The following is a 72,089-nucleotide window of genomic DNA, read 5'->3' on the forward strand; positions in this document are numbered from 1 at the left end:
TAGTGAGAAAATACATGAGCATACCTGCTGCATCAGTATTCAGTGTTGCTGGACAGATTTGCGATAAGAGAAGTAGGATGTTACTTCCAGAAGTGCTTCAAAAATTTGCATTAAATTTACAACATTAAGAACAGGAATTCATTTTGCATTTAAAAGAACTGCTTGTGTACTAATGTTAAATCTCTTGAAAATCTACGTTCTTCTTAAAGGTCACATAACCATTTTTTTTAGATGCAAATGTACATTTGCATCTCTTGAGAATACATATCTATACATATTCATATGATATGCAATAGAAAGCTACATAGCAAATTTATTTTTGTCATGCTGAAAACAACATCCCATTTCTATTGAATAATCTTATGTATCGGAATCGGTTCCAAAAATTATCGGTGAGTACATCGGCATTGGTAAATTTTCAGCTTCGTCACATCGCTAGAGATAACCGTAAGATAAAAATAGACTGGTCCCATGCCCAAGAGTGATATAGTAGCTGGAGGTGCTGGCTGAGACAACAAAGAGGCCTGCTGTGTTGATAGATGATGAGCCATTTACTCATACATTTAATCCTTTCACCCACACAGCTCCTACCACTAACCTGTAGGTCGGGATATTCATCAGATCAAGTACTCCTGTAATAAACCTTGCTATTTGATGTTAACAAACTTCTTACATCATGTGCCGGCGTTAAACAGCACATAAAGATTTGAGACTTTATTTATCATGGTACAACACAGTTAAACTGAAATATCTATCATCTCCAGCCACCAATCTAAACAACCTGGAACTTATCAACACTGTAAGACCGCAATGATATCTTCTGGCAGACACAGCAAGTAGCATCATCTGAACTTCGGCCATGTCTTATTCGTCGTCTTGCAACCAGCCCTGATGATGACTCTGAGATGGAGTCGAGAGCTCGGACAAACTTTTAAAGTGTCTTGCATCGTGTTGTTTAACAAAAACCTTGTTATTGTTAACTGTGTTCTCATCCTAACAGGCACTACAGCCCTCTCTGGAAACAACATACAGCTTTACCATAATATTATTATTATTTTACAGGTTTTCCTCTTAAGTACGTTCCAACTCCCAGATCACCAAACAACATGTACATCATGCTGAAAACAAATACTACACTTCATGTAGTAGTTTTAAGCAAATCGTAAACTAAATTCTTGTAAAGGAGAGTATTTAAATGTTATTACATTGGCATTGGGCCCAAGACCAGCGCTGATAAATACACACACATATTTCAATATTTCACAGGGAGCGTGGAGGTAAGGTCCCAAACATTCTCGATCTCTGCCATAGTGGGCATGATATGATCATCATGATGCTCCAGGTGCCTCCCCCCCCCCCCCTCAGGTACCCATTAATTTGAAAAGAATACTTCATTGGTAGAACAGAAGCATTATTTAACTGTTGTTGCAATCTATATTAGCATTTTGGACCTAAAATGTTCGTAAAATACATTTATACAAATATCGTGATTTAAGAAAGTTTTTAACTTTTAACAATTTGGCTGCAGAATTATTCCTTTGCATTGTGTCAATTCTCAACCAAACGAATCTCTGGCTTTTCAACAACTTTTGCTATTACTGTATATACCTTCTCTATCCTAGATGTCACAATCTGTGTTAATCAAATCTAACTCACGTTTTTATGTGAAATTTTATTAAAAAATATTCTGAAAATACACACTTAATTTTCCAAACTAACACTTTAGACTACTATAATGATGTGCATTTTTAATTCTTTGGGGAAAATGTTGAGACAATATAATTAAATCTGACATTCGTTCTGCTGCTCTCTTTTGTTGGATTTCTCTTTTAAAAATGCCTTAACTTGAAATCACTTTCTGTGGAACAAAATATACAAATTATAAAGTAACTACAGCTGCAGCAAATATTATTGGCAATGTCCAACATTTCTAAAAATTGTAGTTTATGTTATTTCAACAAATACTGTTCTTTACAGATAGGGTACTACACTGAGCACTGATAGCAAAGGCCATTCATTCTCTTCTAGTTTACCATTTCCTGAAGTATCCTATCAACATTATTTAATTTTAATAAAGTAATCACAAACATTTTAATATATTTCAATGTATTGTCATAAACACCTTCAATTTCACAGGCATTCACAAAATGTAGGTACTTCATTCTTTCTTTTCACAAAGACTGTCACTCAATATCTCAACAGGATACACTTACTCACTCATAAAAGGGTTTCTCATTTTCATTTTTAAATAATATAACTGTGCATGTAGCTGACAAAATTTCTCATAGTTCAAATCAACTATATTTATGCAGTTTTATAATCACAAGTTTACATGATAAAATTTTATTAATTGAAGATAAATCAGCCCGATTGCCAGATGCTTTTCTGCAAGAACTGAAAGGGAAATTTATCTTCACAACAACTCTGTTGTGCAATTTACATAAGAAAGTCCAACGCGCTGGATTAGGAAACACTTTTGTACTAAATTTGCTAAATAAAATTACTAATTTTTGTATTATGAGAATCCTGTATGAGTATTCTTACCTAAATAAATTTTCCATAAAAATTGATAGCATATTTTAAACAAAACGTAAATGTCTTCTGCTCATTGAACACAATCTTGCACTTATCAATATGATAATGATTAAGTTTTAACAAACGGTTGCACTTTCTTTCCTACAATAATCCAACTTGTACTTTTATTCCTACTATAATCCAACATGACTGTGAGAACGTCCATTCAAAAGTTCACCAACTGCATACTATAAAAAACACTTTATTCAGAACATTTTTCTATCATATATAAAGTAATAATTGCCCTCAGGCAAGTATTTCAATTCAGTTTTCCTAGAGATATATAGCTGTTTCTTAGGATGAAACACTTTCTCCTTGTCAGTCAGTCACATATTTCATAGTTCACTCTTTCACTTCAGTACCTACTATATGGGGGTAGGTTGGTGCTGCTAGGCCTTGAACCACTGGAATCAGATTCTATGTCTAAGAGTGATGGCAATCCTGGCAAAAACATTGGCGATGGATTCATTGCTGGTGGCATCGCAAGTCCCCCGGTGGATGAAGGGAGAGGGTAAACATTATTAAGGGAAACAGGTGAGAGTGCTACTGGAGACATGGGAGGCATTCGCATGCCTGATGATGTCACAGTATTGGCACTAGCTGGGGTGATGCTGACAGCAGCCGTAGTTTGCAGCGGGGGTGTTGAAGGTGTCAGAGCTGGAGGAGGCGAACACACTGGCTGTGGTGAGGAAGGCGGTGAAGGACTATCCAATGTAATTATGTTTGGACTTATATATCCTGAACTGGTAACTGAGCCTGGTCCTATTGAAGAGAAAAACATATTGTAAATGAGCGAAATACTGAAAATGTGCACACTGGTTAATCAGTAAAATCAAACATAATTTTAGTGGTCCAATACAGGCACATATCTAGAACTATATTTCAGGAAGGGTACAAACCAACTCTCTCACATGTAATAATAAAGGTTACAATTAATAGGTTATTAAGAATAATGTTTAATAATAATAATATTAACAGAAGTCAATAATAATTATTATATTGTGTGGAGTGTTTTTTTCTGCGAACACCAAATAATTGATTTAAAGTAATATTTTATGTCGCAGAAAACACTTCACAACTCAGTTCGCCTCTGACGAGCCGTTAAGCGGAGCGTCATTCATTTGTTTAATAACACAGTAGCACAAGCTGCCGCTAGAGGTCAGGGTGTGCATGCTTGCCTTGCTCTCGCTGGCACACGAAGCAAAAAACAGACAGTACAGTACAGCCCGGAGCAACCTAAAACACACTGCCTTTTTCATGAAGTACGACAGAGTGTGAAGTCACGCATGGGGGCATATTGGGCTTCGAACATATTAGATACTCGCGTGTGTGTGTGTTTATATATATATATATATATATATATAACCATCTATACAGTTCGCTAAGCTGATCTACGAGGAAATGGTTGCAAGACTATAACAAAACTATTATGGTGCACGTTTAGTGAATGGACTTTTGTGGCATCAGAGAGGTACGTTCGTGGACTTTGTAATTAGTTGTATTTTGAGGGAAATAAGACTACACGATTTCACGATCTGATTTAGAATTGCCACCGTCAATTGGGTGTTATGCAGTGCATTATAACATAGAACAAACAGGCATATTATTTTGCACAAATACTGGGAGTCTTATTTGGAAGAAGAAAACGTTATGAACACAGTGTGCTAAGTTTTGTAGTTTGCTGAATTTGGAGCTCACAAGAGAACTTGTGCACTTTTGACATGGTTTCGCCCAGTGTATTGGGTTTCTCGAATAGGGAAGCAAAAACCCGAAAAAGAAGCAAGACTTTGAGTCAAACATGCAGTTACCGTATTGGAAGAGGTTACATGGGCAAAGGACTGAAATAGAAGTTGCCAGGCAGATGGTGCAGCTGTTTCCGTTTTCTCGAAGCCAAAGAGAAGGATACCAGTGTCGGTGACGAGAACGTTTGGAGCCAAGGCTAAGACGAAGGATGGGATTGCATGTGTAGGAATCAGTCCATCCAGAAAAGAAAAATAAGGTATGTCCTGTGAAATCTAAGTTAGTTTGCTCTGACAAACATAAAAAGTGAAAGTGAAACTAAAAGATACGTCCCCAGTACTGTGAAAGCAAAATTGCATTTTGTGAACTAATTGTAATTCGATTAAAGTGTCTTTGGACTGGCTGAAAATATTTGCAAGCATTACGTTTATTGAAGTATTAAGCAACTCTTGACTGTACAGATCTTTGGTTGAGCTTTTGATTAAATCGTCTATTCACACAAATAACTGCGTACCAAATAATTTCACTTCTCTTTGCGCTCATTGGTAATTAATTACAGGGTACTAAGAGCATCAGAAACCACAAACTAATTAGAGTCGAAGAGCTATATGAAAGCGGCTGACCTTGAACAAGCCTCGATGCGCAGTAGCAAAAGGAGGAAGTACAGACTGCCGTGGAAAACGTGCGATGTCGTTCTTTTGTTTTTCGAGCGGTAACAATCGGTTTGGTTTTCGTTGTGACTGTTGACGTTTCTTCAGTGTGATCACAAAAATTTGTCAATATACGTGTGCAAGATGGATACAGAAACACTTAAGCGTCGTGTTCTACACAAACAAGCGCGAGATATGGTGTACAAAGTGTATCAGTTCTTCCAAAGTGACTCTCGCAGTGCAGACAGTACCTCGTGTTCGTCAGGGAGCAGTGTTGCCAAATGTCAGGAGCGTACAGCGGCTGCATGTGGGATAGGTCTGCGTACAGTTCAGATGATTGCGAAGGAAGCCAGGTCGTCGATTGGTGATACAGGGTCGGTTTCGTTTCGCTCACCTGGCAAACGTCGTAATCGGCGAAAGAATGTTACACACTTGGACGATTTTGATAAAGGGGCATTGCGTAATATTATATTTGATATGTACGCAAATGGCGAATTTTCTACTGCAGTGAAACTTAGGGCTAAATTGAAGGAAGCTATCGGGTTTGCAGGCAGTACGTGGTCAGTGTTAAAATTTTGAAAGACATGGGGTTCTGATATAGGAAAGGCAACGACGGGAGGAAATTTTTAATGGAGAGGGGTGATGTAGCTGCGAGAGTGATCTTCCTCAGAACCATGCACGAAATCAGGAAAGCTGGTACTGCAAATATATACTATTTACATGAAACCTGGGTCAACCAGAATCACACGAAGACGAGCTGCTGGAGAACGAGTGATGGTTCTGGTGGGTTAAAGGTGCCATTAGGAAAAGGTGCTCGTCTTATAGTGTGTCATGCTGGTTCAGCTGCTACAGGCTTTGTGCCCCAAAGCAAATTGGTTTTCTGTTCCAAAACAAACAGTACTGACTATCATTCAGAAATGACGTCTGCCGTGTTTCGAAAGTGGTTTCGCGAGCAGTTCTTGCAGTTTCTCGCTCCTGAATCCGTGATTGTAGTGGACAACGCGAGCATACATTCCTTGCAAGTGGATAAAATGCCTTGTTCGAACACGAGGAAGGCGGATATTATGGCATGGCTCTGTAACAAGAACATTCTCCACACAAGCACGCAAACCCGAGCAGAATTGTTGCAGTTGGTGAAACATCATACACCAACTCACAAAAGTTACGAAATCGATATAACAGCAAGAGAATATGGTCACAGAGTTGTTTGTCTCCCACCTTATCATTGTCAGTACAACCCGATTGAAATGATTTGGGCCCAGGTGAAGGGGTACATAGCTGACAAGAACAAGACTTTCAAAATTACCGACGTAGAGAAACTGACTCACGAAGCAATAGACAGAATAGGTGTTTCCGAGTGGGCAGATTGTGTGGCTCATGCAGAGAAAATACAAGAAGATGACTTCCAGCGTAAAATAGTCAGAGACGATGTCATCGAGCAGGTCATTATAAATTTGCAAGACACGGATTTCGAAGAACTTGAATCAAGTGACGAGGTTGACAGCAGTATGGAATGAGCGTTATGTAAGTAAATGGCATTTTAATTTTTCTTTTCAGTTCATGTTATGCATGCCAGACAGTTGTTTTGTTTTTGCGAGTGCCACAAGACCGGCGCATGGTAAACGAAGTTGTCTTTGCTGCACCGCGAAAGAATGAATCAAGTTCTTCTCTCGTTTTCTCAGTAACCAAATAACATATCGCTGTAAATATTATACGAACTTAAAATTTGGAGTTTTCTTTGTAACTTTCTCACTGGAAGTTATTTCAAATCTAATTTAATAAAAATCGGCTCACAAGAGAACTTTTTCTCTATACAATAATGGTCAATAAAATATTTCATTTCTTTCACTTACTTTCAAGATTCTACACGTTTAATTTACAGCACAATACGATTGTCTAAAGCTTTCTGGTAATACTCGTGCAGGATTAGTATCGTTTGTTGCAATAATAGCCGTGCAGCGGCAATTTACAATTGTTCGAATGTAAGCTGTTGTTTTTTACTTTGTAAGAGCTGGAGAGAACCCCGAACGGTGAGTAGGTGGCAACAACGGAAATGTATCTCCCTTCCTCTCTGTGCGGACTTGTCAAGGTCACCCGCTTTCATATCGCTCGTCGACTCTAGTATTGGCGCAAACTAACATTATCAATGCATCACTACGTATGCCAAGTTGTAAGTGTTAAATTCACACACGTTACTGTTGTAGTTTTTTGGTATGTTTAAGTTTGTCGTGAATTGTTTAAACCGAATTAATGATTAGGAAGACCATGCTGTAAATTATGAATTTTCACGTCTGTAACACTTGTCGTTCGTTGATGTGTGCTTTATATGAATGTATTACTGTTACCACCAATAGTCAATTCTTCCCTGCGCCGACTATTGGAATAAAAGCAAGATAAACTGTAAAATTGAATTGTACCATTTATCATCCCTTACTAAATAATTCTTGCAATAATTAGGTTTAAGTACTGGTCAATGTGCGCCTGGTTGAATATTACTATTTGTGGTTCGTTTGATTAACCTCTTAACTGGGAAATTTCCTCGTCGAAAGCCCAATCTGCCCTGGGAATTTTTGTTGATAAATTGATGAATTTCGTAAACCAATATTTTAGTTAATATTTCTGTGCTCCATGGCATACCATTTAGGTATTGTTTATTCTTTTATTGGTCCTTGTTGTACTTTTTACAATATGCGAGATTTACAACTACAATATATCTCGGATTTCCTCGGCAGGAAAAACACGCCGTCGCTTCCGATTTGCCTGAGCCATTATTGCATACGCGATAGAACTGAACGTCGGGCTGTGTTCGTTGCTTCCCGCTAACTCTAACGGTTACAACAGTCTGGAAGTCAGAGACATCTGGTGAAACAAAGAAGAAAGTAATTTGACGAAGTATCTCGTCATACACAACAGATATCAGCAGTAAGAACATGAGAACGTAGTATCCCGTCATGCCCATTATAAATCACTAGAGTCAGAACGGAGTATTACGTCATACCCAGTTAAGAGGTTAAAGTTCTTTGAACATACGTAACTAGGTGCAGGGTATTTGAGTGTTCTTGTGTGCCTGATGTATGATCGCAATGCAACTTTGGAGAATGCACCCTTTGATACAGTTAATGCAAAATACTAATTTCGAGAGCACGATTACTCCCCTTTGTTTCATCTCATGTATTTTGTTGATCATTGGATCTCATAAGAGACTGAAGCGACAAGTGACAATGCGTCAAAGGCTTCAAATACTGTATACGACTATTATAACGTGTTAGTTGGGGGTATATCATTTTCGATTCCTACCCTCTGGGTCACCTTCCTTTCTTTAATATCATTTACCCAACAAACACATTACAATTGCTATTATTACATGAACATGTAAAAAAATGACATTGAAATACAGATCTTACAACACATATTCATCTTCTAGCTTATGTATTAAATGTGCATAAAACACAGTTGTCCAAAGTATGAAATTAATGTCAGAAAACAATTTTAAATACCAAAAAGGTTGCTAGGTCCAGCTGATGAAAAGTAAAAGTTCCTGATCATTATTATTTTTGTGTCTATTATTATTAGTAGAGGATTGTATACCCAAAAGCTGTATAATCCCAGTCTTCTCCATATTTCATGTAAATTCTGTAGAAATAGACCAACTTCATATTATACAACAGTAAACAAGCATTTTGCTCATTTAATTTTGGACTTTGTAAATCTTTCGGTGCGGTCTGGACTCTCCCTCTAATAGTCTTTGGTCCAATATTTCTGTAGTCTCTAATTGCATTCTTCATATCGGTCATGTTATTGTTCTTTTGACTATTACAGCAAAAATCACTTACATTAGACTATTTCAAATGAAGGGCTCGGGTGTAAAACATGGTAAGTGACATTTTTGTAATTTCTGAGTTCATTAAGAAAGAAGGTTATTAGAAGCTATACTGTAGATAAATGCTTTTGTGTTGTGTCTACCAATTTTAGAAGGCTTCACCGAGTCCAATGCAAACTGTATGACATGAATTTCACTCGAAAATTGAAGGATGGCACATTTTACTTTCTAAGTCAGAAATGATCAAAATGTCACTTACCATGTTTTATACCCGAGCCCCTCAAATTATAAATATGTAAATTCTATTAGGAATGATCAAATCCAGATAAAATTGCATTTGTATTGCAACTTTTGGCAAGACTTGGAAATTTTGGCAACTAGACACTTCTTGACAACAGTTCCCTAATTTCTTACTTGGCATATTTGGTATTTTGCCTACAGTCATAAATAAGAGTCTGAAGGTTTTGTTATTTTGCCTCACAATGAAGTGTTGAAATATTGAATGAGTGGAGAGCTTTCTAAAGAAATACAAAATAACCCACTAAGAAATCCACGTAGAACTTACTTGAGGACCTCTGATGAGATGCAGCTGACTGGGTTGTGTCTGGCACTGATATCTTCTTTTTAGGGCTTTCATCATCTTCATCAGAATCACTTAAAGTCAAATCCACCACAACAGGTTTAGACTTCTTTTCCTTCTTTTCAGGTTCCTTCTCTTTTGGTGGTGTTAATGCCTCTGAAACACAAGAGCCTAATTTTCAATGTAAGCAATAACTGAAAAATTAGCATGGAATGCAATGTCCATGATAAAAATAGAATTAGTTACTGTATTTAAATTTAGAAATTAAAAATGAAAGAACCACAAATGAAGTCAGGAAAAAATCACACCATGCAATGCAGAACCCCTATTGCAAAGTTAGATTTAAGGAAAAATACGTATTAATTTTACTTTAAATGCATGGCTTTACTAACTGCATTGTTTGTGTGAATTTTATTAATGAATTTTGCTTTCTTGAAAATCATTCTAATTTCAAATACAAATAGGTATAACTGTGCTAACATTAAAGATGTAGTTAGAAATATGAAGTAAATCCTTAACCTTTACACCACCGGGCAGGTTTGCCGAATGTAACCCCTGATTCGCAGAGGCTTTTCAGTGCGATTTTACAAATTAGTTTGTAGTTTCTGATGCTCTTAGTACCCTGTACAAGATTGTGGTTACTTTACACAAGTTAAGGAGACCTTGGAAGAGTCCAAAGTAAAGGCTCCAAATTTAAAAAATTGGTTTTGTTTCAGAACACAAATAAAATGCAAATGTACTATGTGTAAGCTTACCCGGTTCATCTGACAGGGTCTCAACTTGAGGTTCTGATTTTAGCTGAAAATAAAAACAAAGTTGCTTCAAACAAACAGGAAAATAGGAGATATCAACATAGTTATAGTACTGATCCACATTCTGAATATAATTTGACTGAATTACAATACAGAGGAAAATAAAAATTATAAAAGATACTTATGCCTCATGCTGCAAAATACTTTTTCCACTATTAAATATCATAAGGCTTATAACATATTGAAGATGCAATTGAAGAACCAACCAATATGTAGTTCACCATATTGGTTTCTCCTTTCATCTCCAGTGGGTCTGACAATACAAACACGAAGTTTGGGAAACATTACCACTTGAAATAACAAGAGGAGTGCTGCTATGTGATACAAAATAGTGAAAAAATTAAAAGTAAAGTGTTTAATAGTAAACCTAAGAAACCGGTAAACTAAATTTAAGGAATTATGTAAGACATGTCATTACGATACACAATTTTGAAAGTTAAAAGCGTATCATTGAAAAATTTATGTAAATTACAAAAAATAATTTCTACAGAATTGCCCATAGCAGTTTAAACTATGTATTTAATTCCACATGATTAATCATTAAGAGAAGATAACCATATGCCTTTCTTAAAGGAATTTGAATGTCCTCCATGCTATTATGGAATTCTGCATGAGACATCATACGTAAAATAATATAAAATAGTTTCATACAATAAAATAATTATCATTAAAATTAATTTTAAAGAAAAACAAACTACCAAGTGTATTATTTGAAGAAAACATTGCATGTACTTACTGCTGGTGAAGCAACACGATGTGCAGATACCTCCTTCTTCACAATTAAAGCAGACCACGAGCCATCTGCATGGAGCTGTATTTCATTCCCTTCCGACGAGAGCTTAGCAGACTGCAGAACTTCTTGGAAATACCTAAAACAAAGATCATACAAATATAGAAACACAATTTGGTGGAAGGAACATACATTAACTACTGATTTTTTTATTTTCAACTGTTTGATCCCATGAACCAAGAGACAGGTCAACACAAGTAATACTTTATGTCCCGTTAAATTACTATTTGCATGCCACACTATTTTTAACCCATTAACTGTGGTGAATCTGTATATAGACTTTTTTCACGTCTATTTATAGATGGTATTTCAAAATTAACAGTTGTTGTATTGTGGCAAGCCATTTTTATAGACATCACTGTATCGTTCTTTTAGTATTCTTTTTGAGCAAACCATCGATTCTTAATGCTTGTTGGTTCCTGAATTATTTTTTTTATGAGTGTTTTCCTGCATTTTACAATTTCTGGCAGAGTCTATATAGATTGCTTTCTAGCTTTATTATGCAGCAGAGTCTACATATAGATTGTTTTCCTTAGATTTATTATGCGATAAGTCTTTTTATAGTCATTTTTTACATTATTTGTAATGAAACGATTTTGTTGTTACATCTATGTAGAGATGATTTCTTTTGGAAGCACTTCTCTTTCATGTCACCACAGAGAAAGGGTTAATAGGGAAAAAACTGAAATACAGCCAGGCAAAGTATATTTATTGCATTTGGCAACTGCTGATATTATATCTTCATATGTGCTAATATATAAGGTCACTTCTGATCAATTGTTGTCTAGTTGGTTCATGTTGCTGAGCTATTATTTCACAGATTCATTAGTCTATTAAATTTGAATTTTACCAAAAATATGACATTTAGCCTGAATTGCAATATGTGAAGCATTATGTGCCTTTGAGAAAAGAAATAGAACTGTTTCTAGGTCTGAACCAATGTATGGTATTAGGTATCAGTATCAGAAAGTATTGGTTGGAATACCAGCTGATACTATTGACATTTTTGGTCTTTTACAGTATCTGCAAAATGCAATGCAACAATTTCACAAAGCCTAAAACTGGAATTTATGAAAATTTCAAAGTTTATTTTCATTTGTACCAGTTTTGTGTGCAAAACTAGACATGTACTTTAATATTCCGAAGCAATTCTTGTATGTTTTAAAGCAAAACTCATGATAAATTGGAGTGGAATGCTTTCAAACTAATATTAACCCCTTAAGTGTGGATGGCGTGTATATGTATATGTATATATACACCCTCCGCATTGTGGTGCTGTAGTGCGGAAGGCGTATATATACGATTTATGTTTGTTTCAAATATATTCGATTTACTGTGATGTATATAGTCACATAGACGTTTGGTGAGATAGTTCTAGCTGTAGTAGAAACAGAAAATAATAGCAAGAGAGGAAAAAGATGAGAAGAAAGAAGAAGGGAAAAATTAGTTTCATCTTCTTCTTTTTCCTCTCTTGCTACTATTTTCTGTTTCTACTACAGCTAGAACTATCTCACCAAACATCTATGTGACTATATACATCACAGTAAATCGAATATATTTGAAACAAACATAAATCGTATATATATGCCTTCCGCACTACAGCACCACAATGCGGAGAGCGTATATTGAATTCGTCAGAAAAAAAACTACATTTTTCCAGTAGTGACTTGTTCAACAAATTTCACACTTAAGGGATTAATCAATACTCTGAACAACTTTTGATTGTTACAAATTTCAAGCATTGGCATCAGTGAAAATTTGGTTCGAAGTGGCATAGGCTCAATTCTAGCACCTTCCCATAACGATTGATATGTTACTACCATATACACATGGAATTATATTTACCCATCAATCACTAAAGTATCATAAATTGCTGGCTTATCGCACACAGGGCACATCCAGGTTGGTTTCCTCTCATTCATCTGAAGGTAGACATTTGCATCAAAACACTGAAGATGGTAACAAGTGGATGCTCTGCAAGGTGTGGCCATTCGCATTTTCCCCAGAGGACACATAAGGGAAACTCGCAAAGAGGTAGTGGCAATCTCACTATCAGCATCCTCTTTCAACTTCTCCTTTACTAAAATAAGATTTTAAAAAGTTCCGTTACTCACCCAAAATGATTAAATAATATAAAAGAACAATGCAATTCTCAACTAAGGATGAGATGATACTGATGACTTGGTATCCATATCAGAAAGTACTTGTTGGAATTTGTTCTGGTCAATATTTGTCCAGTTTGGGTATTTTGCAGGGCCAAAAAAATGCCATGCAACACTTCAGAAAATCCTTCACAGTGTGTCCTTGAAATTATGCAAAAATTTCATTTATTTTGTAATTATTAAATCACAGTTACTTTTATGTGCCAATGTAATTTTTGAAAATCTTCAAGCAAAACTGGTAAATTGGTACATACTAATTGATTTGGAATACCTAAAATAACTGTCGTGTGGTTAACACAATGAAACCCCAGTCATTGTTGTAGGTTTCCTATGACCGGGTTATGCTACTCATTTGTAGCTCCCTAATTTCCTCACAATGGTGGATGGGTACTGGTTTTGTAGAGTAAGGTAAAGTTCCCCATGCATATAGCACCATATAGCCATGAGGGCACATTTATGTATGTGGGGATAGGGCCTCACGCATTCTCGATCTGGGCCACTGGTCCCAAACGCAGGCCGAAATCTCAGGAGAAAAGTTGTTACGCTTCACTTGGGAGACTCAAACTTGGGTGTATCCCATAGCCAGAATCCAAAGCTTGCATCTTAAACAGCGTGGTTCCAGTGTGGGACACAGTAGAATACTTACTTATTATCACATACGATGTGATGTAACAGTGGAAAGGAAGTTTAATGTTTCTAGATTTTACATACTGGTATTCTCACATTATACATTCAATCCCTTAGGTTTCAGTAAAGTAACATATTACAAAATTTTCCTTGATTTTTAAAGTATTTTCATCATGAGCTCCTGAATAGAAGAGTGAACTATGAATAGTTACATATAACATCTTTGAGCAAGACATTATGCAACACATTGGAATTTCAATTTTTGCATTTGCTTGCCGCTCAAGAACTTACAAGAGTTCTATTGCAGTTGACCTACTAATTCAACATAAAACTTTAGAGGCTTAAGCAAAAGTTTAGTATAAACCTTAAAAAAAAAAAAATATCATACAAGGAATTTACCACCTTTTCCAGTATCTCGCCAAAAATATTTTTTAAAAATATTCTGCATTGAAATCAGAATTTAATGAAAAACAGATATCAATGATAATATAAATCAAATGTTACCAATTCTGATATAACTAACTTGGTTTCTGGTACGGAACTTTGAGTTAATCAGCAAGAAACTGTTCAATATCAAATTTGTGGTTGCAAAAATAAATAATAAAAAAAAAATAATACACAAATAAATATTATCACAAAAACACTTACTCAGTCCTCTGGTATAATCGGAATGTCTCACACCCTTGGTTTTCATACGTTGAAGGAGCTCTGTTGAAGTCAATTTTCTTACTAAATATATTGATATGGTGTATCCCCTTCCAAATTCAGCTGCCCATGTCACAGTTATCTGATTTGGAACTGTAGGGCTCAATTTTACAAGAGCAGTTATGTTAACTGGACGAGGTGGCCGCTTTGGTTCCACACCTGGTTTGTTAGTTGGAATAGGATTCTGCAGAAGAGAAATAGTAATTAAGTATTAGAAAATTCATTCTTACACCTGCAATAACATCAGTATACAACAGCACAATGCATAGCATGAAAGTAAAAAGCTATAAATAGATATTGACATTTCAGGGATATTTCAGTATCAAGATAAAAAAGGATGAAAGGAACAATGCACAGAAACTTGTCTACTTTTTGAGTTTTCAATTTCACTTTATCCACAGAAAGGCTACTTGGAACTGGACCTACAGTGGGATTAGAACCACTATGTGCCTCTACAGGGTATCAAACCTGGAACCCTTGATTACAAGGCAATGACATTACCACTATGTCATCAGGGAGGCAAAAACTTTGCAGGTACACGAGTGGTAATTTATTAAGTTATGCTCAACATCCAAACTGCCAGATTGTTCCCTTGCTACTTTTTTTTTTTTTTTTTTAACAAAATAAAGAAATTTACACGAACTTTCCCTGGCACATATTCAGTTTTTACATCATAGTTCAAAGCTTCAAAAAGTCTTCATTAGGTTGCCAAGTTTGGTATTTATATGGCGATACGTTAGTTTTTATAGTCTTCTTCCCCCTCCCCCTTCTTTGTCATGTTGCTTGGTGGTTGAGAGAACCCTGCAAAGGACCTACTTTCGATCCCGGGGGGGGGGAAGGGGGGACTAACAACTTTTCTTGCAACTAAATTCAAATACCAACAAAACACACAAGACACCAAACAGACTACTAATTTTCTGTGCTTTGCTTGTTATTCATTATTAATGTGCTATGGAACAAATAATAGAAACTACAAATACTTACAGGCAGAGGACACATTTTTCCATTCACTTTCACAGAAATACTTGGAGGAAAATTGTCTTCTTGTTCACAAGAAGTTTCCAAAAGACAGAATCTCATCTGAACCTGCAAATGTAATGTAATATTAGGCACTGTTGAGATACGTTATGGTGGTATGAGAATGACAAGCAAATAAAGAAAATGCTTAAGTAAATTAACCATCAAAATATTCACATGTTCAAGGTACCTAATTCAATTTCCTTAGAAATATACTTTTTCCCCCTGTAAGATTCTTTACTGTTATCTGTGTTCAGACAGTAATAATTTTAGCATGCAATGTTAACTGGACTTTATCCAGTTTTACCTTTAACTAATCTAACATGTTTCGAGAAAGCCCCTCTTCTCTAGTCTTCAGGTGTACACCTATCCCACCAACTCATGGCACAGAGATATTAAATACCTAATTGTTATGTTTGGCTTACCACAACATGGGTAACCCAAATACAGCACAAACACAAGTAAAGCATCAAATGCTAGCTGTGCCAGTGTCACTATCAGGAGAAGAATTTTCAGGTAGTTATGAAACTCATTCCTCTTCCACACTACCTGAAAATTCCTCCCATGATAAGGATGCTGGAACAGTGCCAAAAGCTACTATCATCTGTGCCAAATTAAGTCAGACGTGACTATCTCAGCATGGGGTGTCACTATCTATTTGTTATTCAACTACAATAATAATCTAAAAAAAAAATACCTGGATAACAAAATCTACTTTGGACCCTGGAAGTATATCACGAGAGCTAGCAATATCTGAAGCTTGTTGAGGAGTTAAATGAAATACAAAGTTTGTTTCTTGAAATCTTGAAGAGCCTTGGGGTACTGTAATAAAAATACAAGCAAAATGAAATGCACTATGTTTTACTACAACATACATTTTAAAAAAAATATTTTTTGAGACCTCAGGCTTTTGTATGATGCATAATTAGAGGCATGAATATTTTGCTTTTGACGAAAACACAAAATTTGAAATAACATATTGCAATGTTAATTTTTCATATTTCTGAAAGGGGTTAGGTGCATTTTCCTACCCTGTTTTGTCACGAAATAACGCAAAATGTGAAATAGACTCATAAACACGAAATTTAAGAGTTCATTTACCGACGTGACACTTTCTGAAGTCAGAATTATCCCATGAGTTATGCAATTACCAGAAAATTGACTAATTCTGCTGTAAATATTTGAGAAGCAAAGATGGACCCCTTTGTACAAGAATAAACTTAATAATCTGGTAACAACATAAATGTGCTATTAGAAGGGGTATGTTTATTTTGTGTAGTAAGTGCAGTTTTTAAATCAAATTTGGGTTATATTCACATTTTTAAAACCAAAATGTCATTTTATATACCACTTTTTCACCACAACAACAGCAAAATTTTATTTTATTTACCACTTTTGAACCCGGAATTGACTTGGTCCTTTTACCGAAATTTTGCTTTTTAATTTACCCAAAATATGTGCCTCTACACATTATTGATTTCTAGGAAATCAGTCAAATCACTATTTTTCAGATAATTCACAGTGCAGTTTAACCAAGATAAGAATGCCCCCAGCAAAATTACAAATTAAATGTAGTCATTTGTTTTCTCCTCTCGCTTCCCCTTCTCTTGTGCCTTGACATCGCTGTACAATTTGGCATTGCAGAAACATAGGAACAATGCAAGCAGCTGATTGCACTGCCCATGCTTCCTCATGCTGACTTGCAGTTGCAAATTTGATTGTATACCACACGGGCATTCTTATATTGGTCAAGCTGTAGAAAATAAAGATTCTTCACCTTTTGCCTTACACAATATTTATTTACAAGATAAGTATGTAAGTTAATATTACTATTAATTTCTTATTCTATTACATCACAACTTACTAAATCTTACTCAACATTTATACAAATAAATTAGATTCCTCAGAAATGCCATCGAAACTGTTTCCAATATTTTGAAAAACTGAAGATTTATCAGGAGGGTGTGTTATCTGTCCTCAATTAAAATACAACTTATGTTTATATAAATTCAGTAATTTATTTTCTGCAGCAGAAAAAACACAATATTTTGGTCCTCCCTGACAGAGTAGTGGATAGCACTGTCCTATTGTAATAGAGGGCTCCCAGGTTCGATTTCTAGTGTTGGTAATTACACGGTCATTTGAACTGTAGGTCCAATCACGATTAACCTATCTGAGCATAAAGTGGGTTTTACACATCACCGTAACTTCTCCAGGAAAAGTATGGAATATTTTGGATGGATATCTTGACAAATATAAGCCACCTCAATTTCAGCAAAGCTGAGTTCTTGGCAACCACTGGCTACAAGTCTTTTATGAAACTAACCCACTATCATATTTAATATCTTTCTTTCAATTCACATTATATTCTTTTTCATAGGGTTAAGTGGGTATAATGAACAAATATATTGAAACTTACTTTTCAATAGTTATTTTTCCATTAATTATTGTTCCTCAGAAATAAAAATATTAACATGGCACCTAAACATTTATCTTTTCTCTTACCTAGACTAGAGGGTTTTAATAATTCTCCAAGAATATCAAAAAATGGAAGCTTTTTCAATCTAACATCTGGGTGAATTGGATAATTCACCGAAGGGGCTGGTGGAGGAGGAGCTGGCTTTGGCTGATATCCCGGATGATACACAGGATTTCCAGGAAAGAGCCTTGCTTGCTAAAAAAAAAAATATAAATTTTCATATATAACTTTCGATAATCACATATCAACCATTGCAAAAAAGGCAATGCGTATGCAAGGCTTACTTTACAGATTCATCGAAATCCATAACCCTAAAGCACTTTCCATTTACTTCAAAACTTTTGTATCCCCCATTGTAGAATACTGTTCACCCATCTGGAACATGGCTGCCCCTTCTCATACCTCCAAGATCGAGCATGTTCTCAGCTTTTTCCTCTCCATCGTTCAATATAGAATGCCGGCCCTGAGACACCTACCTAAGAGAGATCTGCTTGTAAACTTAAACATAAATACTTCAGAATCACGTACATACGTTGCAGATATGAAATTACTACATAAGATCATTAATGGAAACCTAAGATGTAGCATCCCACTCCACAAACTCTCCCTCAGAGTGCCCAGACATAAAACACGGAGCAAGGAGACTTACCACTCTGCAACTCCCAGACTATCACTCATACAATGTTCATTATTCCATAGGCTACCAAACCAATTCAATATCATCTCAAACCAAGTAGATATTTTCAGTTCATATTAGTCTTTTGTCACCAACTTAGAAAAAATTGTACGTAAGTAATGCATTGTGAAAGTAATCTGTTTACCTTGGTACTGTCTTGGCTTGTTTATGTTTATATTTATATTTTGTTTCTTTTATTTTATCTTGTTTCGTGTGTTCTTTTTAACACCCTAGGGTACTTTTTTACTGTTGTGTTCCAGTTTAAAATGGCTTCTGCTGTACTGGAAATTGCAATAAATAAATTTGTTTCAAATTTAAGTGAGCCAATGTGATCTGCTCAAAACTCCATCATTCCTCAAATAAAAAAAAAGCTTGGAGGTGTCAGACGTGATGCAACAGTCACTTCAAATTTATTCTGTCCTTGAAGGACCTGATGAACCACATGAATTCATCAAGAAGTGCTTCACATTGTAACATTTTTTTGCTGTTAATGTGCAAAAGGGCATTGGGCATGGTGTCATTCACTTTGATCCTTCAATAATGAGAATTTCTAATTTACCGATTGATTTTACTTTGCTTTTCTTCCACTTTTGACTAATTGCGAAGATGAATTTAATATTATGAAATTTATGAAAGGACACTCATAAAGAACACCCATGCCCAGGCTTGGATTCAAACCCTGAATCCCTGGCATCATAGCATGCTGTGACAACCATTCCAGTATGGAGTTCTAGTTTAATGGGTCAACCTAGTAGTGAAACACCCCGTAGAATACCTCCAAATCCTGGCAAGGATAATTTCTTATTTATTTATTTCCCTAACATTTCCAGGTTTTGGGGTGTGTTTTCAAAATTCCTGACTTTCTCACTCATAGATAAGATTTCCAAAATTTTCTAGGTCAGTAGGAATCATATTACAGCAAAACAAGAAACTTATGGTAAATTTGGAGGCAATTCACCTGAATCTCTACAGATTGTTCATGTAGTCACATTCATGGTATAGACTAAAACCAAAAGAAGAGCACTTGTAGTGGTTGGGCTTTTTTTATGTAACAGACAGGGGTAGACAAAACTAAAAATAATTCACGTGCCAGTATATTTTAATTTTATTTTACTTTTGCAAATATGGGCTAAGAAAGTCATGAATCCAACCAAGACAAAGCTACACATTTTAAATTGATTGATTTGCTTTCCTATTTGTGCCACTTTTGGCTAATTTGCGAAGATGGGGATGAGTGATGACATGATGAAATTGATGGAGACTCATAAACATCCATGTCCAGGCTAGGATTCAAACCCAGAATCCCTGGCATCATAGCGCAATGTGCTAACTCTACACATTTGAAAATGTGACCTTAAACATCTAATTTATATAATACAAGATTGAAATAAAAGTATTTAACTTCTGCACCAGAGTGGCCTTCATAAAGAAGGCTCTATTGGTAACATAATAATTAACTAATGAATACATTCAAATATATGGCCAACCCTACCATATTGATGAAATTTTAAAATTTATCTGCAAACAGAGCAAAAATTTATAATGGCATGTTTATGATTGGGTGGCATGTATTTGTCTACCCCTGGTGAGAGACATATATGGAATGTGTTCAAGTGTTGAGCTATTAAAAAAAGGTTTGCCCACTAAAAGCATGATTTTCATTACAGAATTCATATTTCGCACATATCAGCATCATCATTTGTAAGGGTTAATCTTACTCCGTTTATCTTGTTCGAGGTCTCTCACAATATTTCACTTACTACTGACGAGTTGAGCACATAAGTAACTACCTGCTGCAGAGCCCTGTCCTGCTGCGCTGCGTATCCACTTTGGGGATAACTTCCTCGTTGCATGCTTATGGATGAGACTGAACTACCAGGTGATTCCTTTTGCTGAGGTTGTTGAGGAGGTGGAGGTTGCGAAGCTGGTGGAGGTACATTTGGCATTCCACTTCCATGTCCCTGCCTGTAATGACAAAAACTGAAGGATTAGAAAAATCAAAACAGACATGCTACTACTTACATGAATATGTTGTTACCTTACACTAATTACAAAAAAAATTAAATGTTTCTACTTAGAAATAAATTTTATTTTCTTGCAAAATGAACAAGATATCTCAAATATGTCTTCTTCCATCACTGATTATAGGATCCTATGTACAAGTTCAACTACAGTGTGTCCAAAAAGTAACACAACTGAGATTTTGAACGCATGTAACTTTTGAACAAAAAGCAATAGAGACATGAAAGTTACACTGGGTATTAACTTTGTCTATGTGGATATTTTAAAAATATTAAGACAAGAAAATTATGCTCTACATGAATGGTCAGTGTGCAGAATAAGTTGCTAAGGTGTAAAGAAGTTTTTCTAGGAAGTAAAAACAAACATGAATTAAACACAGTTGTGGGAGTTACTTGCAAAAAAATTTTATGTGTATCATATTTATCGAATTCATAAAAGAAGAACAATTTTTTATGTATCTTATGCACGACATGATATGATATTTTGGTATTTATTATGGCATATTCATAAAGAAAAGTGTTTTCTCTTTTCAAAATCACGAGGTGTACTGACAAAATTGGTCCTGTCAGAGGCTAGTACAAGGTATGGGCAATGTTATTCAATCAATGCTCATCTGTACATATAAAAATGGACGTGTTTGTGTATATATGTATGTATGTTTGTTCCGGCATTTTGCCTGGAGCAATTTCAACCAAACTTGGTGCACGTATCACTTACAATCTGGAAAGAAATCCTGTTGGGACAAGACACCCCTTGCACCCCTAGGGGTGGGGATGGGAAGGGGGCATAAAATAGTATTCTGTTGTCTGGTATTTTTGTGTGCCATATCCTGCAAGTCATGCTTCCTGCTACACAGCACTGCGAATTTGGTTGCCTACACAGAAGGTGAGAAATTGCAATGTAAATCTATATCTCTATATTTAAAAAGCAATTTCAACCAAACTTGGTACACACATCACTTACAATCTGGAAAGAAATACTGCGGGGTAAGACACCCCTGCTACCCCTAGGGGTGCGGGTGGGAAGGGGGTGACATGTAAAAATAATCTAAAACGACCAATATTACTGTGGAATCTATAGTTTTTGGGGTCGCTAAGATGAATAGTGATACTCCCAATGCCGTCCAACTCCAAGTTCTTCACCTATCAGCATGGGGGTTGAGAGGAGGTGAAAAATAAAATGTCAAAAATGACCTAGATTAGTGTCGAATCCATTGTTTTCGGAGTCGCTAAGCTAATTGGTGACATTCACGATGACATTTTACCCAAAATAGCTTTTTTCTTTTACAGATTTCATTGCCGTACCATTGTCTCCAAAGAAAACGTAAGGCGATTCGCCAAGTGCAATAAAAGGCTAAAAAAAATTAAACAACAGCATAGACAAGACACTCCTGAGGAGAGGAATATAAGACTTGAGAGAGTGCACGAGAGATCTGCTACATTGAGAGCTTCAGAGAAAGTTCCCCCTACAGGATATGAAAAAAAGAGCTGCTTTGTTGCTTGCTCAAGGATGGGTTCACCAAAGAATTTATTTATTCTTGTTCCTGGAGGTGAAACTAAAAATGTTGTTTATAATCAAGTTTTGAGTTAAATTAATATTATAGTGAATTTGTAAAAGATTTTACTTTATAATTTGTACTTATACTTTAATTAGTATAGCAACTCCGAAAACTATGGATTCTACACTAATGTAGGTCATTTTTGAAATTTTATTTTTCACCCCCCCATGCCGATAGGTGATTGGGAGTGTCACAATTCATCTTAGCAACCCCAAAAACTATGGATTCCACAATAATGCGTGTAGTTTTCCATTATTTTTACATGTGACCCCCTCCCAACTCTCCCCCCCCCCCCACCTTAGGGGTGGCAGAGGTGTCTTACCCCCACAGTATTTCTTTCCAGATTGTAAGTGATATGTGTACCAAGTTCGGTTGAAATTTCTCCAGGTGTTCGACAGTTATGTCGGAACACACATACATACATACTTGTATATACACACATAGCCTACATGCATTTATATATATATATAGAGATTAATTATTCAGTTGTTCATTTTGAAATTATCATGTTCTAGTTACAGTTTTGGAGGTCAGTGGAGTTATAACATTTTCGTAATAAGGATGGTGTACATTTCGACAATTCAGATAACTGTTTCTGGGATTCTGTGTAAGCCTGAAACAATACAACTTCTGATGCAAAACATTATAATTGTTATACAAAATTGGAAATATATATCTCATCAATATCTACTTTCCTTTATCTCATATTTGAGATAATTGGAATGTTAAGAGATGTCTTTTGATCACCCCAGATGACGCTGGCACAGTGTAATGTAAATGCAAATATTCCATATTTCTCGGAACCTTGCAACTGTGTGAAAATGACAGTTGGCATTTTGGGGGATACAGATTTCAGAGGAAGTTTACCTGTATCGAGGATTAAATTCAGAATCAAATTTCCTGTACCAACATATTGATTTGTTCTTTTGCCAATCAATCAAAATGACTGATATTAGAGTGTAATCCATAGTTTTTGGGGTCGCTAAGATGAATAGTGACACTCCCAATGCCGTTCAACTCCAAGTTCATCACCTACTGACAGGGGGAGTGAGAGGGGGTGAAAAATGTAAAAAATGACCTATACCGCGTTTGGTAGAACCTGTCCCGTTTCCCGCGCTAGGGATCGCTCGACAGTTTCGGTGCCAATGAGAAACGAGGAAAGAATCGTCTGCTGGGCAGCGAGGAGCGAATGGAAGCCAGAAGAGAGGCGCTTATGTAGATGCTGTTGCGACGTTGCGTATTTTAATTGGCTACATATAAAGCTTCAGAGAAAGTATGCAGCGTAAGTCCCCACTACAGGATATGAAAGAGAGAGCTGCTATGTTGCTTGCTCAAGGGTGGGTTCACTGAAGAATTTATTTATTTTTGTTCCTGGAGGTGAAACTAAAAATGTAGTTCATAATCAAGTTTTGAGTTAAATTAATATTATAGTGAATTTGTAAAAGATTTTACTTTATAATTTGTATACTGTACTTATACTTTAAAATACCTGTAAATAAAATTAGTTACATTTTACACTATAGTTAGAATTCATTATTTTCCTGTCTAATAGAAGATTGGGATAAATAAATACCTGGACAATGCCGGGTAATTGGCTAGTATGAAACAAAATAGCTGAAATTTATACAAGAACATAGGTAGGTTAGGTTTTTGTATGGTAAACTTCAAATCTTTTATTTCATCTGGGCATTAATTGAACATAGCCAGATGTCAGGTACACCTTTACACCTTAGTAACTTGTATGATTTTCTTGTTTAACATTTTAAAAATATCCATATAGACAAAATTAACACCCAGTGTAAGTTTCATGTGTCTATCACTATTTGTTCAAAATCTCAGTTGTGACTTTTTGGACACTCTGTACAATAAGCATGGCCAACAATATGATTCAATAGTGTATCAAAGTTGTATATTTTCTCATAAATGTTTTAAGAGATAGTACATGAATTTACAATACATGGTGTCCGGCTTAGACCTTTCACATTACAAGACAGTATAACTTTAGTTACATTCAATTTCAAATGAAACTTATTGCTTGTATGGGACTGGCAACTGTGGCCATTTGCGAGAATCACCAGTACTTCGAGTTGACGTGACGTGCATGCACGTGTAATGCATAAATTCCAAGATGGCGGAGTGGACGGTTCAGCAGAAAGTGTTCTGCGTTCTTTCACTGGCAGAAAACAAATCTCTGAAGCTTGTTCAATGTGCTTTTCAGTGTGAAAGCATTCTTCAATGTCACGACAATGTTCCTTCCTAAGTGAGTATTGTTAAGTGGGATAAACAACTAAGAGAAACTGGAAGTGTTGTGGCAGGTCATGGGAAGTAGGCGAAGCGAAAGGTATCAGAGGAAAACATTGAAGTGATTCGCACTGGATTCACAAGAAGTCCAAGAAAATCAATAAGACGTGCAAGTTTAGAGCTCAACATTCCTCGGTCTACTATCCATGACGTTGTGCATAAAAGGTTACGTCTAGGGGCATACAAGATCCACTTGGAAGATCTGCTAACAGAATTCGTCAGGAGATTAACAATGTGACCCCTCAAATGCTAGTGAATACCTGGACGGAATTGGAATATCGGTTTGACATCTGCTGTGCCAGAGGAGGGGGCTCATATCGTGGATGTGTTAGTTGTGTGAAGTGCTGGTGCTGGGACAAAAAAAATGCACGAGTTTTTCTACAAAAATGTAAATTTTGGTAACAATATTGTGCTTCTCTGCAAAATTATGCTCTTTTGTAATGTTAAAGGTCTAAGCCGGACACCCTGTATATAACAAATTATACTACACAGTAATAAATACTGCATCAGAAAGTATAGGAACTCCGCTTCGATAATAGACAAAATGTGAGGAATAGTAAGGTGACAAATTATAATGATAGAGAAATTCAACAATACACTCCATATGACCGAAGAATTCAATGTTCACATACTTTCTAATGACTTTTCTACACTTTCTGATATAAGTTGTTAAAGTTGACTAAATTACTACTGATAACAAAAGTAAAAATACATTTAGGACAGCTAGTTCACCATTCCATACACAAGCTGCACAACATAACATGAAAGAGAACAAATAAAAACATTCAAACTGAAACAAGGAAATTAAGGTTTAGGGTTTTCATTTATTAAATTAACTTACACAGGATCATCGGCAGCAAGACATCTTGCCAGCCTGAAAGAAAACCAAGATCATTTGAATGTACGGCTAGTGGCTAAATTTCTAGTGCAAGAGAAAATCAAGTCTAATCAGTCATGTAGAAGACAATGCGAGGATAAATGAAAATAATCTAACAATAAGAAATTAATTAAATTTACATTCTATCTAAGTTGCAATTAAATACCACATGCAGTAACATGAAATTAACCAATTATTAAGAGGCATTCAAATATGCCAAAGAATAATTAAGGAAAAAAACTGTGCACAAACACCCCCATATAAATACAGTTCACAAACTTTTACTTCACCAGCCATGTTTATTGAAAAAGGCACGGCAAGAAGAGGGTACAATGAGTTATCTCCTGTTAAGAATCCTTTGGAAAAAGAGTTGCTAATTTCCAATTTCTAATTACATCCATTCTCAATGTCATCCCAGCAGAAAATGATAATTATTAAAGCACAGCTGCTGGATGCAAAAGTTCACTTGTAGGAGGGGTGCAGCATATGTTGTGTGTACTAGTACAACTTACACCACTTTCTAACAATTTGTTAGATACCACAGTTCCAAAGAAATTTACTTATTCTGCATCTGGCCAAGAAACCTACTTCAAAATACCTTTTTTGTCTTTTCAGTCCAAAGGAAGAGAGGAGAGGGTCACACAAACCCTTGAACTCATTGGTTTGGTCTAGTCGACATGGGGAGGGGAAATTCTTGAGGTATTGTGCTCTGCCAAACTTATGCCTGAGAGCAAAACAGGTGGCAAAGGCATCCCGAACAACGCCAAGGCAATGGGCCTAGTCAGCTAGCAAATGGGTCTCTGCTTCTCTCCCCCGCCCCCCTACCCCCTGAACTACGAGCGAAGGGTGCATGTTGATAGCAGAAGATGTCATTTATGACAGCAAAAATCAGGTGTTTGGCAAGACTGCTTTTTGCAGTTTGAACCTCCCCCCATCTGGAGACAAAAAGTCTGGGTTTGTCCAAGTTGGATCTTTCACTGGACAGCCTTTATTTAGTTGGTTCTTTAGGGTGACAGATTGATAGGCGAAAGAACAAATCAATATGTTGGTACAGGAAATTTGAGTCTGAATTTAATCCTCGATACAGGTAAACTTCCTCTGAAATCTGTATCCCCCAAAATGCCAACTGTCATTTTCACAGAGTTGCAAGTTTCTGAGAAATATGCAATATTTGCATTTACATTACACTGTGCCAGCGTCATCTGGGGTGATCAAAAGACATCTCTTAACATTCCAATTATCTCAAATATGAGATAAAGGAAAGTAGATATTGATGAGATATATATTTCCAATTTTGTATAACAATTATAATGTTTTGCATCAGAAGTTGTATTGTTTCAGGCTTACACAGAATCCCAGAAACAGTTATCTGAATTGTCGAAATGTACACCATCCTTATTACGAAAATGTTATAACGCCACTGACCTCCAAAACTGTAACTAGAACATGATAATTTCAAAATGAACAACTGAATAATTAATCTATATATATATATAAATGCATGTAGGCTATGTGTGTATATACAAGTATGTATGTATGTGTGTTCCGACATAACTGTCGAACACCTGGAGAAATTTCAACCGAACTTGGTACACATATCACTTACAATCTAGAAAGAAATAGTGTGGGGATAAGACACCTCTGCCACCACTAGGGTTTGGGGGGTTGGGAGGAGGTGACATGTAAAAATAGAATACTATTTTATTTCACCTTCACATCTCCACCCCTAGGGGTGCCAGAGGTGACTTACCCCCACAGTATTTCTTTCCAGATTGTAAGTGATATGTGTACCAAGTTTTGTTGAAATTGCTCCAAGCGTTCGAGAGTTATGCTGTAACAAACATACATACATTTTCTTATATATATAGAAGATAGATGTTAACACAAGGCATCACTTGTGAATTTAATAAATTTAAATTATATGTAAATTGTTCAACTTCCAGCCTTAGATTAGACAAAAAAAAATATTCCATTAACTGTGAACATTATTACAGCCAATTTCAATATATCCCTATCCATTCACCAATATATTTGAGCTTTCACAAGATCCAAAGATCATTAACCATGCTTTCTATTTCACCTTTTCAAGCAATATTAATTACCTGAGCAGACATTCTAAACTTAATTTTACAATAAAGAAAGCATCTCATTTCCACAAAGTGTAAGTTATTTGAACTATAATGCCACAATTGAAATAATGTTAAAAGAGAAACGACAACAAACTGAAGCACATGCTCACACTCTACTTGCAGTATTACATTAAGCAGTGAACATATAATTTCACTAGAAATATACATAAGCCAAAATGTTAACACCTTGTCCATAATTTACTTACATGAGCCAACACCAAACAAGCTGATGAAAGATACAAGTAAGACATTCCCATGTGTTACGATACTTATTTAAAAAATACTAATAGAATTCTACAATAATTAAATCATACAATATTAACAAGAGACAACAAAAACTACATTCTTCAGTTGACTGGGACAATAGAGCAAAAGACTGTAATAAATAAATGTTACGTACAGAAAAATTACATCTGACCTAGACTCCTGGTGCAGTAACCAAAGATATGAACCTATGCAAACATAAGTAACCAGACTGCCATTACAGGGATATAAACAGCCCTTGAAAAAAAGAAGACCGGAAATAGCACAAAGAGCCAAGTCTTTTGCTCTATACCCCCATGCTTTAACTGTCACGATCGTAAAGCAATCTTTAAGGGATTGGAGGGAAGAAAACTAATGACAATCTCATTGCAAGATTACTTACTGAATTGATTTGTATAATTCTCGTATCTTCATTTGGATAGGTGTGGACCGGAGTCTCAGCAGCTCCAGTGCTCTTGTTTGCAATTCGTTCTTCCTCCCTGTCTTGTTTCGTCCTGCAAAGCCCAAGAGCATCTGGAGCTCTGACACTCGAAAGCTCATCACCATACTCTGGAAAAAGGCCAATGAATTGTGCTATTAAGTAAATAATGAGTTTTGAATACTTCAAAAATGAGCAAATTCTAACAACAAATAAGCTCACTACAGGGAGATAAAATGATATAACTAGGAACCTCAAATTTTTGTCATGTTTAATTCTAAATTTAGTTTGATGTAGCAAAAACTGTTTGAAATTATTAGCAAGATGATTCCTCAGCAAACTTTTGTGATGAATTCCAGATAATTGCACGTACTTCCATGAATAACTTCTACAAGTAGTGGTTGTTCTAAATTGTGATTGAATTTGCATAATTCTGTTACTTTATGCAAGTGTTTCATGACGAAATTAGTTTTCCATGCCTACATGTTTGTTTTTACACATGATCCCTTTTTATATCATTATTTTTGTATTATAATAATTATAGAGGCATTGTTCAGAGTAACTGGAATATTTCGGTGTTGTCATAATTGCCAAAAATCAAGGTCCCTAATTATAAAAGATAGAATGCCCCCCTTCCCTGCATCAACATTTAACTCAACTACTAGCTATTAAGCTACATACATCATAGCAGGAATGACATTTTGGGTCAATGAGTTACGAACTTGGCTTCACAGATTACAAATGACAGTCTCATTAAGCCTGTGTTTTTTTTTCTCTCAAAGCAATATTGCCAGGAGTCAAGGCAGATGGCATTCCCCAAAGAGTCTACACACCAATAAAATATCCCCACAATAGCATTTAAAAGAATTAAACACTACTGCATGTTACAAACTTAATCGATACATTCTATTGCTATTAGACATCATATAAATGTGACTCAGCTCTACATATTATAATGAACCTTCTGTCAACCACAAGTAATATCAACTTGACATATGCTTGCTAATGTAGAAAAGTGGTGTTTACATACGAGGGTTGGGGCATAAGCCATGGCAACTATTTTTTTCCCACGAGAATACGGGACCGGCACAAAAATCTGAAATATACAAATGGAATGGGCAGTGTTTGTGTATACCAGGTGTAGAAGTATGAAACCGGAATTGGCCGATAGATGGTGCTAGCCGGCAGTGGAGGGTGCGGAAGATCGCGTAAGCAGCGCCAGCTGCTGCCCGCCACTCCCGAGGACGTTATATCGGAACACAGTAACCCGAGTGTCAGACAGAGGAAGGTGTTGCACACCCGGAACATGTCGAGTTTTGTGCCTACGAACTACGATTTGCGGACAGCATTGGTGTTCTGTTATCATTTGAAGAAAACCGCCGCAGAATCGCATCGAATGCTCGTCGAAGCTTACGGCGAACATGCTCTCGGGAAAACACAGTGTTTCGAGTGGTTCAAGAAATTCAAAAGTGGCGATTTTGACTTGCGAAACGAGGAACGTGGGAAACCTCCGAAAAAGTTCGAAGACAACAAATTGCAAACTAAAACCCGGTGAAACCGTTAACGCAGATCGCTACCAACAGCAAATGATCAATTTACATCGAGCATTACGTGACAAACGGCCGGAATATGAAGCAAGGCAACACAAGGGCATCCTGCTCCATGACAACGCCTCACCACACACAGCAAAACGGGTCCGGGAAACGATCGAGGCGTTCAAATGGGAGATACTAGGGCATGTGGCGTATTCTCCCGACTTGGCTCCTTCAGATTATCATCTATTTGCCTCACTGGGACATGCTCTTGCAGAACAGCGCTTCAATTCGTATGAAGATGTACGAACATGGCTCGCGGACTGGTTCGCTTCGAAAGAAGAACTTTTTTTTTGGCATGGCATTCATAACCTGCCGGAAAGGTGGGAGAAATGTGTAACTAGCAATGGAGCTTACTTTGAATAAAATATTGTTTCTCAGTTGCAAACACCAGCCGTTTACTTCTTGCAAACAAATTTCGGTTTCATACTTCTACACCTGGTACCAGGTGTAGGATAGGGAAGCAAGCAAACAGCATGGAGGAAATGGGTAGGTACATGGGAGAAATAGTGGAATCCAATCTAGACAGCCAGATAAGAGTAGTAATGAGAGTTCATGTGCTGACCAATAAGAATCACTTGGCAATCCTTGGCCCCCAAAAGGTCACTGTGTCATAGATTTAAGTATTATCTTATATGGCAAAGACTGACTGTATACTTTTACTTATATGTTACAATCCTCACTGTGTTATTTAAGAATGTGTAAAGCATTTCAAGTACAGCAACGCTGAAGTTGCACAAGAATAACATAACTGCTTCTATCATGGTTCGTGATGACTAGAGCCCGGAAGTTTGGCAAAATGCCTCTTTTTATCTACTGCATATATTGATAAAATTTTTCCGGATATACATTTCTCATGTTGTTTCGAATGTTTTAGAAGCCTTTTCATTTTGCCTATTTGGGACCCCACTGCCTATTTTTAATTATAATGCCTTTTTTTGCCTTTTTCAATTAAATTTGACAATTTTCTTTTAAAAAAATGTGTATATAAATTATTTTTCTCCCAAAAAACGTTGTTGGCATTTATTTTTCTTTTGTTTATTATGTGAATAATTTTCGCCTTATTTAAGTAATATTGAACTCATGTATGTTTCAACATTGCTGAAGGAGAAAAGTGTGAGAAAAATGTATTTGGTGCTCAGTTAGGATATTGTCTTTCAGTTAACATTTCCTTGTGTATGATTGACTGCTGAAGTGGACAGGTTGATTTCGAACACAAAGAAGATATTTCTGAAGTTGCATCTGAGCTTAGTTTACCTCCGCAACCAGTCCTGACCAGATGGGGAAATGGATATCAGCAGCTATATATTATGCTAACAACCTTGAAAAAAATCAGTGAGGTGATAGATGCTCTTCCAGAAAATGAAGCGGCTTCAATTCGTGAAGTGAAAAAACTCCTGTGCTATTCAAGTTTATTTTTGCACATTATGGTGCATTCCCAGAGACAATTACAATTACAAAACTTAAAAAAAACACCTTGTAGCATCCATGAAAATGTACGAGGAATCTATGCAGCAGGTGATGGAAGTGCCAGGAGAAAAGGGGCCAGCTGTTGCGGAAAAGTGCAAGTGGGTAGTGAGTGCAAATGAGGACTTGAAACAATTGAAAACAATTTGTGATATTCTAAAAGGTGAAAATGCTGTTACCAAAATGCATCCAGCTACATTAGCTTGTTTTATGTATGCTCCAATAACTTCTGTCGAAGTAGAAATATCATTTTCTATTATGAAAAAAAATTCTCTCCGACAGACTACTATCAATGAATGTTGAGTAATTAAAAAAACACCTTGTAGTTATGTGCAATCAAGACGGAGAAAATTGAAATGCTCTTTCCAATGTAGATTTTAACATGTTGCCAGAAATTATAGATAAAAGTAAGCGACTTCCAAATGTGCCTTTTTTCGGTTTATTTTGCCTTTTCTTTTTTTTCATTTTTAGTGCCTATTTTCCACATTATAAATGCCTTTTTGCCTGCCTATTTTAATGAAAATAAATGCCTGAACTTCCGGGCTCTAGTGATGACATAATATTTAGTGTCAATGATATGTTATTTAGCACTTCTGAATCTGAAAGCTGCTAAATTTATAAAATCATGTATGGCATATATCAAAAAGTGGAAAGACCACAAGTGTAAACAAAAATATTTGATATTTGTGCTGATGATTATTACCTGCAACACATGTAGATCCACCATATGAAATAACATGTAAACTGATGAACAAAAAAACTGCAATATTATGCAACGAAAAAGAGTATTGTATTACTTCTTTGTTGTTATCTTGCATTAATCATTGAGGCTTAAAACTTTATATATATTTGTCTAAAGCAGTGGTTCTCAACCTGTTTCAGTCCAGGACCCTACCTTGAAGGATATCACATTTCATGGGACCCAGCAGAATTTCTTGTACGGGTGTGCATCCAGTTTACAATCATATATATGTTAACATCGAGTACTTCAAGAAGTCCTATTTTACGCTTGCTTAAACAAATTACACATACTTCATTCGAGAATAGTAAATATGTAATTTAAAAGACTAATTTACTCTAGTCTAACACTGGATATGTCTTACTGAGATGCCGATAAAATGCAATTGTAGAGCGCGAGTAACAAAAATGTAATTTAGAATTTAAATTGTTAAAGCAATATATTTTAGTAATTTAAATCTAACAGGTTTTTAAGACAGTAAGTAAATTTTCAAACCAGACTTCGCGACCCACCAAATGACCCCTCAGAACCCAGAAGTGGATCGGATCCCATAGGTTAAGAAATGATGGCCTAAAGGACACCCATCTCTAAGTCTGCAAAATTTACATGCTATTAAAGATTTTTGTCACAAGCAACTCAAATAGATATATTTTCTTACCGTGCTGTGTAAAACAAATTAAAACTAATTGGAAATTTCCAAGTTGAAATATTGGAAAATTAAATATTAATAGTCTAGGAGCTAGCTCCCCTTCATGTGCACTGAAATGTACCCTCAGATTGACTTCACAGACCTTTAATAGGTGGTCCTAGTATGCAGAAAAAATTGGTCACATGACTAGATTTTTGATCGCTTACCCACCATATTGGATTCAAAATGGCGGAAAGCATGTTTTTAAATCTCTTGTCTCTCGGTTATTTCTCAACAGATTTCAATTTTTCTTTATTTATTTGAATGGTCTAAATAAGATCTTCAATTGTTATTCTCATCATTTTTTGTTAAAATCAACAGTAATGCTAGAAATGTGAAAAATACAAATTATGTAAAAAATTTACAACAACATAGCAAATGTATGCTTTGTGGGAGAAATTTACCTGTTACGCAAGGTTATCTGGCTTCTTAGGTCATTTCAATCATTTTTGTCTGAATTTACGCTTGGGGGAGGCCAATTATAGTGCAGGGTGCCCCAAAAGTAACACATTCACATTATGCATTTTGGCTGTAGCGATGACGAAATCTGATTCTTTCAGTTCATACACAAAGGATAAGTCGATGCAAATTAAAATGTGGGATTAGAACATATACTGTATGCCAGGGTGCCCAATCTATGGCCCGCAGGCTACATTGGGCCCACGGTTGGGCCACTGATGTTGGCGATCAGTATTTGGTTCTTTGTTTTCGCTGAAGGGGCTGCCAGCAGAATAGTCAATTCACGTTGATGAGGTTGTAGTAGCCTTTAGAACTGCATTTTCGTGGAGAAGTTTCTTGTAACATCGCATCCTAACAGTACATGAACTGCGGGGAGTTTAGAGGCACCATGTGCTGATAAGTTCTGCATAAAAGTGTGCAATGGGACAGCTCTCTCGGTTTTACCCGATTCCCATTGCATTCACATCTACTCAAACCCTAGGGACTTGTGTGATAGACACGAGTCACCACCATATCAGTATCAATGGATATCATGACAACTCATTTAACTTTAGACACCAAAACTATATGATGAACATGTGAAATGACTGTCATCAGCCTCTTCGTGGTAGCACTTCAAATCAGCTGTCATCATCCAATACACCTTTTGTCAATTATAACTCCATTAAGCCTTGTTTCCATGATTATGAAAAACTAAATATGCTGACCAAGGCAGTAATTTATTTTATTATAAAACATAAACTAACGTAACGTTTCAACCTTCTAGCAAGGTCTTCTTCAGACTCTGTATCAAGTACAAAAGTAACCAGATACAACGAGAAGGGTAATATATATACACAAACATTACTCCCTCCAGACTATTTAGAAAGTTGTTAGGAACTTTCTAGCAGATGACTTTCACTTTCCAACTTTACTTTCACCTAAAAGGCTAAACACAATTACTTCCATATAGAATGTGGTTGGACTTTTTAATCTCACGCTCTTTTCCCTTCATTTTTCTTCCTTTTCCTCTCCTCTTTTTCTCTTGTCCTTTCCACTCTTTCCAACATCTTCTTCCATTCTTTGTTTAACTTCAGTCCCCCATTCCAGTTCATTGAGTCTTCTTCGCCTTTCTTCTCTATTTCCTTGGCTTCCTTCCATTTTCTCACTAGCATTCTCTTCTCCCTTCCTATCTGCTTAGCCTCATCCCACTCTATGTCATGTCCTGTTTCTCTCGTGTGTTTAAATATTGCATTTCTCTCTCTCTTAAGTCGTACATCATCCCTATGTTGTTTCAACTTGTCTTTCAGCCTTTTTTTCGTTTCTCCTATGTACACACTCTGACATTCTTTACATTTTACTTCGTAGATAATCCCTTCTTCTTCCTCTTCTCTGTTTTCCTTTTTCTTGTTAGCATTCCTCGCTATTCCTAAGATGCTTCTCCCTCCCTTCCTGTAAGTTTTAATTCCTGCTTTTCTAAGCACTTTGCATATCTTTTCTGTGGTCTTCCCCATACTCCTTATTCCAAATCTTCTCTCCTCTTTTTCTTTCTCTTCTAATTCTCCCCTGCCCGTTTTCTTACTTCTTCTGTTTATGTCCAGTCTATCCTGCTTCTCATAGCCATTCTTTTCCAGCTGTTTCCATAGGCTATTTATTTTGCCTTCTTTTTCACATTCTTTCATGCATATTTTCTTGATTCTGTCCTCCATATTCTTTATAAAATTTATTTTTGTCACCTCACTTACATCACTTCTTTTGTGGCAGAATACCCCTGCTGCACACTTCTTCTGATGCCAAGCGGTTTCAATTTCTTGTCCTCTTTCCCTTTTCATCAATATATCTAGATAGCTTAACTTGTCTTCTTCTTCTATTCAAGTTCCAATAATATCCCTCTTTCTTCATCTTGAATTTCTTTGGCAAAAATGTCAAGCTGACTCTTCGTTCCCTTCCAAATGCCAAAACAGTCGTCCACATATCTGCAAAACAGAACCATTTTGTCACCTCCCTTTTCTATCACTTTCTTTTACCCATTCATTCATAACCAATTCAGCCAATGCTGGGCTTAGACTGGAACCTATATTTAGTCCTTCACTCATTAACATTATTTTATCTCCCATTATACTGTAACCGTTATTCCAAATGGTTTCCAGCGCCTTCACTACCCTTTCACTATCCCATTCTCCTATAATTTCTTGTCCCATTCTCTTTTTAATAATGTCCAAAACGTGTCCCCTCTTGATGCTCGGGAACATACTTTTCACGTCTAAGCTAAACATTGTCGTCTTCATCTCATTTAACTTAAGTCCTTTTATGAGGTCTACTACTTGTTCACTGTTCTTAACTGCTCTGCTTTCTTGAAAGGAGAGGGACTAGGATGGAAAGAAGAAAGAGGAGAAGAGGAAGAAGAAGAGGATACCAGAAGAAGAGTTGTGGTAATAGGGAATGTAGATCTAACAAAAGAAGAGGAAGCTTTTTTAAAACTAGGCAGAGGTTTCAAAGTTAAAGAAAGAAATGTAGATTATGAGGAAGTTATATATGACATTGAAGAAGCAGTGCTCCATATAAAAGAAGAACCAGAAAGAGACAAGATTAGAAGAAGAACAGCAGCCATACTAAAGAAAGAAATGGGAAAAAAAGGAAAAGTAGATAATTTGAGTCAAAAAGAAAGGGAAGGGATGAAGAAAATCAAAACAAGAAATGATGTGGTGATAGAGCAGGCAGATAAAGGTGGAGCAATTGTGGTGATGGAAAGAGAATGGTACGAGAGGAAGTTTGATGACCTAAAAGAAAATGGATATGAGGAGATTTGTGGAACAGGTGAAGAACAAACTATAAAAGAAAGAATCATTAAAGACTGTAGGAGGAGTGGATTCAAGAAATGCATAAAGGAGACAGGAAGACTACCAAGTTTGAAAGGCTTTCCAAAGATACACAAAGAGGAGATAAAGTTAAGACCAGTAATGAACTGCAGAAACAATATTTTGGAACCCTTAGAAAAGAAATTAAAGAAAGTTATTGAAGTGTTAGTAACACAGCAAGAAAGCAGAGCAGTTAAGAACAGTGAACAAGTAGTAGACCTCATAAAAGGACTAAAGTTAAATGAGATGAAGACGACAATGTTTAGCTTAGACGTGAAAAGTATGTTCCCGAGCATCAAGAGGGGACACGTTTTGGACATTATTAAAAAGAGAATGGGACAAGAAATTATAGGAGAATGGGATAGTGAAAGGGTAGTGAAGGCGCTGGAAACCATTTGGAATAACGGTTACAGTATAATGGGAGATAAAATAATGTTAATGAGTGAAGGACTAAATATAGGTTCCAGTCTAAGCCCAGCATTGGCTGAATTGGTTATGAATGAATGGGAAAAGAAAGTGATAGAAAAGGGAGGTGACAAAATGGTTCTGTTTTGCAGATATGTGGACGACTGTTTTGGCATTTGGAAGGGAACGAAGAGTCAGCTTGACATTTTTGCCAAAGAAATTCAAGATGAAGAAAGAGGGATATTATTGGAACTTGAATAGAAGAAGAAGACAAGTTAAGCTATCTAGATATATTGATGAAAAGGGAAAGAGGACAAGAAATTGAAACCGCTTGGCATCAGAAGAAGTGTGCAGCAGGGGTATTCTGCCACAAAAGAAGTGATGTAAGTGAGGTGACAAAAATAAATTTTATAAAGAATATGGAGGACAGAATCAAGAAAATATGCATGAAAGAATGTGAAAAAGAAGGCAAAATAAATAGCCTATGGAAACAGCTGGAAAAGAATGGCTATGAGAAGCAGGATAGACTGGACATAAACAGAAGAAGTAAGAAAACGGGCAGGGGAGAATTAGAAGAGAAAGAAAAAGAGGAGAGAAGATTTGGAATAAGGAGTATGGGGAAGACCACAGAAAAGATATGCAAAGTGCTTAGAAAAGCAGGAATTAAAACTTACAGGAAGGGAGGGAGAAGCATCTTAGGAATAGCGAGGAATGCTAACAAGAAAAAGGAAAACAGAGAAGAGGAAGAAGAAGGGATTATCTACGAAGTAAAATGTAAAGAATGTCAGAGTGTGTACATAGGAGAAACGAAAAAAAGGCTGAAAGACAAGTTGAAACAACATAGGGATGATGCACGACTTAAGAGAGAGAGAAATGCAATATTTAAACACACGAGAGAAACAGGACATGACATAGAGTGGGATGAGGCTAAGCAGATAGGAAGGGAGAAGAGAATGCTAGTGAGAAAATGGAAGGAAGCCAAGGAAATAGAGAAGAAAGGCGAAGAAGACACAATGAACTGGAATGGGGGACTGAAGTTAAACAAAGAATGGAAGAAGATGTTGGAAAGAGTGGAAAGGACAAGAGAAAAAGAGGAGAGGAAAAGGAAGAAAAATGAAGGGAAAAGAGCGTGAGATTAAAAAGTCCAACCACATTCTATATGGAAGTAATTGTGTTTAGCCTTTTAGGTGAAAGTAAAGTTGGAAAGTGAAAGTCATCTGCTAGAAAGTTCCTAACAACTTTCTAAATAGTCTGGAGGGAGTAATGTTTGTGTATATATATTACCCTTCTCGTTGTATCTGGTTACTTTTGTACTTGATACAGAGTCTGAAGAAGACCTTGCTAGAAGGTTGAAACGTTACGTTAGTTTATGTTTTATAATAAAATAAATTACTGCCTTGGTCAGCATATTTAGTTTTTCACCTTTTGTCAAACCACACACTTGAATTCCTCATTAGGGTGAACTCCTTCAATGAAGACAGGTGCAGCATAATTCTCAGATCAGTTGCTGTCCTGAACCCAAATGAAATGAAGAACTTTTGTAGCCCCTGTTTGTTCCATGTGGATGCCCATATGGTTAATGGTAATGTTGTTTTATCATTAGAACCATTGGATAATTTTATCCTCTGTATTGTCGTTCAATCCATTTAATGCTTCTTTCGATTTCAAGATCAAAATAAAAGTCTACGTGTGTATTATGTATCAAACCAATGTAGTAAAATTCCTAAAGCTTCAGAGATTTATTTTGTTGCCTTTCTAGCTTCAGCCATAAAACCAACTACTACTGTACGATTTAATTTCAATGCTCCAAGATCTTTGGAGATGGTTTACTAAGAAAATTTCAAGTTCAGGCGTGAGGTCAGACTTCACACTTTTCCTGTTTTTTAGTCTTACTCTCAAAAAATATTTTTGAGTTAGTTCATATGAAAATAGTTTTCAAATTAAGAGCACCCTTTCTCTAGCTATCTCAATGTACCTTTCTCTACTGGCACTCTCTGCTTGTACACCGATGAACAGCTGACTACATTTCTTGATTTTCTTCTCAGTTATCTGATGGGAGTCCATCAATTGTTTTGTTTTTAAAGAAAATCTATCTTTAATAAAGGAAACTGCAGCACTATCTTCTGGTGAGAATTATTTTTTTGCGGTCATGTTATGAACGATACTAGCATGTTCTTTGTTGCATAAGTTGAGTGGATTCCCATGCTGCACAATGTAGTCTACCATCATTTTCATGCTGTTTCCATCTCAAAAGGTGGTAGATGCAGAAAATTCATGATGTAGAAGACTCATCTCCTTCAACCAGTTTCCATATTTGTTTCATTGGATGTAGGGAGGATTGTGTTTCGCTGCTGCCTCCTTCCTTCTAGTGATGCTGATAATTTCTCTATTTCTTTTAGGAGGCTATAATAGTTCTGCTCCAGACCCTTCTCCATCGACACACTACTAAAGCGTAGAAAAGTGTGTCTAACTGAAATGGTGACAAACGACCATCCAGAGAGTAACTCCTGGTGCGAGTATAACTCAGAGGATTTTTCAGCCAGCTTCAAATAATCTTGAACAAACTATCCCATTATGAGCTGTTGATATTGTCAAACCTAAAGAACATTGTCACTAACCTTTCGACAGAACATACATGAAGCTTGCACTTCCATCTAGTTTCATTGATTGATTTAATTATTATACTTCGCATCTCTGCCACTTCTGGCTAACTGGAAAGACGAGGATGAAGAGTGATGAGATGAAAAAGATGAAGGAACAATTACGCTCAAACATTGACAAGCACACAACACAAGTCCCATAGAGGATTATACTAGCCATGGATTCAGACGCCAGAGCCTAATTAGTCTGCAAAATGCAATCCAGGGCGTATTATGTGGAAGTGATGTTGACATTTGGGTGTATTACGTGAATGAATTGATCTTCTGTAGAAATTGGTAATATCTCTTACAAACTTTATGCAGCTGTTTATTCATTTGAATTATTGAAGGGCAAATAGCTACTTGAACAATTAGTTGCTTGCTATATTACACCATATTTACACTTTAATGAGTAAGTATTAATGCAGGCCATATAAGAGGCAACCGTGGACCCAATGTTGCCCACTGGCCATAGATTGGGCACCCTGGCATACAGTATATGTCCTAATTCCACATTTTCATTTGCGCTTACAAATCCCTTGTGTATGAACTGAAAGAAGCAGACTTCGACATTGCTACCACCGAAACGGCCAAAATCCGGAATTAGAAAAAGCTACTTTTGGAGCACCCTGCACCATAAATGGGCTCCCCCCAGCGTAAATTCAGTCAAAATGATTGAAATGACCTAAGAAGCCAGACAACCTTACCTAACAGCCATAAAGCATACATTTGCAATGTTATTGTAAATTTTCTACATAATTTATATTTTACACATCTCTAGCATTACTGTTGATTTTAACGAAATAATAATGAGAATAACAATTGAAGGTCTTATTTAGACCATTCAAACAAAGAAAGGAAAATTGAAACTGTTTGAGAAATAGCAGAGAAACAAGAGCCTTAAAAATATGCATTCTGCTGTTTTGAATCCAATATGGCGGTTAAATGATCAAAAAGCTGGTCATGTGACAATATTTTTCTGCATACTAGGACCACCTATTAAAAGTATGAAGTCACTGAGGGTACATTTATGTGAACACTGCTCGATCGTCATGACACCTTTATGGCATGTAGCCTTTTTTAGTGCCGAAACAGAAATTTTTGTTATGCATAAATCTCCATTAAGTTTAGAATAAAATTCCTGTTATTTAATGACTACCCCTCGTACATTTTTCAATTTGCTTACCTGATATTAAAAGTGATAAATTTTAGGTATTTTCATGTTATTTGTAGTATAAAAATTATAAAATAGATTAATATGAAGACTTCAACATGAAGCATTCAGCTTATAGTTATGGTTTTAACATTCAAGGCAACAAATTTAGCAAATTTCGCACACATTACAATACAAAAAAAATAATTTCCATAGGAACCCATTGCCGTCGCAATATGAAATTTTGCACACAAATAGTCAACTCATGTTTTCAGAACATATTTTTTCAAAAAAATTAAAAAATGGTGTTCTTGATATTTTAAAAAAAACATTTTTTCAAGTTTTTTAAAAATTACAAAATTCAAATATCCAGTCATGTTGCATTTCAAATTAAAGTTCATTAAAAGCAGAGGAGAATGACACTAATTTGAGCTCTCTAGTCAAATAGTTTTTAATCTAGAACTGTTTAAAGATTTCAAATTTTGGGATTTTTGCTTTTTTGAAAATCAATAACTTAAAAACAAAGTCGAAAAAATTTGAAATTTGGCAGTTTTTGTCCCCTTGATAGGTACAATGTATAAACAAAAAATCTGAATCCTTAAGGTTCAAAAATAATTATTATCAGTTGATTTGACATGGACTGACCCTATTATCAAATGTAACATGGCTAAAGCATGGAGCATTAGCAGATAACCAGAAGACTATTATTTGAGGTATCTTAAACAAAGAGGTGGGAGGGACTATGGTGACCAAGAATTAAAGCTAGTAGCTCATAAATTTTTGAACCAGAACATAATAGGTTCTAAAACAGGAAATTTTTGCTTATAACCTAAACCAACAGAAAATATTTAATCCTCAAATTAAACTTTCTGGCTATTATTTGAAAGAAACCCATCTAACACAGTAGTATCTACTAAAAAACTCATACTCCATGACACCATGTGTCAAAATTGTACACAGCTACAACAAAATATTAGTTGATGAGCTTGGAAAAGTAAATATGTCCCTCCAAACTAAGCGATTATTAGTTATAAAATTGCATTAGAGGCAGACCTGATAGAAATAAGTGAATGGGTATGTTAGTGTTGCATATTCCAATATCATTAGAATCAAAAACCCATGCAATTTTCCCAATTATGCACAACACATGTTCCGATATGTACATCAAATGGTCAATTCATGACAATCAATTAACTCTTAAGTAGGCACACTAAAATCTGCCACATAAGTATTTGCACGAGGCTCAATCTGATGCATAAACTTTTATGTTATTGAGGGTTCCCACGGATTTTGTGAAACAAAACTCTCTCAATCTTCCTGGTGTTACAGGCACTTTCGTCAACTCCGCAAGTTAATCAAACAAATAAGTTCATTCAACATTGTTGACGAATATTTTCACATGAAGTATCCCTTCTCCACCATAATAAAAATTGGAAGGAAAAGGTGAAATGTTACAAAACCTAACAATAAAAATATAAACATTTAACCCGGATTTCACAGATTTATTTAATGTTTTTACAAAAGTTCCTGAATTTTTACATGACTTCTGAAGATTCTACAGGATTCCCAGGCCAGTGGAACCCCTGTTAATATATTCAAGGTATCAGTATGCTTTTGTATCTATGTTAATGTATTAAAAGCTAATATTTGCAAGATTAAAGAAGTAGCCATACTCTTTATTTTTACACATGTGGTCAACATTTTCTAGTTGCAGCACTATGTTTGAGTTTATAAGTTGTTAATGCCATATTTTGCAACTAGTTCAAAATATAGCACCAAGAGAGAAGAGAGATTTTGACCATTGCTTGCTTTATACATGGTGTATCAGAATTGATAGCGCAAACTGAAATGGTGAAAAGTACATTATAATGGAAGCAAGAACGGCTCAGTAAACATGGGGTCGTAAATGAACAGTTTGCAAGATATTTGTGAATGTATGGTTATGATCCACCACTGACTTGATTGTTCGTACACATTGTATGCTTTTCACTTGTGAGGTGCCATAGTCATACTTACTAACAAATAAGATAATTAAAAGGTTCTCCTCGCTAGGCATTACTGTTGCTTTTATTACGAAGGACTATTGTACTGTACAGTATGTTAGATATTCGGCAATGTTCAGTTTTAAGCAAAGAAATCTCTTAGTGTGCAAGAGTACAATCATGGCAGATCATAACAATACATTCTACACTGAAGGTGTGACACTATGGAACATTAGCAGAAGCTTGTTGAATGTACTGGAAATTATTTGGCCCAAGTTCCGATTGTTTAATTCTGATTTCATCATGGTACACAGGCATTTTTTTTTCCATTATTCAATTTCTATTTAAGTCTGTTAACACATACTTTGGAGTTTAGTGATTACTTACTACTATGCGTTTGCTTGAGAATGTTCACATACACTACTGTGATTTTTCTCTTGCAACCAGCTATCGACTGTCAACTTGGTTATGGACTGCTGTTATTATCTAGTCACACTTTTGTGGTTTGAAGGGGATTCGTAGCTAGGTACACAAGTCAAGTTTAGGGCTTTTAGTATTCAAATAACGCCTGTAAATGCTTTTGTGGGTAGTTTAGGTGGGCCAGGTGGGGCTATCAGTCACCTACCTGTGCATAATGTACAATTTGCACACATGACGAACACGATAGTAGGTATTTTTCGGTGAAGAAGGTTGGAAACACTGATATTCGAAAACAAAAGAAGCGATATCATTCGCAAAGTAAGCGATATCGCACCTGTTACGTGCGTTCGGTGGCACTTAGAAAAATGCGTTATTTTAGTAGAAAAAGTGTTTGTTTTTGTGTAAAAAGCATAATGTCACCTTGAACTATGTTCCGCAATACACAATTGGGAAGTACAAACCATGCGAAACACAAAATATCCGATTTTAATGTGTCTCCGATCTATGAAACTGGTACCCAAATTTCAAAATCGTCTGGATAGTTTTACCCATGCGTGCATCCTTACAAGTTAAAAAGTGGTGTGGGATATGAAGAATTAGAGGCATGAGTTTACAATACCGGACCACTCTCCAATTTCTATAAAATTTTGCCTACTTACTAATTTCGGTGTCCTGATGACGTAACTGTAGTTCATATTTGGCGGTCGCCTGTTAAAATTGTACATTTACGTCCAGAAATTGTAAAATAACCTTGCGATTTACCATGCTGATTGTCCCTACACAGCAATTCGGAACCATCTTTCTTTCGCAATTCGTTAATGGTCTTCCTTTATGCACAACAATCTTGCTGACGTAAGACGAGGAATGCCTACGAGGTTAGGTTAGGCCTGTTAGGTTAGGTTCCATTAGCATAACTACAAAGAAAAAATAATATTTTAGCTACGAGAACTATACCTTGTCTTGCCTGTTGATTTCTTCATGTTGGGAAAATGGCGTCTTCCGTGGAGCTTTTGTTCTTATCGCAGGGTTACGTTACGTTAAGAAAACATAGTTTATTTCGTTTTTTTCTCGATTTCCATACTTGACCGCCAATTATTACATGCAGATTCGTGTTTAGGAGTTCACAATTAGTGAGTAGGCGACATTTCATAGAAATTGGAGAGTGGTCCGGTATTGTAAACTCGTTCCGAATTAGATGTACCTTGGGGCTACGCTTTGGAACTAAATATCTGGCTTATTTGTGGTTTCCGCTTCTTGAAATATATTTCAGGTTTTGTAAAACATCGAAATCTGTAGAGTAATAGAAAAAGAGTCGAAATCCTCAAGTGTACAGTCGGTCACCGACCCGTCCAGTATTCCAAAGCAGCCCGTAATACTCCCATAAAACTTGCTAAAAGTATTAATTATTTGGAGCCGCTACCTACTACAAGAAAAAAATAATATTTACACACAAGAAAATGTGTATTCTTATGTACCTTTCACTTGTACTTCCTGTTAGCAAATATAATTTTCAGTAAATCGTACAGCAGAATACGGAAGTCTTCTCACCCTACCAAACAATAAAGAAAAACATGAGTGTATTACAGTGCATGCAGTTACAAATGATACGTCACCTTTAATTCATCGGATTCAGCCATGGTATAAATGTAATTAATTTTAACAGAACTGTGACAGCACGAGACGTTTATATTCAAATTCTTCGAGTTTGATGCAATCCAACAACTTTCTACTACCCCCTGTAGTTACATCTGGATGCGAATTTGATCGCAACACACGGAGCACTTAATAACTTTAACCATGTGTAATTAATGACACGAGTTCAAACAAATACATATTCAACTTTTTCAGTCACAAAATCAAAGTGGAACAACACTTTGTTCGACTTTGTTCATTAAGCCATTAAACATTTCACACACAGCCGCAGTGTTGCCGCAAGGTAAGGGCATAATTCCCTTTGCAAGTGGAAAAATTTAGGCAGTGTCTGCTGCCACGTTTTTTTTCTGCTGGGACCTCAAAAAAGATGCGCGTGGCAGTAGACTAGGTCTTTGTTTTATCGGTTTTATCGTGATTTCATCATGCTATGTATGCAATTACGTCTGTAACACATACTGTGAAGTTGTAGCGATTACTTTCACAAAAATGTTCTGAAGATTAGGTCCCTCAGCATTCTTCTAATAATAAACCTAAATGCACTCGTAGTTAGGTTAAGTTCTGTTCGCATTAAAATAATATCGCTAAATGCTTTCTTAAGAAAAAGGTTCTAAATTACCTGTACATTCATTCCCACTAATCATAAACTTGCATTTCTCTCGTCTCTGTTCTTAAGATTTGTAACATCCTTTTAGCAGACGAATTACGTGGCAGCAGCAAATTTGACTCTTATTCTTACTGCTGACACGTGCGTGGCAGCAGACGGCCAAAAATATAATGATGAACATTTTTAAATATACAGAAGATTTCCCTTCATCTAATAAATCAAATGTAATAATAATAATGTAATGTTATCAATAAGCAGCAGTTGTGGAGAACTTCAAGTATTTAAAAAAACAAAAAACAAGCTACTGACAGCTTCAAGATACAAAATAATCTAATATTAGTGAAAAACACGTAGGATGCAAGGGGTAAGGTAAAGGTAAAGTTCCCCGTACGTATAGCATAGCATATAGCAGTAAATAGGATCATGCCATAAATCTGCATTTAGTAGATGTGGAGGTAGGGTCCCACACATTCTCGATCTCGGCCATATTGGATGTACTGGGGGGGATGGGGTCTCACTTATCGCACATTTGAGTAACCTTGTGTTCTGCCGTCACGGAAGAGAGTTCTTCAATGTTAGTCTATATACCTAGGTTGTTATATTAGGATAGCTAGGTTTAGTTCTATTATCATAAAAAATATTTTTTCAGTGTATTTATGTTAATGGAACCAAACCTAACAGATCTAACCTAACCTCGTAGGCATTCGCTATCTTACGTCAGAACACAAGGTTGTAAAAGTGTTGTGAAATAAAGCGCTCCGTCCTATTGCTCACTTTTCCCGCCAGGTGTCAGCCCGAACTTCACCCACCGCGCTCTGGGGCGCAGGCGCACCGCACGGAAGCAGAAGGCAGACGCCAAACAAACATCACAATGATTTCGACCTATTTACTACTCATATTAAAAATGCAGAAGGCAGACGCCAAACAAACATCACAATGATTTCGACCTATTTACTACTCATATTAAAAATGTAACATGTTATTTCATCATTTGCAATTTTCTACATTCAGTATTAATGATAAAATGTTAAAGTATCACTGAATTATACATCGTCTAATCTGAAAATGTTGTCTGTTCGAAGTGAAAGTTAGAATATGGCGGCCAAGCGCAGGGTCACTCACAGCGAGTTCAAGCGTGCACCTGCCGCGAATTCGGACAACGGAGGTTGGCTGAGTCCCCGGATGGAACGGTGCTCTATGTGACATCTGCTGCCGATTCGGACGCGGCCCAAGATACATTAATCATTGATAAAATTGCCCATTATTATATTTTTCCTCTTTGTTTCAACCAGTGAGAACTTCAATAATTGGAACACGCAGACAGTTGGAACAAAATAACAAACAACAACCTCTGTACCAGAGGTCTTAAGAGCAAATGGACATTTCCACTTTGACATGAAAAACGTTTTAAATCCATTCATTTTACAGATAATGACACAAACATGAGATGTGCAAAATATCTCGGAGATATTTGTTTCGGTTCTCGAGAAACACGCCTTCAAACACCGCTGAAATTCACCTACTACGTCACGCATTTGAAAACGTCCTCTCCACAGACAGGAGGTCCTCTGACGTCATCACTTAGAAATGCAAGCAGGCGGGGCTTCTGCTCGTCCCGTCAACTTAGCATGAGCCGCGGAAGCGACAGCATATTCACTTGTTACTGTGTAAAACAAGTATCTTACAACTTCCAGTGCAAAAATCTGTGCTCCACATCTTGGAGATGAATTATGCCCTAGCAGTATAGTAGTATTTACTATAATTCAGCCACTCGGCAGAGGGTTTTCCCATTAGGGTGACAAAGCAAACCTTGTAACAGTCAATGGCTGAACACGTGAACAGCCTTGTTCATTGCCAATACATAGGTTAGTTCTGACTGGCAAGAACTTAATATTATAGGAATGCCTTTTCTGGAATTACAGTTATTTTCGTCATAATATTTTCTTCACAAATTTTAAGATAATACTTTTAGAACACACTGGTTTACACGCCAATTTCTGCAATATAAAAGGTGATACGGTATAAAAAAGTACGGCGAGTTTTTAAATTTCCTGCAGTAAATGACAGTTTTCTTCAGTTAATATCTATATTGCAAATTTTTGTATTTAGCCTACTTTTAATTCGCTTTTCCGTTCACTTTGTTTAACCGCAACGATGAGAACGCATGGTTAATTTATTATGTATCATCTCTAACATCACATTTCTTCCCACTTTTGGCTAATCGCTACAATGAAGATGAATAACTACAAGCAGTATTCGAAGTCGGGGTGCAGGAGTACACCCCCCCCCCCACACACACACACACACACTACCACCAACTGCACAATCTAAGTATCACGCAACCTGCCATGATAAGAGACGAACTTTTTCTTCTGTCCCATCTCATTTAAAAAACATTCACTTGTCCCATCTCATTTCGAAAACATTCACTTGTCCCATCTCATTTCGAAAACATTCACTTGTCCCAACTCCTTTTATGAGACGAGACGGAACATGCCTCGTCTCGTGAGCAACACTAACATTAACAATATAAGCATCCCCCTAGCTGTCCCCAAAGTCTCGATCAAACATCCTCCCATGTAGCAATTTCCAGTTCAATGAAATGTCACTCACAAGGAAACAGTCATGCCCAGGTCGAGAGTCAAACCTGGAATATGCGACTTCCTCAGATAAATCATGAATTTTGTGTATAATAATTACAACGCCAGTTCACTCCTGGTAATTCTGAATCTGCAGTTTGGTTTGCATATATAAGCAGGATAATATTTAGTTTTCGAGGGCTGTACCGTCAAAGCGAGGAGTAGTCAAAAAAATAATTTAAAAAAATATTAAGAAAGGTTTTTTTTTGTATTTGTAATGATAAGCCTTTGCATACGTTGTTAATTCTATATTTTTCTAGACTTGAGACGAGAACGAGAATTGCCCTCCCAAACCGAGACGGATGTTTATAAATTGAGACGAGACTGTCATTGAGACATTTACAAATAAACACGAGACAGACATTTACAACTCCCAACGAGAACGAGACCAAGGCTGCCATGTCTCGTCTCCATAGGATCCTTAGTGGTGAAGTTGTGAACCAACCAATTAATGCGTTCGGGGTAACGAGATGAGGCGGCTTTTTTCGCAGTACAAAATTCAAAATAATTATATCGTTCTATTTCAGTATGGGATATTGTTATACACATGGGCGTATATATAGTTCACGGGGGGAGGGATGGATCAACTTTTGGTATGATTAGGATTGCTTTATTTCGTAAGTGAAATTCCAGGACACTGCTGGCCGGAAGCTTGTTGGGGAGCATGGGCGGACGGGATGTTGGACCCGACAAAGTTGTGTGTTTGTAGTCACGAAGTCACGCTACTTAGTATTGATACTTTTCTGTTCATCTTGTGTCACTACGTTTTTAAGATCCAAATTTCTTTAATATGATTCGAGGGGGAAAAATAACTGATTTGACAGTCTCAATGTAGTTTCTTATCGCAGAAATTCCGAAACTATCAAGAAATTGCAGATATTGGTCTGCAGTCCCATCTGGTGTGTGGAATTACGAAATTTCCTTCCCATCCGTATCCCGTCCTATACGTCTCTAATTTAAGAGAATGAAATAAGTCCGAATGAATTTTTATGAACAAGCGGATAGAATAAGGAAACTGGTAATTTTAGTGAACCAAATAAAGATAGGGGTTGGACCCGTTGAATCCCCCTTAAATACGCCCATGGTTATACACATTATTTCCTTGTAGTAATAATTATACAAAAACTAAGTATAGATATGTACTGTCATAGAATAGTTAGGCTAACTATTCTATGGTACTGTGCAACTAATGTAATCGTCTCAGTGTATTTTCTCTTATCTGCACAAAAATATTTGATCATAATTTGCGCAACAGAAATGGAACACAAACTGAAATTGCTTTATGGAAAAGAAAGTTAAATAGGCTTTATAAATAAAGTGAAGAATGTGAAAATTCCTATTTTGCACTACATAGGTTACGGTAAATATCGATAAATATAAGTTTAAAAAATATTTTTGAGTGTCTGGTCAGCAACCAATTTTATAAGCAATATTTTTCGCATGGCCTGAGAACACACGCAACTGAACCCTTCCATTTACCTTGCACGTGAGCAGCACGGATATTTCATAAAAGAATGATCATTACAAAACATAGCTTTCCTTTCTCCTATCGCTCCTTTTTCCAGTATTTAAATCGGTACAGATTTGTAAAACTGCTGCACGTGTTCGCTCACCGCGGGCTACCCATCCGGAACTGGACGCTCGAAGCAGACGACAAACGAGCTCTCCCTAAGGAGTGACGTAGTAACATGGCGGCGGCGTGTTTTCAGCGCAACGCTAACCTCGCAACTTTGGAAGTCTCGTTTCTGCCTTAAACTGGACGCAGAGAAACGCGAGAACTTGCAGGGGTCATTTTTCCAGGGTGTAGTTTTTAAAATTGTTGCAAAAAAAATTGAGTGGAAATGTCCATTGCTTAAAACACGTTGGGTGCAAGGAGAAAAGTAGAATTGGAATTAGATAAGAGCTGACAATAGACCTTTTAATTGACATTAATGGCTTTTTTATTCATTATCGAGGGGTGACGCTATTGTTAATTAATCTAGCGCCACGTGTCGTGGGTGGAGGAGGAGATGAGTCATCGATGACTCATGCACACGTGTGAGTTTGAAATTAATGGTTTTCCATTAGTGCACAAAAGACACTATTATGTATTCCGTTTTCGGCCTAAGCTAACCTTTTGTTGTATATTATTAATGCGTTTCTGCCGGAAATGAGTCACAGATGATTTATACTGACGTTGGAGTTTGGAATTAATGGTTTCTCCATTAAGGTACAAAAGACACTATTATGGAGTTCGTTTTCGGACTATTCTAACACTATTGTTGTATTTTATTAATGCGTTTCTGCCGGATATGAGTCATGGGTGCTTTAGGCACACGTGGGAACTTGGAATTAATGGTTTTTCCATTAATGTACAAAAGACATTTTCGGCCTATTCCGGCCATTTTGGCGTCATTGGTGAGTCATATTTGGTATAATTGAGGAGCTCGAACGGTCCTGGGTAGAGGCTAGAAAATATTAACCAATGAGAGAAGGTTTTTAATAAATGATTCAACCAATCAGAGAAGAGTAATGAAAATAATATTTATATTGACTGGCCTTTTGTCTAAGAATCTATAAATATCGAGCGGAAGACGAAGCGGTCCAACAGAGTTCTCAAGTGTTTGGCTTGAAAGTCGTACTGATTTTTTAGCGTGACTGAGTTGTTGCAGTGCAACTAAAGGCTTTTTAACTTGGTAAGTATATTTTTTTTTGTACTATTCTTTATTTCAAGTTGTTTTTTAACTGCCATGCAAACAAAGTTTAAGCGTTTTGCATTATTTTTGAAAATAACACTAACAATATGTATTGTTCTGTCACTTTCTCTGAATTCGACATACGAGCGAAGAATGGCTTCCAGCTCCAGGTCCAACAGCAGTGCGGTGAGTACAGCCGAATCCATTTTAACCCATTTTAACCTAGGATTTTTCACTTCTCCAGAAGATATTATTAATGCCTACTACAATTTTTGCGAGAGGGTGGTTATTTACTACGATTATCCATATTCTGATCCGACTTTGTTTTGCGAGACGGCTCACAACATATTGAATCAAATTGGTTCGGGCGAACCCCTTTTTTCAATAGCGGGGGAACGGAACAGATATTTCAGACGGTTTGCCATGCTAGGCAGGGAGGTTTCTTTTGATATCCCAACGGAGGTAGTCGGGGACCCTCATTCTTTTGTCAGATCAATGTTCAAGTTCATGATGAGAAGGGTTTTTTATGATGTTGTACCCAAAAGTCAAGTTGGGGTGATTATTTCTGCGGGAGGTAACGACACACTGAAAAAAATAAAGGTGTGGAAACTCACCTTTTGGGGTGAGTTTGGCTTGTCACAAATAGACGTCCCCAAAAGGTGAGTTTCCACACCCCATATTGGGGTGAGTTTTTCTCACCCTAGTATAGAGTGTGTTTTTCCTCCCATAAGGGTGAGTTTTCTCACCCTAGTATAGAGTGTGTTTTTCCTCCCATAAGGGTGAGTTTTCTCACCCTAGTATAGAGTGTGTTTTTCCTCCCGTAAGGGTGAGTTTTCTCACCCTAGTATAGAGTGTGTTTTTCCTCCCGTAAGGGTGAGTTTTCTCACCCTAGTATAGAGTGTGTTTTTCCTCCCGTAAGGGTGAGTTTTCTCACCCTAGTATAGAGTGTGTTTTTCCTCCCGTAAGGGTGAGTTTTCTCACCCTAGTATAGAGTGTGTTTTTCCTCCCATAAGGGTGAGTTTTCTCACCCTAGTATAGAGTGTGTTTTTCCTCCCATAAGGGTGAGTTTTCTCACCCTAGTATAGAGTGTGTTTTTCCTCCCATAAGGGTGAGTTTTCTCACCCTAGTATAGTGTGTTTTTCCTCCCATAAGGGTGAGTTTTCTCACCCCTGTATAGAGTGTGTTTTTCCTCCCATACGGTGAGTTATTCTCACCCTAGTATAGAGTGTGTTTTTCCTCCCATAGGGTGAGTTTGAGGGGTTCGTGAGGAAGAGGTAAATGATCTTCATTTAGTATAATAATGCTTACCTTTAACCTTGAAGAATCAGTCAGATCTTTTCTATCTTATCCAATATGAATTCAGAATAAGATAGAGCAATCATAACTTCATTGTAATTTCTTCCCAGATGGCAAATGTATCAAAGTAGAGAAATGCAATGTTAACTCTTGCATTGTGTAATATACGACATCACAGTGAAAACAGTGTTTCTTCATTTAATGCGTTCAGATTTTAATGTGATTAATTGTCTTCTTTATAAAAATAATACCATTCAATTCAGCATTAAAATTTGACAAAGCTTAAAAATCTTAGAGGAAACTAAATGCAGCACGCTCACCAAGGTATTCATGTAGAAGAACAAGCCATCCCTAAATTACATGAAGCTTGCAAGGAATATTATGTATCGATTTCTAAATCATACAAAAAAGCCGCAACTTTTAATGTACATACATATTTTCCAATAAGTCTTTTTTGAGACTTCCACTTGATGCTTAGAAGCCAATTGGGACTGGATATATGTACAGTCACATACACTGCTGGGTTGTAATGATTTAATTGAAAGTCAATGGTGCTGTTACAACCCAGAAGTGTCCTTGAGTGTACAATATAACATGAAGGGTATTGATCTTCAGAAGTCACACCTGTTAATTATAAAATAACAACTTTTTTCTGTACTGTTTGGAAAGCAACACTCATGCTCACATACATTGCTAGGATAAATAAATGACATACTTAACACAACAAAATACTGTATACTTGTATATCCGTAGATAAATTTTATGTATACGTTGGATGCAAGTATATACATACATGGTAAGGGGATAATCTCTGAAAAATACTACCTTGCCACTAAATGCATACACATTAAGCAATAATTCAACCTTACTTTCCTTTGCTGTTGGTTCTGCACACTCAGTTCAATGCCACAATCATTACAATGTGAATGATTTTTGGTGCTTTTAGAACCTATTTCAGTACTTTAATAAATTAATTAGAAACGAAAATGTACATTCTTAAGAAGGCAGAGCAAATTTAGTAGAAGTTATAAATGTTCATATACATAATTTTTAACCACTCTATTTCAAATACAGAGCTTAATTTTTTCGCCCCAAAGATTAGGTTGAAGAAATAGTTACCAGTTAGCAAAAAATTCAACTTTATTTACAATATTCGTACATTTCATCTTGCAATAATTCAACATAGTTCTCACAATTTTATCCAAAAAAAGAGGAATTTTACTTCATTGCTAAAAATTTGCATGCTGTATTCCTTTAAAATGTCTATATGGAAAGGCGTCCATGATCTGAAAGGAGAAAAAATGTAAGAGTAAATAAGAATATAACCAAGAATGCATTTAGGTCAGAGTGTGATAGTTTAGAATGTACTTATAACATTTATGAGTCTTAATACTTCCCTGAAAAGTATACTAGTGATGTGTGCATACAAAGTGATTCAAGCTTGAGTAGCCAGCCTTCATGGATGAGTGGTTACGAAAGCATGCTAAAACGCCTGGGGTGTCGAGTTCGAATCCCAGCCTGAGCACAGGTGTTCTTTGTGAGTGTCCATTCATCCATTCCATCATATCATCACTCATCCTCATGTTCGCAATTAGCCCAAAAGTGGCAGAAATGCGAAGAAAAATAAACAAAATCAATCAGTCAAGCTGCTCAATTGATAGATTGACTTGGTGTTTTAAGTCCACTTTATGCACAATATGGCTAATCGAGACTGGACCTGCGGTTCAAAGTGGGATCCGAACCACTATGTGCCTCCACAGGGTATCGAACCCAGGACCCCTTGATTACAAGGCAACGACCTACCACTGCACCATCGGGGAGGCCCTCAAGCTGATCAGTTTCTACATTGAATGCAGTAGCACTAAATTGGCAATTTATTTTACACAGCATTTCCCATAATATTTAAAGCTCGGGGGGGGGGGTTAAACCCAGTAACCCCCCTTGCGTGCGCCACTGATTGAATGAACAGGTGGAGGGACTAAGAGTATGTCACCCTATTATGCAAAGGTAATATAAACATGCATGCTTTTATTTCATAAGCAAGGGCCTATACAAGGAGGGTGATGATGGGGCTATAAACAGGCAGGAAAAAATAGCGAAATGAGGGCTGACTACTGGGCACGCCACAGCATATAACTGGAAATGGCACACTATCTTCAAAAGTAAGAAATTACTTTAGGTTAATATATTGTGCTGAAACATCGGTGTCGGGAGATGGAGGTGGAACATATCCGTTGACCCCCCCACCCCCTGGAATTGCCATCGGCCATTTCAAGTTACAAAAAGCAGAAGTTGTTATAACATAAATAATGTTTAGAAAGCTTTTATTGAAAAGTTAAAACTTAAAGATAAAACAGAATAACTGTGCATTTCAGTACCCTAACTGTGTAAAATGTAAAAAAAAAAAAAATTATAGTAATAAGGAAAAGTTGTACTTGATATTCATTCATCTAGTAGTTCTCCCAAAGGATTTAATAATAGTAATAATAATAATATAATTTTATTTTTTTGTTATAATAGTTATTACTGTAAAATTATTATCATAACCATGATTCTTATTGTTAATATTTGTTCTACTATTAAGTTAAGTCAATGGATTGCCCCCCAATACACACACACAAACACCTTTCTGGTGTCGCCTAAGAGCTCAAACAGTACCATTCAATGTTGGTGTGAAAAATATTTTTTTACTAATTTTTGAGTGTTTAGCTTTAGCTTTCTTTTGTTTCTGTTAGTTCTGCAGGGTGCGAAATCCTGGGGGGACAGGGGGATTTCCCACCACCAACAATCTTGGCCTTAAAAATCCCCCCACCAAAAATTTCCGGGGGGAAGATTTTTTGTTATAACAAACGAAAGATAAGCAATTACTTTTAATTTCAAATATACTGTACTAAGAATAATATCGAAAACACACACAAATTAGTGTAGTTGTGAGTATTGAATGCTTTCTCTCTCAAGAAATCATTAACAAATCTACACCAATACGCACAATTAAAGTAAAACAAGAATGCAAGAAAATTATAACTATGAAATCTAATTGATTTATATTAACATAAAGCACAAACAAAACAAAAACTTACACATAATAAAAGCACTTCAACTATTTCATAATTTATAACATCTTTAACCAAGTTACTAAAGGAATTAGTTGGCTGCTTTACAATATCTGATATGTATAAAAGTAACAAATTAATTTACTTTTAATAATACACACATGTGGCAGAGGGGGAATGTAAATTAAGAACTTTCTTCCCCCACCAGTTTTCAATGATTTCGCACCCTGTAGTTCTGTCCTGTCAAAGTGTATGTGTAAACATCATGTAGCGAAAAGGCAAAAATATTTTATTTATTCTGTACATTATACTAGCATGTAACAGGCACAGTGCCAGAAGGAGAAGTGAGTGGATGCCTCATTCCATCCCTTCACCCAGCAGACAAGAGACACATACCCTTGACAATTTTAAATATTTTCTATAGAAACAAGACATAGCTACATGAAAGTTCAACTCTCCAAAAATAAAAGCATGGATATGATTCTGTTTTCAAGTAGCAGAAATAAAGTTCTATTGAAAGTTTAGTAGGCTACGAAAGAAATACATAAAGATTATAATTTGTATATTTATGCTAAGGTGCATTTTGGAAATGCATATCCAAAGATTATTAATTACAAAATGAAAGGTGTGTATGTATGGTTCGCACACACAGCATTATATTTTACGTTCCTAGTTCTATTTATGTGATTCTGACATTTTCAGATTACATACAGGTTAATTGATTTATTTACTTACATTTCCATTTACAAAATCAGGATCATCTTCAAACATCAGATGTGGTTATTTTAGTTAAACAGCATTCAATGTCTGAAATAAGGAATAAATTTAAATTAGATTAATCTTGAAAGTAGCAAAAATTTAACTTCTTCAATACAACAGTTTATTGTACAACTATATTTCTTAATAGATGGAAGACTATTTGAAGCGTTCAAGTGGATTTAACATATAAAAGTTAATTATCATGCAAAGTTAGTATCATTTGGATCCCCCCAGCAATTTAAATTCTCCTAAGGAATGTCTATATATACAGTGGAAGATTGAATGAAAGAAACCCAGAATGATGAAAGTTTAGATACTTTTCAAATAAGAATTAATTTCTTTATCTGTGTTTTTTCTTCTACATAACATCTCAAAATGAATTTAATTTCCAAAGACAAAATTTGTATGTAGGCTTTTACAGGGTAACTGATAGCCAATAAATGTAGCATCACAGACCCTCACTTTGCAAGTTGAAAAGAGAAAACAAATAAAATGTATGAATCACTTACTTCATCCCACATCCACAAGAACACTAAATTGTACACAAGCAGCAATCGATTCTCAGAACTTAAAGATGCTGACACAGAAGTATATTTGCTGTGTGGTCTAGTCAACCATTTTTTTTTTCACTAATCCTCCATGAAATTAATTGTGTAACAAAGATATTAGGAAAGGTATGTAAAGAGTGAGATGCATAAATATTTCCCGGAGAAGTTCAATGCAGTTCAATTCCTTAAATACACGTGGGACGTCAAAAAATATTGAAAATTATGAACAACTTGCTTGGTAATATTTTAACATCTCGCTGTACACATTGTGTAATTAGTATGCCATATCAATTTCCAAATACTTCTTAAGACAGTCACAACAAAGTTTTACACTCCAGCCTACACTGTGTATAACTATTAGTACTGTCCTTCCCAGTGGCGAACACTCCCTTTGAAACAGAAATAACCGAAGCTATGAGACACCCACCCACCCTTTCCTATTTCCAGATTTGTTGTTTGAATTTGTTTTTAAGTGCACTTTATGCACAGAAAGGCTAATCGGGACTGCACCTAAAGTTCAAAGTGAAATCTGAACCACTACCGAGTATGGAACCTCGGACTCCTTGATACATGTATTTATGTATGCATGTACTTTTGACACTTTAATTTTCTTTTCACACTCACTATGATGACTAAATGTTCAATACTAGCTGACCACCTCTAGCGTGTGCTACACCTGGGTACATATAGTGGTCGCCACTGGTCCTCCCACCTCAACATATAAGCTTACTTCCTAAGAGACCTCTGTCATTTCAAGTTCCTACAGCTTAAAACTTATGAAAATAATGAATAATAAATTCCCTTGAAAAGAGAACAAAATTAGATTTGAACTACTCTACTTACATTGCATATCTGTGTAAACCCAACCCATGCAGGATCCTTGAAAAACTGCTATCGGTGATGAGTGGCGAAATGTTCAGTGTAGATTGGAACTAAGGCGAGTGTGTTTGTGGGTATTATCCGTATTCACTCCTCTCTATGCATGGCACATTCCTGAAAAGGAGTTGAAAATTAAAATAATACTTAAAATTTTATGTTACACAACCATATTTATGTGTAAAAGAAATCTAAGACAACACTCTAAAAGAAATTCTAGCTGCTGCTTGAAATTGTAAGTTTTCTTAACTTAAATTGTTAATGTTTAGAATCCCCCAAGGACCGAAAATTAGAAGATACTATGGACGCACACTACAGAAAACCTCACGAATATCAGCGTCTGAATGTGGGAAGGCGATCATTGCTCCCGAAAATTAATGTCAAGGTATATTTAACTTTCACGCCCTTGTTTACAATGTGTCTTTTTTTCTTTAAAAAATTGTGAATTAGATGCAATCGATACAACGAATGAATGGAGTTTAAGCAGCAGCTTACAAATCTTATAAACTCTTACAGAAGCCTGTTTTGTAAATAATATTTCCCATGCAAATTAACTTTACGTCCCACAGTATCCCACTGCATTATTTTGGCCTCTTTACTTAAAAATCAATTACAAATCCCTCTGGGGTACGTTCCGACAGGCAATAACGAAAGATTATGAATTATGCGCAACAAGTTACTTTACAACTTTAGGAACATCACACACCAAACGAAGGTGCCAGTCGCAGTCAGAATAGTCGACACCAAAGGGGGCTCTAGCCCACAACGAAATATTTTTGGCCCATCTCCTCCTAACACAAATAGCCAACAGTTAAAAATTGGGATTGCTTACAGCGCAGCGAGAATCACACAAGAACAGAAGAACACAAAGAGAGAGGGTGAAAGAGACCGAAGATACATTGACAGCGAATGACAGAGAACATAAATAGAAGGAAATGGGAAAGAGAGAAGGAAGCGTAGAAAGAAAGAGACAAAAGGTAAAGAAGAATAACGGAAATGGAAACAGAGGAACCAAGAGAGCAGAGAAAAATTGAAACATATGAAAACGGAGAAAGAAATAAAGATGATAGAGAATCCTAGTAGCAGTGATAATTGTAGTAGGGTCAACCTTTGTGACGTTGTTCCCCCAAACATCCACATATTCTGTTTAAAGTAAGATTATCTTTCGTTTGTACCGGATTGTATCGCATTTACTTTCGTTTGCAACATGTTCGAGTATTCACAAATTGAACTTGGGGGGGGGGGGGGACTTCAGGTAGCCCGTACAGTTTTATCCCAGCGCATTTTTTCGATTGTACCGTAACGATTTGAGAGTAAATTAAATTAATATTTGAAGTTCCCTCGCCCCCAACTTTAAAATGAAGGACAAAATCATTACGTTTGTACCATTGAAATAACTAAACTAAACAACTAAAAGCTCCCCATCATGGAGGAAGAAAAAATCAAGCAACTTCTTGGATAGAATTTCGTTTGTGCACTTGAAATTTTATTTTTTATCGTTATAGTTTTCCAGTTATTTCTCTCCAAAAATGGGAGTGGGAAGGACGGAAACGAACTTAAACCATGATTTCTCAGTCTCCGTAACCATAGGCGTAAATTGGCGGGGACAAGGACCCCCAAAATTTTCACATTTGTTAAAATCTTCAAGTTAGGCGACCTGAGGAGCAAAGTAATAAAGAGTAATATTTGTGATTTCGCTAGTTATTTAAATGTCTTAGCACGTCGAGCTGCGACGCCAGGTGTCCCGGGTTCGAATCCCGCTTGGGCATGGTTGTTTGTAAATGTCCATTCATCAATTTCATCACTCATCCCCATATTCTCAAAATTAGCCAAGAGGCACAAACCGCGAAGTAAAATAAAACGAATCAATCAAATCAAATCAAACCATCACGAATGCCAATCTTCGGACGAGAACTATTGAAAGGGCTCACACTGCATGCTAAACAGTGCCCTCTCACCGTGTACTGTCATTATTTCGAAATGTGAAACACATTTTGGTCTAAGCATTTAGGATAGGACAATCTGAGCATATATAAAGAAAACTTACAGTGTAAAAATATTGAAAACGTTATTGAACTTACTTACCTTCGAATCCTGCTTTCTTATCTTCACTTTCAAATACCCACTCAGCAGACAAACTATTCTGGCCCACGGCACAGACGACCTCACACAATGTCAACGGCAAGGCTATTCTGGGCCTGCTTGTCCCAGACGACCTTCGATTGGTCCACACGAAAAGCGCGCCGTATACGACGCGTGACTTGCAACAAAAGACACTAAAAGTGAATGTCCTTTAAACAAAGCAACGATCTTTGGGGGTGGGGGTGGTTTAGACAACTTTTGTGGCAGGCGGATCCACTGGGAGGGCGATGGGAGCGATCTCCCTTCCCAACTGCCAGTTCTTGGATATGATATTATACCTGATATTTTTGAGACTCAAATGTTCCGACTTTTATCCCCAAATTTAAAAGGCTCGATAATATTTATTAAATAAGTCAACCTTATGATCAAGATAAGCTAATCGAAACTGACACTACAGTTTAAATTTGTATTGAATCACTGTGCAATATGCTTCAAAATGAAATCGAACTGAGACCCCTTGAGGGAATAGGCTTTCGTGTTCTGTGAATATTCACTATATTTCTCATATCTGCTCATTCAGATTACATTGTGGCAATAGGAGGTCAAGAGGCATTATGATACAATAATAACCACCTATTCCAGTCCTCGACCTCTATTTTTGCAAAGGAATTCTCTATCTTCTAGAACACAAAATCAGCTTCGTTCCTGTTTACAGTATAATATGTTGTTTATATATAGCAGTGTAGTGTATGTTAGAATTGAGGTTCGGTGAGGTGAGGCATTCGAATGAAATTCGCCCCTCCAAGCTGTAACTTCTGGATCCGTCACTGGTTTGTGGCAATTTGAAAGCGCTCTGTGGATACCAAAGTCCTAAGAAAATAAAGGACAGAATTTATCTCCTCCACAAATTGATTGAGCTGGTTTATTTTATTTCGCTTTTGTGTCACTTTTGGCTAATCGCGAAGATGAGGATGAATTGATGATATGATTAAATTCATGAAGGGACACTCGCAAAGAAAACACATCCCCAGGCCTGGATTCGCTGCGCTACCCACTCCGCCATGGAGACCGGCTTTCCTTCACAGAGATAAGTACTTCATAATAATATTAATGTAGAATATAATATTGTAATTCTCATCCAGGAACAGCCCTATAGTAGGGGGGTGGGAGGATAAGGGCAGTTGATTCAGGTTCCGCAACAAACAACTTCAAATTTCCCCAGAACTTATTAGTTAATAGTTGACATTGATACTTTCTAATATACATGATTAGTTGACCAAAAATCTAGATTTTTACCCCCTAAAAAACTAATGTGAACATGAGAATGTTTTTTGTCGCTTTTATATAAAGAAAACTTCAAACTGCGTTTATTGTGTAATGCTGGTTATTATCAGTTCGTTACAATAATCTGTAATTAAAATTTTATAATAATAAATGAGTATTTAATGTCTTATTGTTGAAAATATTGTCTTTGCATTTACTGTAGTGTCCTAATATACTGATTGGAACAAAGAACTCCAGAAAATATAACTTATATGGTGGTCGTTACCAAAGATAATGTACTCTTCCTGCGGGATTTGTAAGCAATAAGTTCTTCTCAATAAGGGGACCCCCACGGACAGGGTGCAGAGCTGTGGTGGAACGCTCTCGTCACTTGGTATCCAGGTTCGAGCCTGGGTGAGTGACTGTTGAAATAGCCATTTCCATAAGATAAATTAGTTTCCTGTATTTGTACATATTGCCAATGGACACGAGAACTTGCGAAAAATAACATTTTTTAAAAATAATCCAGATAGTTAATAAACAAGCGTGAATGTGAAGATATGAAGGACGTATCATCCAAAATACAATAAGTAACTTCATTTTCTTTAACTAGTCGTTGAATGCAGGGTCTTGCACTACTAATAAAACTGTATCTTAGATAGTGGTAAGCAGGAATAATGCTGTTTTCTTTTCCTTCTCACTGGCAGGCAGACACGTCATTCGAGGTATTACATATATCGATTGCCTTCGACTGTTGACTAGAACAATAGAAAACCAGATTTTTTTAAAGGAAGATCGGCCGTTGGTATAAAATTTATTATTACGTATTATGATTATTTTGATTGATTGATTTGCTTTATTTTACTTCGCTTTTGTGCCACTTTGGCTGAAACCAAGCACAATTTAAAATGAAGACAAGACCGAGAGTGACAACCGTCTGTATAATCGAGACTTATACTGTCCGAAAGCCTTGTATTGTTCAAGGATTTGGTAAATCGTAGTGTAAATTATTTTTTGAATTCGTTATAATCAAAATTTCTATAATATGCAACTTGATTTACTTTTTATTTAAAGATGTTTAATTTTCTAAAACTTTCGTTTTTAAGTTATATTACTAAATGTCTTTGAACATTTCTTATATATTTATTATTGAGATAATCTAAACGAGACCGAGGCTTTTCCTTCGGGAAAGAAAGAGCAACGAGAACGAGTCTGCTTACAGCGACGTCTGGCGAAGAACGAAAGGTTCCTTCATTCACGACTCTCGTCTCAGTTTGTAACCTAAATTCATGTTGCACTTTTATTAATTTTTGTAAAAGTAATCCTATGTTCAATGGCATTGATTAACTTCAGTTGACCATATTTTGAGAAATCTTACGTGCCAGTATAATGCAAACTGTCTGAAATAAATGTAATAAGTTAGCCGTGACCGAGCACGTTGAATAGTAGACTCAAGGATTTTGCTACCGAATGCTTGACGGTCAATTAGTTGGCTTATGAAAAGATCCACGTATATATCCAAACCAATAATAATAATAATCTCTTGATTTAGTAGGTGACGTGCGCGTGGATTACAAGGAAGCAGAATTCTTTATAGGGGTGGTCAGGCCAACAATAAAATTTAAACAGTAATATTAATAACAATAATAATTATCATGCTTATGATTATTATTGTTATAAACTAATTGAAATAAACCAATTTTATTCCAAATGTATTATCATTACTATTATTATTATTATTATTATATCCTCCTTGGAGAGAATTTTCTTCTCGATCCACTTGATAAATGAATTTCCAGCGCAACAGTAACTTGACTGAGATGCTTATAGTCATTAAATTTTGTTATTAACTTCTATAATAATAATACCCGTGGCTCTACAGCCCTCGAAGGGCCTTGACCTATCTCCCGGCTGCCAGGCTCCATCCCACAATCCTACCTAGAGGTGTGGAGATCTTCAACCAGTAATGGGGTGACGTGGGGTCAGCACGTCGAACCTCCAGCCGTTATAGGAGATATCCGTGACCGGGTTACACTACTCACTCGTAGCTCGCCAATTTCCTCACGATGGTTGGTTGCCACCGGTCCTATGCACAGGCCGAGAACCCAGAGACTGAACCCAGGCGGACTCGAACCCATGCCGTCGGAGGCCAAAGCACAGCGCCTTAGACCGCACGGCCACGGACGAGGACAATTAACTTTTGTACAGTTTGTTCAAGAAAAAGCTTTCAAAGCTAGTTAGAAATTTTAATCACAGCGTTTATCAGAGGAATATAATCGTGTACCAGAAATAAAACATTGCTTCGACTTGTAATGTCATTTCCAGGGAAGACTTCAGGTTTGGTGCATTGACGCGTGACGCGCACAGCAAGGGGTTGCTCGTTACAAAGGAAAAGGAGAGAAAGTCCAGAAACGGAACTTTGGAGGATATTCACGTATGGTATTCAACACGTCGTTGCAAAATTTATTTGTTGCCACATCTATTTGAAGACAGTGGCTCAGAAAGGGAACCAGTTTGCCTCATTAAATGTAGCGTATATTTGGAAATGAAACAAGAATAACAAATTGGAACTGCGTTTATGGTATTATGTGCTCATTGAAATTAATTAGCTTAACCAAAATTTCTTTTGAATACTTAGATAAGCGGACCTATTTAGAAACTTTTATGATTTTTGTTTATGCAGCTCTAAAGATTTCAAAAATATGGATAAGCATTTTAGGTTGTACATTGACTGTGATGTAGGGGTGGGGGAAAAGTAATGAGAGTTGAATGTCTTGTGGAGTTGCGGTCCCTTGCAAGGATAAAACGCAAAGTGGGATGAAACATTTTCTATTAGACTGTTTGTTGTTGGCGTTACCGCCCTTAGGCATACCTTTTGAATAAATGCAAAAGATAGTCGTTGGTGTAGTAAACTACGAAGCAGAGGGTTTGGGTAAAGTTTGAATATGTCATTTTCTTTGTCTCATCAGTGTTATCCTCATCGTTACAATTAAGCCATTCGTCAAATTGCAAATTGAAGTATTCGTCACATGTCATATTGGTGGCGTACGTAAGTTGTTTGGCAGAGAACTTTAAAAAAATAATTTCAAATGCAGGAAGGATGGGAATTCTAGGAACATGACTATAACACAGGCCCGTTTATTTCGGGGGGGGGGGGCTCATCCTTATCACCACAGGCGTCGCCAGAAATATTTGCAGAAGGGGACAGGCCATTGATTGGTAGAAAGAATAATGACAATAATAATTATTACCAGTTTACCACGGTTATAATTATCATTTTACAATAACAACTATTATAAGTTATTGAAAATAAACCAATTTTAATCCAAATTATTTGTTATTATTATTATTATTGTGTAAATGGAGAGAGACTGCTACTCGATCCACTGTATGAGTGTATATCCAACACATTGTCCATTTTTTTTACATTTTGTACAGTTAGTGTACTGAAATTCATAGTTATTGTATTTTGTTATTATCCTTTACACATTCCGTCAGTAAAGGCTTTAAAAGTTTTGCCCAAATTTTACTCATAAAGTTTATATAGTATGACTTGTCACAAAGAAAACTATAAATTTTGAGAGCTGGTGGATCCATTTATTCTTTGGATTAAATGGTAGAATATAACAATATAAACTGGTTTCTCTATTATACACTAAACTTTTTTCGATCTAATGTTTAATCCTGCTAAGTAAGTAAAATTAATTACCTCTATGCACTATTTAAATTAGATATTTGTAGGATTTCGGGGCTTCAGCCCCCTTAGCCCTCCCCCTGGCTACGTGCCTCATAACAAGAAGGCATAACCCTTCTCTTATGGTCATAATCCTTTACGATAATCCCAGCGACTTCGGAAATATTAAATTTTTAATTGTGGTGGGGTCACATTTTAAACATTAAGTTTATTTTACATCTCAGCACAGAGAATTGTCTTGACGCCTCTCGTTAAATTTACTGTAAAATAGTAAGGTTAAACAAATTATTTAAGCGTTAAAAAATAATTCCAATTACATTGAGTACTCAGGATGTGTACTCCTGGTGTTATATCTGTAATCTGTGTTTTGCATAAGAGCTTCCTCCTAGCCGAAAAAAGTAATGAAATAAGAATAGGAAAAGTGTAATGCAGCCCGACAGATAAGCGTTATGAATGAACACTAGAAATACCGACTCCAAGTAACAAAATTTACTTCTCCAAGATAACATTGATAATGAAGGCACATTATATTTTCATGAGAAAATAACTACAAAGATGCAGTCATACATGTTCGAACAACAAGAAAGAAGAAATATTGTAAACAAAAAAAACACAGTTTTTATGCCTTAATTTGTATGCACTTGCACGATTGCATATGTCACACGTTCTTTCAGGCTATAAACATGTATTTCCTTTGTTTAAGTGAGGAAAAATCATATTTTTCTTTCGGCTTAAATTTTGTTAATTACTGACGTAAAGCAGTGAAATTGTACTTGAAAATAAGAAATGACTATTCAAATAGATTATTCCTGAAATTTACATGTAACATACAGGTATTTATTTCGTACACTTTCTAGTTATTAAAACATCACAGGGATCTCAAAACTGACAGGTTTATTCCAAGGTCCGTGGACCGCTAGTTTCCCCCACATGAAGAACGTCGACGGAATTTAGGTTTTCGACCTATTTTGAAAGTATTTCACGATTTAGTCACTCGAACCAGCGCTACGTGCAGTACAGCGCCTCTGCTGAATATTTAGAGAACTGCTACAGGGTGGTAATTTGTTGGGAAAAGGGTTCAGCAGGTAGAAAAAATTGCCTCGGAGAGCCTGGCAGGGGTCCAGGACGACAAACGTTGTCATGTCGGCAAAATTCTTTCGCTATGACAAGGCCTGTGAGTGGATTTTCGGTGGGAAAGTTTGTACATGTGGCATCACGGTGCAGCCGAAACTCACCCAAAGGGGTGTATAGGGAAGGTTTTCACGACAGATCTGCACTCACCCTAGGGTAGGGAGGAGAAACTCACTCAAAAGGGTGAGGATTCCGAGTATTCTGACCTTCGAAGCCTCCAAAGAGCGAAACTCACCCCAAACACACCTTTTTTTTTTGCAGTGCAGGGATATCTATATCCCTTGGCGTCGCCTTTCAGCATTAAATGTGGACATTATCCAGCATTATGTTGCCAAAGTGCTCAATAGCAACGAGTCTTTCTTTGTGGGGAATACTATTAAATGCTCGGCGCATATTGTGGAACCGCGGCGCGGAAGAGGAAAGAGCAAAGTCCCTCTCTACAGAAAATACGCCCCGTTACTAACAGTGAACAATGCTAATCAAAGGCAACGGGCTATCACTGCAATTAACAACGATGACAATTTGTGTTTACCTCGGGCTATTACTCTTGGAAAGGCTAAAATCGATAAAGACAAGCAAAAGATCTGGTCTTTTACACGATATGACAATATATTTAAAGAAGCCGCTATGCGTTTGTGTTATGAAGCAAGCGTCGACCCTTCCAACGGGTGTACAGTAGAAGATATTATGAAGTTTCAGAATAAGCTAAGGCCAGAGTACCAGATTGTTGTTTTTGCAATGAAAGACGGGGAAAGAGACTATGAGGTGATACGGGCTACTCCATTCGGCCCTAAACAAATCAATTTGTTGTATCATAACGAACCCTTTGACATAGTCAATTCAGTTCGGAATCTTTTTGTCAAAAATTACTACTGCCCCAAATGTCAAATAGGATTTGCTCACAAATATCAACATAGTGAGTGTACATTACACTGTTCCAAATGTGAAGGTAGTCATTTAGAGGAAAATACTAACTCTGTCCCGCGAAAATGCGGAGAATGTAACCGTACGTTTCTGTCTGGAAAATGTTTCCAGAACCATTTACGTACGGAAGGCCGTAAATCCAGTGTGTGTGAATCTATTCAACAGTGCACAATTTGTTGCAAGATTATTAATACAAGGACCCGTAAAACTCCCCATAAATGTGAAGAATTCTTTTGCAAAAGCTGTAGTGCTTTTGTCGACCCTACCCACAAATGTTATATTCTCCCAGTCAAAGTAGATCCAATCAGTAAATTTCTGTATATTTTTTATGATTTTGAATGTATGTTGGTTGACGGGGAAGATGCGCAGAAACACGAAGTGAATCTGGCGGTTGCCAAGCAGGTTTGTCACGCATGTAAAGACACTGAAGCTGATTTCTGCGAAACGTGTGGCCCTCGTATGCATATTTTCCCCAATATTGAGGAATTTATGCATTATATTCAAACACCCAGGGAAGGATTTGAGAAAATTGTGTGCATTGCACATAATGCGGGACGTTACGATTCTCATTTTGTACTGAACTATTTGATCACTAAATAAAATATTATGCCTTCAGTAATTATGAGAGGGCGTAATATTATTGAAATGAGCGTGGGCAAGAAAATCATTTTCCGTGATTCATTAAATTTCATGTTAATGAAATTAAAAGACTTGCCTACAAGTCTGGGTCTCGGAGATGAACTGCGTAAAGGCGACTTTCCCTTTCTTTTCTCTACGCCTGAGAACCAACATTATGTGGGGCCCTACCCTGATATTTCTTTTTATGACGTGGACGCCAAGTCCACTAAAGAACGGGAGGAAATTCGCAAATGGCATGCGGAAACTGTTCAGACTGGGAAAATATTTGATTTCCAACAAGAGTTGCGTCAGTATTGTATTAGTGATGTTGAAATCCTGGCAGCTGCGTGTATTAAATTTTCAAATTTAATTGAACAATTATCGGGAATTCAATGCTTTCTGAGATGTGCCACACTTGCATCTTTAGCCTCATTGATATTCAGGACTAAATTTCTAAAAGAAAACACACTTATGAAGATACCACCGATGGGATTCCGGGAGCAGGATACTTATTCTCTAATTTCGTTGAAATGGTTGAAATGGATAGAATATTCCAATAATATTACATTGAGGCATGCTGGCAATCTCGGGGAAGCGAAAGTAGGGCGTTATAAGCTGGACGGGCTCCATGAAGAGTCTAAAACTGTGTACAGTTTTCTGGGATGTTACTTTCATTCATGCCCGTTATGTTCCCCTGAAAATAGGAATCAACCCCTTAATGAAACAGGAGAAACATTAAACCAGAGGTACGAACGCACAGTAGCAAGAAAAGCGTTGCTGGAGCAAATGGGGTACACGGTAATTGAAAAATGGGAATGTGAGGTCCATAACGAAATCAAAACCAACCCGGAACTACGCAAATTTATTGGTGAGAACTGCTACTCGCTTGACTCCCCGCTTATCCCCAAACAAGCCTTCAATGGCGGCCGTACTGAACTTTTCAGGGCTCTATACGATCGCCAAGATGGCGAGAATTCACGCATGAAACTTTTAGATGTTGTTTCCCTGTACCCGGCCATGATGAAACAGCGAAAGATGCCCACGAGCAAACCTGTGATTTACACTTCCGAGTTTCCCCCACTGGAGAACATATTCGGCGTAGTAAAGTGCGATGTTCTCCCACCTAAAAATTTATACTTACCTGTGCTTGGCATGGCATGCAATAGCAAGTTAATGTTTGCTCTCTGCCGTGCATGTGCACAAAGTGAGAATCAGGAAGAGTGCCCACACACCGAAAAACAAAGATACTTACATGGCACCTGGGTATCGGAAGAACTCAAGTTGGCTGTAGAGAAAGGATACAAAATACTAAAAATTTATGAAGTATGGGATTTTCCTTCAGCACAAGAATCAGATAATGTGTTCAGAGAATACGTAGATACTTTCCTTAGACTGAAACAACAGTCCTCAGGATATCCTTCCACTTGCAGTACAGAACATGACAAAGACAAGTATATTCGTGATTATTTCGAACATGAGGGTATTCAGCTTGTCAAGGAAGAAATTGGATACAATGCTGGGCTGCGTTACATATCCAAAATACTCCTTAATAGCCTCTATGGTAAATTCTCTGAATCTGTATTAAAAACTAAGTCAGTTTTTGTCAATACAGAGAAGAAATTCCATGATATTCTATTCAATCCGCAATTTGAGATTAAAAATGTAGTCCCTATTTCTGAAAAATGCTTGCTAGTAAACTTTGTTGACCTGGAAACGGCAAATTCGCCGCTAGTGCTTTCCAATGTCCTTGTCTCAGCATTTATCACTGCTTATGGAAGAATGCATTTATATTCATTCATGGATGAAGTAAAAGAATCTATTCATTATGTGGACACTGACTCTGTATTCTATGTTGAAAAGCAGGGTGAAACGCTGTTACCTACAGGTTCCTTTCTCGGTGAACTGACCGATGAGATTAAAGAGCCGTATGAAATCTCATGTTTTCTTGGTGGTGGCCCCAAGAATTATGCATATAAAATGGAAAACAAATATGATGCAACCGATGAGAAACATGTCATTAAAGTGCGCGGAATTACCATGAACTACAGGACGCAATTGCAAATTAATTTTGACTATTTCAAGCAACTTGTTAAAGGAGAAATTGAAAAGAGAGTGGTTGAAAACCCTCGAAAAATTAAACGTAAAGCTAATTTCGAAATAGTCTCGGAAAAGGAACAAAAAACTCACCAGGCAGTTCACACGAAACGCCGAAAATTGGAGTACTATGTCTCTTTACCGTACGGGATGTAAACAAAATATAAATATCATTTTTCAAGAAAATAATATTGTAAAAAATACTTACATATATTCTTTTTTTTACACACACACACACACACATACACACACGCACTTTGATATTGTTCTTTTCTTTACTGACTATTATATTGTCTTTTATATATAGTGATAAATGTTAGGCCCGAGCACGGCTTCCGCGAAGTTAACTCTCTTCTTCTTCCAATATAGGGGGGGTGGTGTAAATATAAATGGGCTATTAAGTCCTTCTTCCCCCTAAACCCCTGAATATCACACCAGGGGCACTCCTGCTTTATTTCTTCCTGAAAACAAAAAATGTACCATGTAACAAATATTATACTCTGACAGAAGGTTGGGGGTTATCTGACTTCGAAATTTTCAGCTCATGCATAAAGTGGCTCTAGGACCCACCAAGCCTCAATAAAATGGTAAAACTTTACCTGCTTCTAAATAACAAAGAAACTCTAAAATAATCTGTTCTGTATATCTTTATTCTTTCTCCTACTATTGAAACTGATTTCACGGGGGTCTTATTGTGACGGATATTTTGATTATAGCAAATAAGCCTTCAGTTGAGTGAGTGTCAGCCACAAAGTTGGATCACAATATGAGAGTCGTTATTGATTTTATAGGATTTCGGAATAATCATGGAAAATATATTCCGAAAGAAATAGCTGTTGTGGATCCAGATTCTAATTGTTTGCAATCATGGGTATTTAAACCTCCGTGCGCATGGGATGATCTCGATATCAGAATACAAAAGGAAAATTTATGGGAAACTCAAAATGTGCACGGCCTCTCTTGGCAAGCTGGAGAAGTGAATTTTACCAATATGTCCACTATTTTATCCTGCTGTACCGAAAATGCCGCAGGCATTTATTCCTTTGGCGCAGAAAAGTGCCATTTCCTTTCTACCTTACTTCAACGCACTGTGATTAACTTGGAGCAGCTTGGATGCCCTAAATCAGCTCTACTAAGTTTCCCTACCTATACCTGCTGTGAGAAGAACCACCGCCTGAGAAAAATAGCTTGTGCTCTGAGAAACGCGCACCTGTACGGTCAGTTTCTACACCACTACAGTTTCATTCAGCACGTTGTACCTGCATGTGCCTCAACCCAAGACGAGAACAACTCGTCATCAGACTACAAAGAAGGCAGCATCTCGTCGTCAGACGAGAACTTATATTCATTGAATTCGGCTGCAAAATGGTAACCATAAGCATTGCCATGACAGTACATCATGTCAGTGTTCTATGTGAAGATTTTTGTTGGTCTGGTACAGACAATACATTACCGAAAAATACCAAGATTCAATAAAGACAGAGATTGGAGGCCGGGAATACATTGGACCGGCCCTGTACATTGATTCGAATTGCCACGGAACATACTTTGACAGTTTTGGTGAAAACCCCAGTGCTTCTGTGACAGCGTTTTTTTAAACTGAACTGTATAAACAGAATAATTATTCCTTGACCAATGTGTAGCAGGAACTGATACACAATATCTTTGCGAAAGATTTGAAAAAGAATGACCGCATAGTTGACTTTATCAACAGTGTGGATGCTGTGAGAGCCTAATCAATGAGCAGTGCCTCGTAGAAGCTGTGGCCCAGTCAATAGTGTTTTACTATCCTCACCCTACTTGTGTGGAATGCGAGCTTGGAGAAAAAGAAGAAAGCAATCATAGATGCCTTAATCTTGAGTGCATAAAGAAAGAAAAAATGAAGCAGTTGTAACGAACCTGAGAGTTTAAGATTTTATATTTATAAGAAGTTAAGATTTTTAAAATGTTTGTTATTTCAAATAATGTGCAAGTTGTCACAGATAATTATAGTTAGACTGATACAGTTGTAGTTGGAACTTTTATATATGTTTATAAATACGTCAAAATCTGTTCGTGTTGACGTCACTTTCTAATCTCAGCCGAGGAAGTGAACTAACCTGAATGTTTCTCACCTGACGACAGACTGAGTTTGAAAAACAATTGAAGGTGAAGAATAATAAGAACTTGGAAACGGGGAGAATTGAAGTATAGTTTTTGGTTTTCGAGTTTTCTTCTTGCCGATAAGTTGAAAGTAAGAAATTAATTATGTTCTTTGACTTTCGTTATATGTGAGTGAATTGCCCAACGTTAGTATTGAATGTTCTAGTGTTTTACTGGTAAGTGATTATGAAATATACGCGTTTATAAAACTGCGTTTTAACTTTGAAAACAGTGTTGTGTTTCTTTTCTACCCAGCAAGCCCTGTTGATTTGCAGATTCTCATGTTCCCGACTAAAGGAGTAGCGGACTAACTTTGTGATGACTGGTGTCCAACCGGGGGACGTTGCATAGTTATTTTGGCACACCAACGCGGGGCTCGAGTGCATAGTTATTTTGGTACAATCGTGGGGCTTGAATGCAAAGTTATTTCAGCAATTAAAACGTAATACCCGATTTAGTGAATACTGAAAGTGCTCGTGCATAGAATTCACGAAGGTGATAGTGAAAGTCCTTGGAATTCACGAAGGTAAAAGTGTGATAGTGAAGTGAAGGTATTAACTGGTAAGAGCCATAGACGGTGTAGTAGAATGGAGAAAGACGCGACAGGAATGAATCTGCGAAGCAGAGGAAGAACGACAATGGATGCAGAAACCAAGTTTGGATGCTGTGATGATCTTACCAATGACAGGGAATTCTTCCAGTGTTGCCAATGTTTGCAGAGGTTTCATAGTAGTTGTGATGGGCAGGAATTAACGTTGGCATCAAATAAAGAGATGCGATGCACATCATGCTTGTCAGCACCAGAACCAGAACTGAGCGTTCCTACCAAACCCTCATCAGATCACTGGCTACTTGATTGGTTGATGAAAGATGAAGCAGAGCGAAAACAGAAAGAAAAGGAGGATGAAGAGCGTAGACAGAAGGATGAGGAGCGGAGACAGAAGGAAAGAATAGAGGAGGAGAAACAGCGTAAGAAAGAGATGGCTCAGATAGAGAAAGTTCGAAAGAAGGAGATGATGGATTTTAAACTCATGGTTGAGTCTATAGAAGAAAAGAGAAGGAAAGAGAAAGAAGAGGAAGAGGAAAGGAGAAAGAAGGAAAAAGAAGAGGAAGAGGAAAGGAGAAAAAAGGAAAAAGAAGAGGAAGAAGAAAAGAAAAGGAAAGAGAAAGAGGAGGAAGAGAGAAAGAGAAAAGAAGACTTAGATATTTTCCGTGCATTGATTGAAAACCAGGAAGAAAGGAGGATACAGGAAGATATAAAACTAAGGTCAGAGCTACAGGCTCTATTCTCTCAACATAAACTTGAACAGGTACAGAGCATCAGAGGAGAGATAGAAAAGCTTAGTAGTAAAGTCACTGAAAAGGTGGACGAAAGGGTAAAGGAAATTGTGGAAGAGCAGCTAGAGTTCTTAACAGTTCGGCAAGGACGGATAGAGAAGGAACAGGATCAATTGAA

General features: G+C 36.7%; 1 protein-coding gene and 1 long non-coding RNA gene across 6 annotated transcripts; both read right to left on the bottom strand.

Annotated features, from left to right (window-relative positions):
* Positions 1–1,656: 1,656 nt before the first annotated feature.
* On the bottom strand, positions 1,657–44,488 carry LOC145994623 (E3 SUMO-protein ligase PIAS2-like). 5 transcript variants are annotated; one of them, XM_083130693.1, is made up of 13 exons: positions 44,196–44,488; positions 28,166–28,332; positions 25,355–25,387; positions 20,423–20,597; positions 17,983–18,151; positions 16,175–16,299; positions 15,445–15,546; positions 14,404–14,644; positions 12,812–13,046; positions 10,913–11,045; positions 10,120–10,162; positions 9,350–9,520; positions 1,657–3,336 (listed from the first exon to the last, which is right to left on the bottom strand). In XM_083130693.1, the coding sequence occupies exons 1-13, from the start codon at positions 44,217–44,219 to the stop codon at positions 2,930–2,932; spliced, it is 2,025 nt and encodes a 674-aa protein (XP_082986819.1). In that variant the 5' UTR covers positions 44,220–44,488; the 3' UTR covers positions 1,657–2,929. The 5 variants fall into 5 exon arrangements, with proteins under 5 accessions (XP_082986819.1, XP_082986820.1, XP_082986821.1 ...); XM_083130694.1 differs by lacking the exon at positions 44,196–44,488 and adding an exon at positions 44,058–44,138; XM_083130695.1 differs by lacking the exon at positions 44,196–44,488 and adding an exon at positions 32,495–32,525.
* A 10,749-nt stretch (positions 44,489–55,237) lies between these two features.
* On the bottom strand, positions 55,238–58,849 carry LOC145995133 (uncharacterized). Its single transcript, XR_014442412.1, has 3 exons — positions 58,771–58,849; positions 56,653–56,802; positions 55,238–55,309 (listed from the first exon to the last, which is right to left on the bottom strand). It is a non-coding gene; the product is annotated as an uncharacterized LOC145995133 (long non-coding RNA).
* Positions 58,850–72,089: the final 13,240 nt, after the last annotated feature.

The sequence above is a fragment of the Lepisma saccharinum genome, chromosome 11 (assembly GCF_977018435.1).
Source record: "Lepisma saccharinum chromosome 11, izLepSacc3.1, whole genome shotgun sequence".
NCBI classification, from domain to species: domain Eukaryota; kingdom Metazoa; phylum Arthropoda; class Insecta; order Zygentoma; family Lepismatidae; genus Lepisma; species Lepisma saccharinum.

Excerpts from the sequence above, each read along its gene's own strand:
- LOC145994623 (XM_083130693.1), bottom strand. The coding sequence starts at position 44,219 with ATGGCTGAATCCGATGAATTAAAG. Across the intron at positions 25,388-28,165 it reads GAATTATACAAATCAATTCA|GCTGGCAAGATGTCTTGCTG; the intron begins GTAAGTAATCTT and ends GTTTTCTTTCAG. Across the intron at positions 3,337-9,349 it reads ATCTCATCAGAGGTCCTCAA|GACCAGGCTCAGTTACCAGT; the intron begins GTAAGTTCTACG and ends TCTCTTCAATAG.